The sequence below is a fragment of the Diceros bicornis genome, chromosome 15, assembly GCF_020826845.1.
Source record: "Diceros bicornis minor isolate mBicDic1 chromosome 15, mDicBic1.mat.cur, whole genome shotgun sequence".
In the NCBI taxonomy this organism is placed as follows: Eukaryota; Metazoa; Chordata; class Mammalia; order Perissodactyla; family Rhinocerotidae; genus Diceros; species Diceros bicornis.
The window spans coordinates 27,044,582-27,115,798 of NC_080754.1; the positions used below are offsets into that span (position 1 = coordinate 27,044,582).

At 50.1% G+C, this 71,217-nt stretch overlaps 1 protein-coding gene across 11 annotated transcripts; it reads right to left on the reverse strand.

Annotated features, from left to right (window-relative positions):
• Window positions 1–33,496: 33,496 nt before the first annotated feature.
• Window positions 33,497–59,175, reverse strand: TNK2 (tyrosine kinase non receptor 2). Of its 11 annotated transcripts, XM_058556002.1 has the most exons (18): window positions 56,293–56,674; window positions 52,838–53,018; window positions 51,727–51,797; window positions 49,656–49,877; window positions 48,569–48,721; window positions 47,786–48,063; window positions 46,179–46,305; window positions 45,614–45,760; window positions 45,437–45,531; window positions 40,172–40,366; window positions 38,595–38,686; window positions 38,156–38,281; window positions 37,974–38,018; window positions 36,843–37,234; window positions 35,889–36,752; window positions 35,691–35,786; window positions 35,404–35,531; window positions 33,497–34,284 (listed from the first exon to the last, which is right to left on the reverse strand). In XM_058556002.1, exons 1-18 carry the CDS (start codon window positions 56,368–56,370, stop codon window positions 34,278–34,280), a joined length of 3,297 nt encoding a protein of 1,098 aa, XP_058411985.1. In that variant the 5' UTR covers window positions 56,371–56,674; the 3' UTR covers window positions 33,497–34,277. The 11 variants fall into 11 exon arrangements, with proteins under 11 accessions (XP_058411985.1, XP_058411983.1, XP_058411982.1 ...); XM_058556000.1 differs by having other exon boundaries at window positions 35,889–37,234; window positions 49,656–49,826; window positions 56,293–56,675; XM_058555999.1 differs by having other exon boundaries at window positions 35,889–37,234.
• Window positions 59,176–71,217: the final 12,042 nt, after the last annotated feature.

Below are 71,217 nucleotides of genomic sequence, written 5' to 3' on the forward strand. Positions count from 1 at the left end.
ACCCTTTATGGAACATCCCCTGTGTTTGGCATTTTGATAGATTATCACTAATCATTAGAACTTTTTGAATTAGATGTTATTATCTTGTTTTACAGATCAGAAAATTAAACACAGAGGTTAGTTTTTTGTACAAATAATATCTGTTGAGGGCATATCTGTACCAGATATGGAGCTAGAAACAGAGATAAAGGCAATGGGGAGCAAGACAGCCAGTCTCTGCCCTCATCAGTCTGGCCCAGAAGCAGATAATAAACAGAAAGTCCAGCAAATAGTTATAATTGTGGTAAGAGCTACAAAGGAAAAGTAGAGAGCATTCTAGGGACATACAGCAGGAGCATTTACTTTAGTGGGGTTGAGGGCAGGCAGAAGGATGCCTAAATTGGGGCTAAAGGAGGAGCACACGTTAGGCAGGCAGAGGTGGGGCAAGACTGCTGTGAGCAGAGGAATGGCATGCGCTAAGACCCTGAGGTGGGTAGAAAATTTGCCTGATCAAGGATCTGAAAGAAGACCAGAGGAATTGGGGCTGAGGGGCAGGGATGAGTGAAGTGAGGCTAGAGAGCTGGGTAGGAGTCAGATCCTTCAGGTTTTCAAACTCTATGGGCATAAGAATCTCCTGGGGGAGCAGATTTCAATGCCGGCTTTGGAGCCCACCCTCCACCGAGCTTCAGCCAGAGAACCTGCACTTTTACCTATTTCCCCAAGTGATGTTGAGGCAGGAGGCCAGAGAAGGAGACTTCAAGTAATACAGATGTAGGTCTTATCAGCCATTTGGAGGATCCGGGTCTTTTCCCAAGATGAGGGGAAGCTGCAGAGACCAAGGTCATGCAGCAGGCTGGCTGGTGCAGATTTGAACCCAGTTCTGTCTGATTCCCAAACCAGAGGGACACTGTCTCTTCCTAAAGGGAAGGTGGTGTCAGATGGGTGCACCAAAGGCCAGAGGAAGGACCCTCCAGACAAGGGAACTGTGTCAGCAGAGCCAGAATCTGCATGGCTCAAGGTGGGTGGGGCAAGGCGGCCACAGAGCCGCTGTCTGAGCAGAGCCAAACGTCCCAGATGCAGGTGTCCTTCCCCAGAACCTTGCAGGGGCCTCACGTGTTCCTGCCTCAAGGGCTTTTGCATCCGAATCTCATTTTGGCTTTACAATACCATTGTGAAGAAGAAGAGTCTACTGGGATCCTTCTCCCCCTTTCTGTGATGAATACACTGAGACTCAACCGGGTGAAGCCATTTAAGTGATGGCCTATGTTGAGTCAGTGAGTAGAAGAATATGGCACCGAAGCCCTGAGAGGGAGCAGGGCTGGACTTCTCAATGGGCAGCCAGGGTGGTCCTCGCCCATATCAGAGGCTATGGGATAGCAGCGACCCCTGTTGTCATCAGCCCCTTGGAGGCGGGAGGCTGGACGAAATGACCTCCGGATTTTGATGGCAGGGCCTCTCTGTGTGGGCGCTGCTTTGGTTCGGGGAGGTCACGGAGATCCCAAACCTGGACCAGCTCACCGCTGTCTGACCTTGGGCAGCTATTCCCCATTCTGTGCCTCGGTTTCCTCATCTGTGAAATGAGGTTGGACTAGTCGGTGGTACAGTCCCTTCCAGCTCTGACACTGTCGGACTCTGAGTCTGCCTGGGTGCGTCCCTGATTCCGGAGGGTGCTGGCACGATGGGCATTTTGGGCTGGGACGACAGTGACCCAGGTGCCAAGAGGAACAAGGAAGTAAAGGAATGTTTCTTATTCAGTTTCAATCTGGGCTGCTATGAGAACTGGGTGGGGAACGGGGTGCGGGGGTGGGGGGCGTATCACAGCCCTACCTACTGGGCAGAGAGGAGGTGGCTGTGAGCTCAGGCCCCTGGGCCAGGTGGAGGAAACAGAATCGGCTGCCATGGTATCCTCGCAGAGGCGGATTGGGGCGATCCTCTAGAGAGGGGTTCTCGCCATTTTCTACAGGCCCACAAGGAGCTCCTTCTCCTCTCATAACCGGGATGGGTCAGAGGAGCAGGACCAGGGCAGCAGCTGATGAAAGGGACGTCCACCGGGAAGATGGGGCATGGGAGACTTTGAGTCCTCAGTTCCCAGAGCTTTCTCGCCACCACCCAGGACCCCAGCCAGGCTCTTGCCATCTGTCGGGCCCTTCTCCCCAGGTGTGAGAGCTCAGAGCAGGTGCCTCCCCAGGGATGGCCCCCGTGTTCTGTCCACCCCTGCAGAACTCCACCATGGCTGCGCAGACCCACAGCCACCTCTTGGCCTTCCTGGGCTGGGACCAGCGTCTCCTCCTGGCTGGTTCTCCTGGGCTCGGCCTGAAGCTGCTGTGAAGTCCAGCTGGCAGCAGCCTGGTCCCTCTGCCCTCCTGTGTCCCACACCCTTCTTCTCCCACTGCCCTCCAGCACCTACCCAACATCCTGTCCGCGTCTGATCCCGTGCCTTCCTGACCCATCTCTCCTCCTCCTTGGTGCTCTGCCCCTTTTCTCACTTCTCTCCTCCCTCACGCACCTCAGGCCACTAACTGGTCTTTTGCCCATTGCTAAGATGGCTGGCCCATGACGACCCCTTTGGCCCTCAGCAAATTTAACATTTATGGAAGATCCATGTTCCCTAAAGCCCATAACTCTAGAGTTGGAAGATGCTCCATGGGAGGTAACAAGGAGCCTACTCGTCACTCTGGTCAGACCCATCTTCTCAGCCCAGTGGCCAAGAACGAGGTCTTGTCAGTGCCCCAGCCTCCGGGGAAATGATTCCTGCTAACCAAACCCACGGGAGGACAACTGATGTATAAGCCAGAATGCCAGTTTATTAACTGAGAATATAGGACAGAACTCCCAAAGTGGCCGAATGCTTGATGTCCATTGATTTAGTCTCCTCTGTTCTGGTCTATTCATCGTCAGTGGGGGCAGTCCCTTTGTGTCTGATCTCAGAGTGTCCTCCGCACAACTTCTGGGTAACTGAAGGCTCCAAGTAGGTAGTTTGCTGAGCCTGGAACCAGAATTAGAGGAGAGGGAAGCGTAAGGCCACGTTTCCCAGAGCAGAAGACACTTGCATGAACAGCTTTCCAAAAAAATGACTCTTAAAGCCCGCTAAGTTTGGAAAACGCTGCGTACTTCCCCTCCTTCTAGAAATTCGCAATATGCATTGGCCTATTCCAGGCTCTGAAACGAACACAGTTTTACAAGAAATTTTCCAAATATATTTGACCACAAAACCATTTTCCCCCACACTCCCTAACACTATCAGGTGGCTAGCGCTGGGCTACCACCAGGGATGGTTTCTGGGAAGTGGAGAGCTGTGTCCCTGTACCCAGGGCATCCCCTCCCATCAGGCCGCCCTGCCAGGTTCAGTCTCCTGAGCTCCCTTTCTTGTTCTCCTTGTTGACCAGCCTGTGCTGGCAAATTCTTTATTTATTTGTGTTGGTGGCATTGTCTAGGCACTGACAGGCCTTCTACACCCTGACGTCAGCTTGGGAGGCCTCTTTGTGTTTAACACGACTTCTATCCCAGCAACAGAGGAAGAAAGGGCTGTTTAGAAGAACAGGTTGAAGGAATTCAAAAAGAAACCCATAAACCGCTGGTGTACTGAGCTAACAAGGGAGCAGATGTCCTTGAGGGATTCAGAAATGCATGCGTGGAGCTGAGCTGAGTTTGGGGATGAGGTCTGGGGAGACAGGAATTGCTCTGACTTATGGCCAGAGCAGAATCTGGAGTGTCAGAGGTGATCTTGGAGGGAGGGGTGAGAAGAAGCCTTGGAAAAGGAGAGGAAGCCAGATTTAGCAAACAAAAATATAGAATGTTTAGTTAAATTTGAATTTCACATAAACATGGATAATTTTTTAATATATCCCATGCAACATTCGGGATATGCTTATACTAAAGATTATTTGCTGTTTTTGTGAAATTCAAGTTTAACTGAACATCCTGTATTTTATCTGGCACCTCTGTGCAGTGGGAAGAGGGGGAGACCCAGTGGCTGTGGGGGGTGGAGGCAGGCCTGGGGTAGGTGATAGACAGATTGCCTGCTGCCTGTGCAGTGTAGCCAATGATCTGAGACCACAGTCAGTGTTCTGCTGCAGGCGGGTGCCTCATGGGGGTGGGGCACGGGACGGGGGATCAAGGAGAGAAAGGCCTTGTATCACATTTGGGTTGACACAGGGACAGAGATGAAAGCAGAACTACCTTGTGCAGAGTGGAGCCCAAGAAGCCACGAGGCAGGAAATTGGAGGAGGGCTGGGGTCTGGACTGGGGCTGACACAAGAGCATTCCCTCCCCACCCACCACCAAAGGATTCTCAGGGTGTGGGGGAGCATCGGACTCAACAAGGGAGGTGGGATGGGGCTTGATGTGACCTTATCTCTAGACTCCAAGGAAAGGGTGACTCCAGGTGACGTTTGGGTCAATATATCTGTATAAGTGCACATGCATATGTGTCTGTGTGTGTGGCTTCTCTACGACATGTTAGTTTTACTAGTCTATCTCTCAGAATCCCAGTGATACCTTACTTTTATCCTTAAAAGGGACCTCAGAGACCAGTTATTCCAGTACCCTCATCATAGACATGAAGAAACTGAGGCCCAGGGAGTGAAATGGCTTGTCCAAAGTCACACAGCTGAGCCAGGACTAGAAGCCTTGCAGTAACCACGGCTCTTTTTGCTATTCTAGGTTCTCTCTCCACATTCAAGGGGGTTAACATCTCTGCGTCTCAGTTTTCTCATCTATAAAATGCTGACAATAAGAGTATCTCATGGGATTGTTGGGAGGATTAAGTAAAACGATACTTGGTTAGAAGGGTCTACCACTGTGACATGTTCAATAAAGGCTGGCTGTTTTTATTGTCATCTGTTTACACCTAGGTTATTTCAGTCCTCTGAAAAGCTGATGCCATGACAGGATTAGATACGCAAAAGATTTACTGGAGGAAATGCGTCTGAAAGAAAAAGGGCGGTATATTATTTATTTATTGTTGCATAACAAATTCCTCTAAAACTTGGTGGCTTAAAAACAACATTTATTATTTCACCCAGTTTCTGAGGATGAGGAATCTGGAGAGACTTATCTAGGTGGTTCTTCCTCAGGGCCCTTTAGAAGGCTGCAGTTGAGCCGTCAGCAGGGGATAGAGTCAGTAAAGGTTTCCAAGCTGTTGGCTGGAGGCTTCAGCTTGTCGCCATGTGAGCTGGCTGCTCAACAATATGGCAGCCAGTGTCTGAGAGAGAGAGAGAGGGAGGGAGGGAGAGAGAGAGCACAGCGAAGGCAGAAGCTGCAGGATCTTTTATAACCTCATCTCAGAAGTGACACACGATCATTTGTGCCATATTCTACTGGTCACACAGACCAACCCTGGTACAGTGTGGGAGGAGGCCACGTAAGAACATGAATAACATGAGGTGGGGGTCATTAGGAGCCATTTTGGAGACTGGCTACCACAGGGAGAGAATCAGAGAGGATGAGAAGAACCTTCAGACCACGATGCAGGTCTGACCTCTGTGAGGGAAAGGGGGAAGGAAGGAGGACTGGGTGGGAAGAGTCCTAGACTGTAGCCCAGTCTAAGAAGGTTTCCATCAGGCCGATAGGATGTCCTCAAGCCAGAGTCACCCACTGGAGGAGTCCTGTGTTTTGCTGGAATTATATCTTCACTATGCTCAAGCATTGGCTGGGAGGAGCCGTGGGGAAACATGTCCTCTTGGCAATGGTGATGGTGGATGCAGGGGGCCGCAGATAGGGTGTCAGTCAATCATGCTCCCTGCAGCAGGAAATCTGAGCAGTGCACTGTCATGGCTGTCACAACACCAGAGTGTCTTTCCCCACCTATGGCATGTAAATTTAACCAAAGAAGCTGTTCTTCAAAAGATACTACGTATAATGAAGGGTATTGTGGGCTCAGGGAGATACGAGGCCAAGGGCCAAGTAAATCACAAGCAAATGATTTTCTTTTCAGTTGACAAATATTTTCTAAGTTTCGGCTCTGCCCAGGCCTGGGGAGACACAGCCTCTGTCCTCGTGGTGTTCCCAGCCTGAGCCAGCCTGGCAGGGAGGTGCATACCAGGGAACGCTTCCCACAGGAGGTGATGCCTTAGCTGAGTCTTTTAAGAAATTAGCCAGGCAAAGAAAGTAGAGGGCTCTCTGGAAGAGGGAGAAGCATATGCAAACATCCGGGAGTCTCATTTCTCCCCCACCAGTGAGTGGGAGAGCCCTGGGCCTCCCGGTGGCCCCAGACCAGCCCTGGGTGAATTAATCACTAGCAGTCGGTTGGTTGGCTGAAGTTCTAGGCAAGTTTCTGGGCCTGACCCTGGCTCCCTGCCTTATTGGATTCCCATTAGGAGAGCAACAGGGAGAGAGACTCTGGCTAATCAATCAAATCCTCAGATGGAGGGCCAAAGTAGGTGAAGGAGGAACCCAGTGTCGAAGGAAAGGTGGCTGACACAGGGAGGGCCAGACCACAGTCCTTCCCTCCCCTCCAGGAGCTGCTACCTGCTCACTTCCTTCCTGGGGCAGTTGGGGCCCAGAGCCTATACACTGAAGGCAGGATTGCAGGTCTCGGTGGAGGGGGCAGAGGTTAGGGGGCACAACTGTACTCCCCACTAAGACAGTGCCCCAAATACTTGCTGCTGGGTGGTGTCCTCTCAATCCGTCCCCTCTCCCCCTGTCCCTCCCTCTCTCCTTTCCTTCCTTTATTCTTTTTTTTTTTTTTAAATAAGTGCAATATACAAGCGTTATAGAAAGTCTAATGTTAGAGGGTGGAAAAATCACATATGACCCATTTTCTCCATAAATAACCCTAATAATATTTGCTCCTAATGTTCTCATCTACATATACATTTAGCATGACTGGAAGCACACTGTAGGTATAATTTTGTATTCAGGAATTTAATCTAATTTATTAAGCATCTTTGATATTACCATGTCTTTATAATTTTAATGGAAGAGTTTCATCGAGTAATTATACTACAATTTAATTAACTATTCCTCTATTATTGAATATTCATTTTTTTTGGTTGGTTTGCTTGTTTAGCTATTATAAATAGTGTTATGGTAAATATGCCAATAGCTTTTCCTTCCATTTATCAGTTCCTTAGGATAGATTTCCAGAGGTGGTATTACTGAGGCAAAGTGTATAAATCCCTTATGGGCTCTTAATACAGATCGCCAAATGACTTTTCAAAATGTTATCCCTAGCAATGCATGAGAATGCCTATTAGTGAGGATTCTCCAGAGAAACAGAACCAATGGAGAGATTTCTTTTAAGGAAGTGGCTCACACAATTGTGGAGGCTTGGTGAGTCCAAAATCTGCTGCGAGAGGCTGGCAGGCTGGAGACTCAGGGAAGAGTTGCAGTTCAAGACCAAAGGCAGTCAGCTAGAAAACCGGGAAGAGCAGGGCTGCAGAAGAAGAATTCTCTCTTGCTCAGGGAGGTCAGTCTTTGTTCTCTTCAGGCCTTTAACTGACTGGATGAGAGCAATCTCCTTTACCCGAAGTCCGCCGATTTAAATGCAAATCTTGTCCAAGAACACTCTCATAAAAACGTCCAGAATTAATAACGCTTGACCAAAGATCTGGGCACTGTGGCCCAACCAAGTTGACACACAAAATTAACCAGCACAGTGCCACATTCACCAAATCTTTGCAAGAACTGGGAAGTATTTGAAAAATTATTTTTATAGTTTAATACTTTAAAAATCGTGCCATTATTTTAATTTACTTTTTTTTTTTTACCAATTCTGAGAATTAAACAACTATTTTTTTCATATATACATATGTAGGGGTATGTGTAAATATATTCTCATAGTGAATTGTCTATTCAAGTCCTTAGTATTTTTCTTATCAACTTATGTGAGTGTTTTTATTTACTATTGATAGGGACACTTAGATTTGTTGTAAATATTTTCCCCATGATTTGTTATTTCTCTTTATCTTCTCCTTTCAAAATATTAAAATTTTGTGGGGCCTGCAAAAAAAAAGAAAAGATTTTGAAAGCAGTTCTCAAGGAAAAAACCAACATGAGATAAACTAAAAATGAACATTTTTACTTCTTTCCACAGAAAAAATAGCTAATGGGAAACACAGGCAAAAAAACCAAGGTGTTGAAATGGAAGCGGCATCGACCCCGTGACAGACGGGAAACGCTGGATCTCAGCACTGGAGGAAGAAGCTCCGTTATGAAGGCGGCCCCTCCCCGCAGCTGACCAGGCCTGTGCCGGCAGCAGGTGGGGTGGCATGCCCAGGAGCCCGGCCAGACAGAGAGATTAGCATAGCTGTGGACAGTGAAGGGCAGTTTCGTTGTTTTGTTTTGTTTTGCTTTGCTTTGTTTGTTACTAACCACTCCTCAAGAAATGAGGGATATGATCAGCCTCTCTTGAGGAGGTAAGTCCTCTGCAGTTTGCAAACCTCTCAGCTGAGCTCTTAAAGACTTAAGGGCAGCCAGGCCAAACCTTTGGCAATGGCCTCCAATGGCATATGAAGCAAAAGTCTCATATGGAGGGTTAATATACATTTTTAAGGGAAGAAATACATTAGAAGCTGACATCACAAATTGTTTCCAGAGATTTTGTAGTATGTTTCAGTGATTAAGAGGAGACACCAGTAATAGAGATGTCCACTGCGGGTGGAAAAACAGCCAATTCCATCTTTCCAATCAGCCTGTGACGTCTCCAGTGTGGGACCGTCTTACTCACCTTTGCGTTCCCAGCATCTAGCAGAGTTTCTGGAAGAGATAGGTGACTTGATCATTGTTGAACTGAACGAAGCCACAGAATATGGTAATGGAGGGTGGTATAAGAATCAGTACAGCAGTTTTAGATCAAGACCTCTTCTGACTGGACAAAGCATAATTTTCTCCATCAAGACTGGACAAAGGACTGAAACATTTTAGTGGAGGCCATGTGCAGGGAGGCCGGCAGCATCTCCAACCTCAGCGTTTGGAAGGGGAAGAGGTGAGGCCTGTGTAGCCCTGACAGCCAGGACGGTCTGCAAGTCCCTCACTAGGGCCACACACCTGCCAGGATCTAGAGGCATGTCAGGTCCTTGGGCCCAGCCGGAGAGTGCTGCTGACCACAGCACAGCTAGCAGGGGAGTATGGCGCAGACACTCGTAGCCAGAGAAGCAGAGCCAAGAGCGAGGTCTGAGGGGCACGCTGAGGCCAGCAGGAAATCAAGACCCAAGGGCAGAAGGTAGAAAGATCCAGAACAGGCTGGGAAGTTAAGTTGAGGTGGGTCAAGGCAGGCAGCGAATGACGGGAAATTGCTGGGGCAGGGGGCTCAATGATCTGTGGTGCCAGCAGCGTAGGACAAGTGTGAGCCACCAGCCTAAAGATACACGTGGGACCAGGTGGCCACCAAGCAAGAGAAGAGGAGGAGACATGAGAGAAGGCCAGGCTAAGGCAGGTGGTAGCACTCGTGAGTCTCTTATTGGGAGGCACCAAACATCAGGACGAGGTGAGCATAAAAAAACAGATTGACTCTTCCTAAGTGCCCAGAGTGACATCCAACAGTTAAAGAAGACTTAAGAGTAGGTGGGAGGGAGGGCAAAAGGATGCACTAGCCTCCTCGCCTTGCTTACCTGTACCTTCCCACTCCAACAGGGAGGTACCCGGTTGCCACCACAGCCATTTACTTAATTGTCAATTCCAGTATACATGTAGAGTGTTATCAGAACTGTAAGCCTGTACCCCCGCAAGAAGCAACTTTATGTACAGTTTCTTTTGCCTTTAGTCTTATACACTCCACTCAAAGTTACTAATGTCAGCACCATTTTCCCCACCCCGTTTAGTTAAGACTGTTTCATGCATTTGTGATAAGTTAGATTGCTTAGTTACATTCTGCATTCTATCCTGGGATTCCTGACCTCCCAAATGATTCTTGTTTCATTTGCATGCAGTAAGGTGCACTCTATTGCTGTAAAGTTCTGTGGGTTCTGACACACGCATAGTGTCATGTGTCCACCAGTACAGTATCATACAGACTAGTTTCACTGCCCTAAAAAACCCCTGTTCTTCACCTGTTCAACTCTCCCTCTCCTCCTTCCCCTTAGCAACCACTGGTCTTTTCACCGTTGCTATAATTTTGCCTTTTATGGAAAATATTTTATTGTATTTTACAAAAATGATGATCTAGGGTGCATTAAAATTTTTTTAAAAACCTAATTCTTCACCACAGATAATTTAAGAAGCAGTGATCTAAATAACCCGCCCAAGGTCATTCCACTCCCACAGGGCAGAGTGGGAATTTGAAGCCACACCCATCTGGTTTCCATGTCTGTCTCTTGATTCTTCCCTATTCAAGCATTAAGTGGGAATCTCTCATTTTGAGCTTTGAATAATCACTATGAGATGCTGTAGGAGCCAGCTGGACAAGATTATGGAGGAAAACAAAAGGAGGCAAGCCAGAGTTACAAAAAAAGCCTTGTGGACTCAGGAAGTTGAAGGGAGGAGGAGGAAGAAAACTATGCATATGGCCCTGGGCCATAGGTAGACCCCACTGCGTTTGGGGTGATTCCATAGCCTCAGATGGAGAGCATACCTCATGCCACGCCCTTACTGGGTGTCCAGGATACAGGACACAAAGGGACACTGTCCCTCAAGAAGTTCACAGCCTAGCAGCGCATTTGTAAATACATACACAACCTGATACATTATAAAGAGAAAACAGGAAACAATTCTTTCAAAGCACTAAAAATGTAAGACTCAGGAGAAGAAATGAGTGGTAGGATTTTTACCTACTCAACCAAAAAAGATGAAGAGTCACATGAAAAGATCAAATATTTGCATTTGTTGTGCTTTCAAATGCGTGGTAAGTAATTGAATGACTGTAAACCCTTTGCTCCATTTGGTGAGGGGAGAGAATTATAAATGGAGATGTGAAATGTGGAAAAGGAGCTCAGTCACAAGTATCAAAGAAGTCAAAATAAAAACACTTGGTGATTACAGTGAATGTGGGAAGACTTTCACGTGGACTTTGGGTTTAATTTGACCCCAGAGAAACCAACCAGTGAGTAGCTCTGAGCATTGACAATGGGAAAAGCCAGATTCTGCGGTGCCCTAAAATTGTCTCAGGCTATGCTCTGTAACAAAAGTCTAAGTCTTGGTGGGCTGGGTCCGCCTTCGTAGCTCTTTTCGTCATACTGTATGTACACTAAACCAACCTCACTCCTCACGTGAAAATACGAAAATCTGCATTGCAAAGGAGGCTAGTAATTAACAGGAAGGGTGGCCTGATCTTTGTCTCCGTGGACACAGACCTGATGCAGCAGCAGGAGCCCCTGGAGTGGAGTGGACCAGAAGGAGAGGGGCAACCTGAGGCTGAAGTGGTGTCTCTGTGGTTCTATGTCTTGATAGCTCCATCTGAGGCCTCTTTCCTGAGTCAAATGCGACAACTACCTGCCAGGCAGTTCCACTTGGATGACTCTCAGACACTCCAAATTCACGTCTCCCAAACAAACTCATCATTGTATCCTAAACCTGTTTTTTTTTTAATTAATTTTTTTATTGAGATAAAATTCACATAACATAAAATTCATCATTTTAACCATTTTAAAGTGTACAATTCAGTGGTTTTTAGTATGTTTACAATGTTGTGTGACCATCACCACTAATTCCGGAACATTTTCATGACTTGGAAAACCAACAGTGAATCTGTTAAGCAGACACTTTCCATTCCTCTCTCCCCATCACCCCTAAAAAACCATGACTCTACTCTCTGTCTCTATGGATTTGACTATTCTGGACATTTCATATAAATAGAACCATGCCATATTTGGTCTTTTGTATCTAACTTCTTCCATTTAGCATAAATTTTCAAGGTTCATCCATGTTGTAGCATGTCTCAGTACTTCATTACTTTTTATGGCCAAATAATATTCCGTTGTATGGATATACCACAGTTTATTACCCCAAACTTGCTCTTGCACTTGTCTTCTGTATATACTAAGTAGCATGTTTCATCCAGTGTTCCCAAAAAAATATTGAGATATCTTCCTTAATCTTTTTCTCTCATTCACCCTCAAAATCCACTCAGACAAGCTAGAAATCTTGTCAATTCTATCCTTCTCTAAATCTCTCCTCCCCGTCCCTTCTCCATCCTCTATCATCATGGATCCTACCCCAGTTCAGGACACCCTCCTTTCTCACCCGGATGACTACCCCAAGCCCCTAAACTCCCTGCCTCCAGCCCTGTCCCTTCCATCCATTCTCTATATTGTGGTGGGAGTGACTGTCCTTATTTTCACAGCTGATGATCATGTCTCTGTCCTGCGTCAAACCCTTCAATGCCTGCCCACTGCCCTCAGGATAAAGTCCAAATTTCTCACCATGGCTTATAAATCCCTCCAGAACACGTGCCCTGCCTGGCTCTCAGCCTCATCTTGCACCCCACACTCCAGCCCACTGAACACTCTGTCCTGAACCGGCCAGGCTGTCCCCCTGACAAACAGGAGCTCATCGATCGAGACTTGCCTCAGTGACCAAGTTCTCCCTGAAGTTCTTCTTGATCTCTTGCCCACCCTCTGAACTGGTCTAGACCCTACACAGCCCTCCCCATGGCAGCTAGAACATTGAGATGCTCTCATATTCACCTCTCTCTGGTGGTCACGTGGCTGACCCCTTCTTCTTGTTCAAATGTCACAGTGTCATCTCCACAGAGAGGCCTTCCTTGATGATGCCATGCCACCACCCACCCCAGTTGGTCTACCACATTTCACTTTTAGCGCTTGTAACTACCCAAAGCCTTATTAATCTGCTTGTTTATTGTCTATTTCCCTGCACTAAACTATAAGCTCCCTGAGAGCAGGAACCTTGCCTTTCTTATTCCCCTCTGAACCCCAACCTCAGAGCAGGGCCTAGCATACAGAAGGGACTCTATAACTAGACAGTAAATGGTTAATATATGTTTAATGTGAAAATAGCTTTTATTTTTTAAAAATCAGATCATGATTTTTTTAAATTCACAAATCTGAAGCCCCTTTGCAGAAGTTAAAGCCCCATATCACTGCAATGCTGACCTATCCTTGACTTCCTCCTCCTTTAAGAAATTCTTCTCTCTCTCTGACCTCTGTGTCCCCGGGCCATCCTGGTTCTTCTCTCACACTCTGACTGGTCCTTTGTCTACTGTTTGCTGTTTCCTCTTTCTCTTCCTACCCCTCCCAATTGTGGGCTTTCCCACCACCTGGGACTTAGTTCTCTCCTTCAGCAAAGAATGCATCCCCTTGAAGGCATCTGGGTCGTTCTGTGTGGACTGCTCACCAGTCCATGCATCTGACTCTAAATCCTCCCACCACCTGCAACCTACAAGGTCCCACTTGGAATTCCCTTTGTGCCTTTAAATTTAGGATGGAAACTAGGTTTGTAATCACTATAAACTCACCATGTTGAAACCTCACGATAGTATCTTTACACAACTGTGTACCATGCGGCCACTGAAAAGAATGAGACAGCTCTATATGCACTGATTTGGAACAATTTCCACAATATATTATGTGAAAAAAGCAAGATGTAGAATAGTGTGTGCAGGGCAGTGTTGTCCAGCAGAAATATAATGCAAGCTACACATGTAATTTTGAACTTTCTAATAGCGGCATTAAAAATAAAAAGAAACAGGTGAAATTAATTTTAACAGTATAGTTTATTTAACCCAACATATCCAAAATAGTATCATTTCAACATAACAATATGAAAAATTATTAATGAGATATTTAACATTTTTTAACAACTTTTAATCATACTAAGTCTTTGAAATCCTGTCTTTGAGGTGTACCTTGTACTTACTGTCCATCTCAATTTGGTCTAGCCATATTTCAGGTGCTCAGTAGCCACATGTGGCTAGTGGCTGCCATACTGGGCTGTGCAAGAGTTTCCCCCTGAAGAGTAGGTGAACAGCAAGCACACAGCGAGAAATGAGTACACAGCACAGAAGCAAGCTCCACGGCCTCAGTCAGCTTCCTTCCTTGAAGCCTCCATGGGACACTGGCGACGGGCCGTGGGCCTCAGGATCAGTTGGAGGTCCCTCCCTCTAGATGCCTCCCATTGCCCCGCTTAGACTTCTCAAAAGGACCGCCATTCTACAAAGACTCCCGCCATTTTTGCCCAGAAGCCGTGTCTTTCCTAAGAAGCAAGCGAGCTCCTCTCATCCCATCCCCATTTTCACCATCCTTTGAGCAGCCCCTCTAGGTGAATTTGTTCCGAATCAGTCAATCAATGGATGTCTGTTGAGTGCTTACTATGTACCAGTTGCTTGCCAGGCCCTGAAGGCATGAAACAAACCTGGTTCCTACCCTTATGGAGCTCCCAGTCTCTCAGGAAATCTCTTCCCACCTCTCCTGGCCCACTCCCTCCTCCTGCCCCTCTTCTCTCCCTTGGCCCCCTTCCGTCCTCTCCATGGGCCTCAGATCTTTCTCCTGGCACCAATGGGCAATGACAAGTGGCTGCCTGGGCTGCCAACCACACCCCTTGGGGCTTAGTTTCCATTTCAGAGTTCAGCCTGGCCTCTGCTCCTCTTGGGGAGGTTTCTGTGCATTAGTCACTCGGCTCAGGGAACGTGGGATGACAGAGGGGGTGGGGTCACCAGGAGGACAGGGAGGAAGTCTGGCCTGCAGAGCAAGGATTCAGCTCGGGGTCTCACAGCCTCTGGGCTGCTCTGGAATGACCAAGGCCAAGCCTGACCTGGAGAAAAAGGAAAGCACAGACCGTGGCAGGTCTAGTTGAGGCTGGTTTTGGGTGTGGGGTTCCAGCAGTGACTTGCCTGATCTGCCCTCACAGCCGGAGGAGAGAAGTACTGGTTGCCCTGGGGTGTCCAGTCCTACACTGACTCTTCCCTCCCCTTCATGTCTGTCACAAACCAACACACTTCCTGTTCAGCACTGTGGTTCAGGCCCTCAGACCTGTTCCTTGTGGCCATGCAGGGGCCTCCCCACTAATCACTCTCCCAGACTCCTCACCTCTGGTTTATCGTGCACCCACCACCACACTAAACTTTGCATGACCCTCCTCTGTGGGCGCTGCATTCCCGCTGAACAACCCTGCGCAGCACCTTGCCCTGGCCTCTGGGGTTGGCCACAACCATACCTTCCCAGATGTTTCTCCTACTAATCCATGAACAGTGTGACAGACCGCCATGTTCACCCCACCCCACAATCTTCCTGGGAGGGGTTCTTTAGGAAAATGGAAGGGGATAAAACAGAGGTGCTCTTAGCATAATAGTGCACCAAAGTTGTGAGCCCGCCAATGTTGGCAAAAGAAAGGTTTGCTGGTCTTGTGGATGTGCCTTCCCGAGGCTGGACACGGAGAGCTGTTTTCCTTCATCCTCTCCCCCTCCTACACAGCTGCTGAAGTCACCTCACCAACTCCAGGAAGAGGAAAATCTGACAGAGCCAAGACCCCGGGTTGATGGAAGGGCCTACAAAACCGTGTGTGTGTGTGTGTGTGTGTGTGTGTGTGTGTGTGTAGGGGTGTCATTGGGGTCAGAGCAGAAATTCCCCAGTGCCCCCAGCTCCCAGACAATGACCAACTGTGGCAGGGGTATTAACTTGTTCCTGAAAGATACAGGCTCCGAGACCCCCAGACAACTTTGTCGAACCTCCTGTAGACTACTCACTGGTCTAGGACATGATGGTGCTCAGGCCAAGCTACCCCAGGAGGCACCACTCTGGTATGCGGATTATTTCAAGCTGAAGACAATAAGGACTCAGAGAACTCAGGAAGAATATTTGAGTTTCCCCTCCCAAACTGCCTAAAGAATTTAAAACAAAAGATCTGTTTCAGGAAGGAGTTATTATCATGATGGCTGTAAAGATAATGTAGGATAGAGGTTACAATAGGAAAGGCACCAAGCCTCTTTTATCAAAAACTCTGTCTCTCCCTGACCACATTATCTATAGATGACCCTGAAAAGAATTGTCTTCCTGGCCTCTGAAGTCCCAGACCACTACCCACGCCAAACACGTTCCTCGCCTTTAGCTGCAATACTTAAGCAAGTAGCTTAGACAGAGGGACGAGTTGCTCATTTCTGAGTTTCTCCCATGTATACACGTTATTAAACTTGGTATTATTTTCTCCTGCTAACCTGTCTTGTTAATTATTTGGCCAACCATAAGAACCTTAAGGAAAAGGGCAGAAGGAGATTCTCCCTCTTCCCCCGACAGACACTTCACTCAACTTTCCCTCCGTCTCTTCTTCACTCAGGTTCAGACTTGCACAGTGGTCCGAAGACTCTCCCAGTGTCTCTGGCTCACTCCTTATTTTCTCTCACATAGTCACTTCTCCAAATAAAATCCTCAGCCATTTGATCCCAGCCCTTGGTGACTGCTTCTTGGAGGATCTGGATGAACACAACTGGGCTTTGCATTTCTTCTCCACAGACCTTCATCCCCAGCCAAACCCAACTCACTGAAAAAGTGGAGCAGGATTCTACCAGCAGGGGGTGTAGGCACACAGAGAGCCCCTCAGCCCATGTCCTCCACCAGGCCCAATCAGGGCAGAGCCCACTTGAGGAGAAGATGCTCTCATCCCATCCCCCATCTCCATGCCTTTGTTGGCTCCCACTTACACCTGCCAAACTTAGCTGTCCTTCAAAGCCTTTATCAAGGTGAAGTTACTTCAAGGTGAAGTGGCACGACATAGGAGCTGAATATTGGAACACCCCTGCTCTCTCTGGGGGGCAGGCGTGGAGGGTAGGAGGTACCCACAGAGACACTCTTGCTGGTGCCTCCCAGACCTTGGCCTACAGTTTCCTTGGGAATCTGTTGTGGTGAGTGGGGGTGGACAGCCACTGGAGGTGCCACCTGAGGAAGGGAGGCTGGGGTCATGGTTCCATCTGCTCACCCAGGCTCTGAGGGCACAGGGCAGTTAACGTGGGGGTTCCCCAGGGAAGCCCAGCTGCTCTCAGCCTTGAGTTCCTACAGTTGCCCTGTGTCCACACAGAGGGTGGGACCTAAAGGTTTATTCTTTTCTGCTATGAACAAACCTGGCCACTCCTAGTGACCATCCAACTCTTGATAAACTGCAAACACCTGCAAAGCAACCCAGAGGGAGAAAGAGGGCTTTGGTGACAGGCAGACTTGAGATCAAATCTTGCTCACCACCTAATTACTAGCTGTGTGAACCTGGACGAATTACTAAACTTCTCTGAACTTGATTTTCTGAGCTAAAGAGAGGGAACAATAACACTTACCTCCTAAGCTTATCGGGAGGATTAGATGAATAACTTGACGTGATGTTCCAAGCACAGGAAACCCAAGCACAGGGTTTCCTCTATGGGATCAACGGTTCTCATCGAGGACAGCAGTGACCTCTAGGGGACAGTTTGGGAATGCTTGGGGTGTTGTCAGTGGTCATCATGCCAGAGGTCGCTGGTGTGAAAGGCAGGACCAGGGGTCTCCCGCAACACACGGAGCGATAGCACACAATGAGGAAACGTCCTCTATGATCCATGGCAGAGTAGGCTTTTTGCACAATTTTAAGACACAATGAATTTTCCAGGAAAGCAACTCAGGGTCAATTGGGACAATTTCATGATGTCTTTTGTTTGACACTTTACCAAGAGTTGTTCACTAATTTGGAAAATCTCATCACTGACAGCATTGCCACTTGTGGTATTTGAGTGTCTCGAGATACCCATGCGTCAGTCCACATTCGTATCACATCTGACTCTTGTGATATCTCTTAATGAGGTGCTTCTCACCCTCTCTGTGCGCACGCATCCCCTGGGGACCGTGCTAAGGTGCAGATTCAGATTCCAGCAAGTCTGAAGTGGGACCTGGGATCTGCATTCCTCACATGCCCCCAGGAGAGGCCAGCGCTGCAAGGTCCTAGTGCAGTCACGCCTGAGCAGTGACACGCAGAGAACATGTGTTACTATAAATTACACTTCTTTTATTCCTCCTTTGTGTGACAGTTAGGGCATTGTCTTAGGTCAAGTTCCCCAGGAAACAGACTCAGAAGGAGAGCTCCATGCAGGTGGGGAACTGGGGCGTGCTCTGGGAAACGCTCGGGAGCCGTGGCAAGTGCGGGACTGGGCCTAGCGAGCAGCTGAGCCACAATGCAGTCACAGCAGATGCCTCAGCTGATCCCTCGGGGAGATTGAGACCTGGGTGGCCCTTCAGAGGTGACTCACATTGAAGCAGGGGACAGGGCTTCTGCTCTGACTCTGGAGGATTTGGGTCATTTTATGCCCACCCTTTAATTAATTCATTTACTCATTCATTTATTCATTAAATTCTTACTGAGTGCCTGAACCCGTTTGAGAGAGGCCTCTTTCCTTTGGCGGCTACCCCCCTACCATGTCACCCTGCACCCAGCCCCTCACTGACTCATTTCTGAGAGAGATGTGCAGAGACTGGGGCCCAGTCAAGGAGATGAGGCACCGGTGGGTCCTGAGCAGGAGGCCCCCATGGTCCTTCTCAGCAACCTCCTAGTCCGGGTGTGCTGGCTCCCTCCCAGGGGCGATCCCCACTTCTGCCCAGAGTCTGGGCCCTCAAGGCTCAGTCCCAGCCCCAGGGCACCAGGGAAAGCCAGGTAAGGACTCAAATGGGGGAACAGAGTGGTCATTTTCTGTACAAATGGACACATGCACGCTTTTCTGCTTTCTTCTGACTGGGAATCCAGAAGCCTGGATTTCTTTTTGTGTTTTTTTTAGTGAGGAAGATTGGCCCTGAGCTAACATCTATTGCCAATATTCCTCTTCTTGCTTGAGGAAGACTGTCCCTGAGCTAACATCTGTGCCAGTCTTCCTCTATCTTGTATGTGGGACACCGCCACAGCACGGCTTGATGAGCAGTGTGTAGGTTTGCACTTGGGATCCGAACCTGTAAACCCTGGGCCACCAAAGCAGAGCACACAAACTTAACCATTATGACACCGGGCCAGCCCTGAAACCTGAGTTTCTATCCAGGCTCTTCCATTAACCATCTGGAATCAGGACCCATCAACCCAAAATAACTTTCTACCTCACTAATAACCACAGTTATTACAATGGTTCTATTTCTATAATGTTTGATTTCCTCTGAGTATAAAATCATGCACACATACATGATTTAGAAAGTTGAAAAACTAAAAAGAAACATTAAGGGGCCAGCCCAGTGGCGTAGTGGTTAAGTTCGCATGCTCCTCTTCAGCGCATGCCCCTGTGCTCGCAGGGTCGGATCCTGGGCACGGACCTACGCACTGCTTATCAAGCCGTGCTGTGGCGGGGTCCCATATAAAGTAGAGGAAGATGGGCACGGATGTTAGCCCAGGGCCAGTCTTCCTCAGCAAAAAAAAAGGAGGAAGCTCAGGGCTAATCTTCCTCAAAAAAAAAAAAAGAAGAAGAAGAAGAAATGTTAAGAAGAACTGAAGATCACCCACAATCTCACCGCCCAGAGTCTGGCACCGCTAACTTCGGGATGAATAACCTTCTGGGTTCTTTTCTCTGCAGAGTTACAAGTGAACTGCTATCAGTAGCCATTACAACCATGGCTGCATTTTAAGACCTTAGCACTCGTTCAAGGAACAAATGTTTCAGCAACATTACTGTCCACCGATTAGAGCTCCACTGCAGGGCTGGGTCCCCCCTGCCAGCTCCCTCTTTTGCATCCCTATCTCCCAGCTTCTCCAGCTTCCCCACCCTGCAAAAGGAGAAACTGCTGTTCGTGCCTAGTGCTTTACATTCTTTATCCCATCAACTCCTTACAACTACCTTAAAATATGTTTTATCATGCCCATTTTATGGATGAAGAAACTAAGGCTCAAATGGACTAAACTGTTTTGCCAGTGTTACTGTTTGGCAAGTAGAGAACTGAGGTCTCTGGGTTCCAAGACTCGTGCCCTTTCCACAGCAGCAGGCAGCCTGCGGGAAGCCCTCTGGGGACTCTCCAGGCTGGAGAAGAAGAGGCCGAGGGAAGATTCAGGAAACATCTTCTGGTCCATGTGGAGGTTTAATTGGAGGAGCTAGTGCCTGTCCTTCCCGAGAACAAGGCTGAGCATGTGGCCAGAGGCATAGCTAAGCATCCCCCAGTGGTAGGGACATTTTTGAGAGTGAAAAGGGATGCTATTAGCAATACACAGGAGCAATGGGCATAAACGGGAACGTGCCAGAGAAACTGGGAGGGATGGTCACCCTGCTCAGTGGAGGCAGAAGGCGGTGGAAGGACTCTCTTAGGGGACCGCCCAGAGTGGCCAGAATGCACAAGCTCATCCCCTCAGGCCAGCTCTGGGCACGAGGAGAGATTCCGAGAAGTCACGTGGTTTCTTCAGCTGTCCTCTAACTCTCTTCATTGCTAGGTTTCCAGCATCCAGTTTGGTAGCCACGCTGGGTGTTTATGCAGCAGACATCTATGTGGGTGCTGGAGTCACCCAGATCTGAACTTGGATTCCAGTACCATCTCTTTCCATGGCTTTGGGAAAGTCACCTAAATGTTCTGAGTCTCAGTTTCCTTGTCTGTAAAATGGGACCAATAAAATCTAATTTGTGGTGTTATTGTATTATATGAGATAAGGTCTGTGAAAGAGAGCACTGACTGCTTATTAGGTGCTAATAAAGATAGTGTTAGCCTCTGAGTGGGGTTTGTGGGGGGGTGGGATGGGGGTTATCAGGGTGATATTAATTGACAGGGCCATTATAAGTTTTCTAGGCCAGGGTAAATTCTTGATCGGCCTGTGGCTTTCTCCTACATGAAAACCCTCAGGAGCACTAACCTGGGGTCATATCCTTGTTCTAGTCTGAGGACTCCTTTTTGAGACTCTGAAAAGTAAATGGTGGCAGGTGGATTGGGGAAGGAAACAAGAATCTGAAGTAATATCAAACCAGCAGTGAGTTTTCCTCTCCCTCACCCCCGGCATCTTCTAGCCTGGACTCAAAGACAGCTGAAACCTAGAACAATGATCTGGGTGCAAACAGAAAAAGCTCCAAAAGAAGCTCTCTATTCCTGGTCAGAGGAGCAGAAAAGGGGGCTCCTATGGGTTAAAGAGCATGAAGGAAATCTACATTTTTTTGTTTTGTTTTGTCCTTTCTCTCCCACCCCAGTTCCCCAGCAAACTGGAAAAATCTAACGCTTGCAAGGAAAAAGACAACAGATGCCAATCCCAAGAAGATGCAGATGTTGGAATTATCAGAGAGAGACTTTAAAGCAGCTATTATAACCATGCTCCAAGAAGTAATAATAAACACACTTGAAGTGAATAGAAAGATAATCTCAGCAGAGAAATAAAATATTAAAAAGAACCAAATGAAAATTTTAGAACTGAAAAATACAATAAAATAAAAAGTTCACTGGATGGGCACAATACCAGAATGGGCCACAGGACATGAAGCTCCACAGGCAGCCCCCAGTGTTCCTTAGGTTTGGAAGGCTGAGGTGGGGGCACTAAGGCCAGCATCAAACCAAGTGGCTTTGGTCCAGGAACCCTTGGTGCTGCTGCCACTGAGGCCTACATATGTCTAAGTCTGCCCAGTCCTTCCTAGCCCAGCTACACTAGCTCCCCACTCAAACCTGGCTGTGCTCACCCTCCAACCCACCATCATGTGTTTGCTTAACCACCTCCTCTATAAGTACCCCCCCATCCATGTGTAAACCACCTGTGGAAAGGGACTGGTGGTTTCTCTCTCTGTCTCTTCATAATGCTCTGCATACAGCAGAAGGCACAAAAAGAGGTCTGGCAAACTGAGGACACGTCTCCAACTTGGGCTGTTGGGGGATCAGCAAAAGTTAACAGGTAGTCAGAATCTTATAGATGGGAGCCCTGGCACATTGACTTTCTCTCAATTGCTCACCCCCATTTCAAGATGAATAAATTGATGCTCCTGAGAGATTAAAGACAGAATTGAGGTTGTACTTGAAGAGCAGAGCGTGGACTCAAACCAGGGCTTCTGCCTATAACCTGAGGCCTTTAGATGGGGAAGAATAGAGAGACAACGGTGAGGAGTGCAGATGGAAGCTGTAAGAAGAACTAAAGCATCAGCCTTCTCCTCCCTGGGAAAGAACATAGAAGATTAGAGCTGGTGAGGGTGGTAAGGACCCTCTTTCCACCCCCTCCTTTGTGGTCTATGAAACTCAGGCCCAGAAAAGGGCAGGGACTTACCAAAAGTCATAAAACAAATGGCACAACAACCTGCTTTCCTGAACTTTCTATATTTAAGAAGAATTAAGTACAATAAGGTTTTTAGAGGCTTCATTAAGGATTTCATTTTTACCAAAATGTGTACAGTTCAAGAAAAAAGGTACTTAGGTGTAGATATACTTAATAAATGTTTTGTTAAAATAGCATGGTGGATAATTGCTTTTTTTTTTTCAAGGAATACACCAGATTAAATGCTAAGCACTGAGAGGTATTGATTAAGTAGTAATAGATTTAGCACAATTAGCTTGGGCAATTATAGAAAAAAAAAAATAGGAACCACTTCTATGCCCGACCAAGGGGGCATGATTAAGAATATTTTGGCACATGTAGTCAATTGACTATGTTTATGAATCTGTGATGAAGTGAACCCAGTAAAAAAAAAAAAAAAAAAACAGGACAGAAACACCAAGATGTTAAACAGTGTCTGTATTCAAGTGTCAGGCTACAAATGAGCTGAAGATTCTATTTTTCTATGTTCCAGAAATTATATATTGAGAATATTCTTTTGGCAAAGAAGGAAATGTTTTAGTCAGGAAAAAAAATCCAGTCCTCTTTTTGGTGGGGGGACAATAACTGGAACAATAGCTTGTCTGACTTTAAGAAACCTCCATCCTGGTAACCCATTTCTGTTTTGCTCATGAACGTACCTTTAGCTCCAAGTACAGTGCCTGGTACACAATGGGAATGCAGGAAATACTTGTTGATGAATACATGAGTGTATGCACCCAACATAGGAGCACCTAAATTTATAAAGCAACTATTAATAGACATAAAAAGTGAAATAGACAGTAACACAGTAATAGTAGAGGACGTTAACACTCCACTTACACCAACGGATAGATCATCCAAACAGAAGATCAACAAGGAAAGATTGGCCTTAAATGACACATTAGACCAGATGGACTTAGTAGATATATACAGAACATTCCACCCAAAAACTGCAGAATACACATTCTTTTCGAACGCACATGGGACATTCTCCAGGATAGATCACATATTAGGCCACAAAACAAGTCTCAATAACTTTAAGAAGATTGAAATAACACCAAGCATCTTTTCTGACCACAACAGTATGAAACTAGAAATCAACTACAGGAAGAAAATCGGAAAAGCCACAGATATGTGGAGATTAAACAAAATGCTACTGAACAATAATTGGGTCAACAAAGAAATAAAAAAATACCCAGAGACAAATGAAAATGAAAACATGACATGCCAAAATTTATGGGATACAGCAAAAGTGGTTCTAAGAGAGAAGTTTATAGCAATACAGGCCTATCTCAACAAGTAAGAAAAATCTCAAACAATCTAACAGTGCACCTAAAGGAAGTGGAAAAAGAAGAACAAACAAAGCCCAAAATCAGTAGGAGGAAGGAAATAACAAAAATCAGAGCAGAAATAAATGAAATAGAGACTAAAAAAACAATAGAAAAAGTAAATGAAACTAAGAGCTGGTTCTTTGAAAAGATAAACAAAATTGACAAACTTTTAGCTAGACTCACCAAGAAAAAAAGAGAGAAGGCTCAAATTAATAAAACCAGAAATGAAAGAGGAGAAATTACCCCTCAGAAATACAAAAGATTATAAGAGACTACTATGAAAAGCTATGCACCAAAAAATTGGATAATCTAGAAGAAAAAGATAAATTCTCAGAATCATAGAACCTTCCAAAACTGAATCAAGAAGAAAGAGAGAATTTGAATAGACCAATCACCAGTAAGGAGATTGAAACAGTAATCAAAAACCTCCCAAAAAATAAAAATCCAAGACCAGAAGGCTTCCCTGGTGAATTCTACCAAACATTTAATGAAGACTTAATACCTATTCTTCTCAAACTCTTCCAAAAAATTGAAGAGGAGGGGAAGCTTCCTAATTTATTCTCTGAGTCCAACATTACGCTGATACCAAAACCAGACAAAGACAACACAAAAAAAGAAAACTACAGGTCAATATCACTGATGAACATTGATGTAAAAATCCTCAACAAAATACTAGCAAATCAAATACAACAATACATTAAAAAGATCATACACCATGATCAAGTGGGATTTAGTCCAGGGATGCAGGGATGGTTCAACATCGGCAAATCAATCAACATGATACACCACATTAACAAAATGAAGAATAAAAACCACATGATCATCTCAACAGATGCAGAGAAAGCATTTGACAAGATACAGCATCCATTTATGATAAAAACTCTGAATAAAATGGGCATAGAAGGAAAGAACTTCAACATAATAAAGGCCATATATGACAAACCTACAGTTAATATCATACTCAATGGAGAAAAACTGAAAGCTATCCCTCTAAGATCAGGAACCAGACAAGGATGCCCACTTTTGCCACTCTTATTTAACATGGTATTGGAAGTCCTAGCCAGAGCAATCAGGCAAGAAAAAGAAATAAAAGGGATCCAAATTGGAAAGGAAGAAGTAAAACTGTCGCTATTTGCAGATGACATGATTTTTATATTTAGAAAACCCTAAAGAATCCATTAAAAAACTTTTAGAAATAATAAATGAATACAGTAAAGTTGCAGGATACAAAATCAACATACAAAAATCAGTTGCGTTTCTATACACTAACAATGAAGTAGCAGAAAGAGAAATTAAGAATACAATCCTGGGGCCAGCCCAGTGGCCTAGTGGTTAAGTTCGCACACTCCTCTTCGGCAGCCTGGAGTTTTCAGATTCAGATCCCAGGCACAGACCTACACACTGCTCATCAAGCCATGCTGTGGTGGTGTCCCACATACAAAATAGAGAAAGATTGGCACAGATGTTAGCTCAGGGACAATCTTCCTCAAGCAAAAAGAGGAAGATTGGCAATAGATGTTGGTTCAGGGCCAATCTTCCTCACCACCCCCCCCCAAAAAAGGAGAATACAATCCCATTTACAATTGCAACAAAAAGAATAAAATACCTAGGAATAAATGTAACCAAAGAGGTGAAAGACCTGTACACCGAAAACCATAAAACATTGTTGAAAGAAATTGAAAAAGACACAAAGAGAAATGGAAAGTTATTCCTTGCTCTTGGATTGGAAGTATTAACATAGTTAAAATGTCCATACTTCCTAAAGCAATCTACAGATTCAATGCAATCCCTATCAAAGTTCCAACAACATTTTTCACAGAAATAGAACAAAGAATCCTAAAATTTATATGGAACAAAAGACCCTGAATAGCCAAAGGAATCCTGAGAAAAAAGAACAAAGCTGGAGGTATCACACTCCCTGATTTCAAAATATATTACAAAGCTATAGTAATCAAAACAACATGGTACTGGCACAAAAACAGACACACAGATCAATGGAATAGAATTGAGAGCCCAGAAATGAACCCACACATATACGGACAGATAATTTTCAACAAGGGAGCCAAGAACATACAATGGAGAAAGGAAAGTCTCTTCAATAAGTGGTGTTGGGAAAATTGGACAGCCACATGCCAAAGAATGAATGTAGACCATTATCTTATACTATACACAAAAATTAACTCAAAGTGCATTAAAGACTTGAATGTAAGACCTGAAACCATAAAAATTCTAGAAGAAAAATATGCAGTACACTCTTTGACATTGGTCTTAGCAGCATATTTTCAAGTACGATGTCTGACCAGGCAAAAGAAACAAAAGAAAAAATGAACAAATGGAACTATATCAGACAAAAAAGCTTCTGCACGGCAAAGGAAACCATCAATGAAGTGAAAAGACAACCAAACAATTGGGAGAAGATATTTGCAAACCATGTATCTGATAAGGGGTTATTATCCAAAATATATAAAGAACTCATACATCTTAACAACAAAAATACTAACAACCCAATTTAAAAATGGGCAAAAGATCTGGACAGACATTTCTCCAAAGAAGACATACAGATGGCCAACAGGCACATGAAAAAATGTTCAACATCATTAATTATTAGGGAAATGCAAATCAAAACTACAATGATGGGCGGCCCAGTGGTGTAGTGGTTAAGTTTGTGCATTTCGCTTCGGCGGCCTGGGGTTCTCTGATTCTGATCCTGGGCATGGACCTACTCAAGGCTCATCAAGCCATGCTGAGGCGGTGTCCCACATAGAAGAACTACAACTCTACAACTATGATATACAACTATGTACTGGGCCTTTGGGGAGACAAAAGAAAAAGAGGAAGATTGGCAACAGAAGTTAGCGCAGGGCCAATATTCCTCAAAAAAAAAAACTACTATGAGATATCACCTCACGCCCGTCAGAATGGCTATAATTAACAAGACAAGAAATAGCAAGTGTTGGAGAGGATGTGGAGAAAAGGGAACTCTCACACACTGCTGGTGGGAGTGCAAACTGGTGCAGCCACTATGGAAAACAGTATGGAGATTCCTCAAAAAATTAAGAATAGAACTACCATATGATCCAGCTATTCCACTGCTGGGTATTTATCCAAAGAACATGAAAACAGGAATACGTAAAGATACTTGTGCCCCTATGTTCACTGCAGCGTTATTCACAATAGCCACGACTTGGAAGCAACGTAGGTGCCCATCAAGGGACAAATGGGTGAAGAATATGTGGTGTATAAACACAATGGAATACTACTCAGCCATAGAAAAAGATGAAACCTTGCCATTTGCGACAACATCGATGGACCTTGAGGCTATTGTGCTAAGCGAAACAAGTCAGAGGGAGAAAGTCAAATGCCGTATGATCTCACTCATAAGTGGAAGATAACAACAACAAACAAACACATAGAGACAGAGATCGGATTGGTGGTCACCAGAGGGGAACAGGGCAGGGGGTAAGATGAAAGGGGTAATTCGACACGTGTGTGGTGATGGATTGTAATTAGTCTTTGGTGAACATGATGTAATCTATACAGAAATTGAAATATAATGATGTACACCTGAAATTTATATAATGTTATAAACCAATATTACCTCAATAAAAATAATTAATTAAAAAAATACATGAGTGGATGGATGGGTAGATAAATGAATGACATAGAAATATTTAATACTTGAAATTTTCAGACACCTAGTAGAGAAATAAAGGAGTTAAAAATAAGAATTATTCCAAATAGGAAATATGTAACTGAGACAAAGAAAAATATTTGCACATTAGAGGAAGCTGTTAGCCTTCTCACCTGTGGTCAGGCTGTGGTTTAACAGAAAATAACTATCAGACATGACAGAGGGCTCATAACCCCAGGACTTTTGGCAGCCAAACCACTTCTCCAAAACATAGGCCTGACTGATTTTCTGTGCTTCTGCCATCCCTCTCTGAGCAGCACTCCCTTACCTCCATGGCCAATGATCAACCTTGAGGTTCTGAGGGGAAGCAAGTGAGAGAGGTGGGCAGCTGGCAGGCCAAGACCTGGGTGTCCTCCCTCCAGGCCTGCCCCTGACCAGGCAGGATGCTCACTGCCCTGAGTGTCTCTCTGGCACTGGCAGGGGAGGAAGGGACCGGGGAGCCAGGGATTTGCCATCACAGACGGCACATCTTACAATAATAGAATTAATGTATAGTAAGTACCCAAAAGTAGCCACTCAGCTACAACAGGGAGGGAGGGAGGGGAATGAAATCAAAACGCTGACCTGGAAAACTCTGAAAGCAAACAGGAAATCCAATCAACACTCTTTCCTGGAACACATACGGAGTAAGTACAGGTCGGCTTTCTAGAACTCGAAACCCAATCACGGAGACAAAACCATCCCCTAAGGCCACCTGTCCAACTTTTTCCCTGGGGCCTCTCCCTTGCCTCCCTGTACCCTGTCCAGCCACCATTTCCTACCACACGAGTGCTTCTGTGAGGCCAGATCTTTGCTCAGGTTCCTTCTAACTTCCCCCTTCTTTGCCTGGCAACTTCTCATGTTCAAGGTCCATGCATTTCTTTGATTGTGCTGCCAGGGCTCCTTGTCCCTGCCTGCCCAGTCAGAGCTCTTGGCTTGGCATTATATAAAAACTGTGTGTGTGGCCATCTCCCTTCATTCACTGTGAGCCCTTGTAACCACTCCAGCGGGCAGCTGACAGCTAGACAGGACCACTGTGAAATGAACCGTGGGCTGCTGGCCGTGGGCAGGTGGGAGAGGCAGCCTGGTTGGAGGGACTGGGAAGATGGAGAAGAAGGCGACATTTCACAAGGGTTGGCTGCCATCAGCAGGACTGTAAGCAGTCTCCGGAGAGGTGTAGAGCCAGGCTAGATGGGAATGACAAGAACCACGTGTAGGGTGAGGCTCCTCCAAGAACAGGCTTGAATACCCTGAGAAAAGGAAAAGCCAGGACAGAAGGTGCTGGGGTGTGTGGAGGGAGAGCTGGGCCCACGTGTCACATGCTTAGAGAGAAGAGAAAGACAGAAAGTAGGATTCCCAAGTCCAGTGAAACCAGATGGTGAGTGACCAGGCTCCAGGTCACAGGGTCTAGCAAAAGGGCAGTTAGGACAACAAAAAACAAAACAACCCAATGTAAAAAATGGGCAAAGGACTTACTAGACACTTCTCCAAAGAAGACAAATGGCCAACAAGTACATGAACAGATGCTCAACATCACTAATCATTAGAGAAATGCAAATCAAAACCACAAGCTATCACCTCATGTCCATTAGGATGGCTGCTATTAAAAAAAAGAAAAAATTTGTTATGTATATTTTACCACAATTAAAAAAAATTGGAACAAAAGTATAATAGGAAGCCATTTTGCAATATAACAGAATACAGAAATTAAAAAAAAAAAAGCCACAATCCCATAACATAGAAAGAATCAATTTTAATATTAATTGACTTTTAATTGAATACTCAAGGACGATTTGATTTGCTGTGTGCTGCTTCCCATTCAATAAATAAAGCAGAAATAAAGCATGTCTAACCAATCCTCTATTATTGAACATTTTGATGATTTCCAATTGTTTACTATTATAAGCACTGTTGCAATTAATTTCCTAGGCTACGTTAAAAAATGAATAATTTATTTAAAAGAAGGGAGGGAGTTAGGACGGGTGATAGGTCATCCAGGAGGGTGGGCAGGGAACACAGCCCCTGTGTGGAGAGGACCAGGGGCTCCCCGTAGCCAGGCAGGGCCACCCGAGTCCCACCGCTCTTTGGGATTAGAGCCGAGCTGCCTTAGCTCAATGCTTTACACACTTGATCATGTCCACCAATCCCCTGGGAATCCTGGCAGAATGAAGATTCCAGTTCAGTAGGTCCAGGATGGGGCCCGGGTTCCGCATTCCTAACAGGTTCCCAGGTGATGCTGATGCGGCTGGACCTCACGGCACCCTTTAAGTAGCAAGGCCTTAGGATAAAGGGTGAACATGCGAGATGTGGCCTGTGACGAAGCTGGTGATGACAGGACTGGAGATGTTTCCCTCAGAATTTGGTTCAGTGGCTTGTAAAGCCCCACCTTATTTCTACCTCACAAAGGCCAATAAGAGAAGGGGATTCTGTCCACCTTGTGCCAGAGCCAAAGGGGGAAACCATGCATCCCTGGGGGCCATCCTGGTGGTGTCAGCAGGAACAAAATGAGAAACCTCCAAGAAGAAAACTTCAGAAAAGACAGCTGGAGCAGTGGGAAGGTCCCCACCTGGAGAGTGCATGTATTTTTGTTAAACTTTTTATTGTGGAAAGATTCATATATCATCTTATGGAGAGCAGTACAATGAGCCCTCACATCCCATCACCAGCTTCAGCAATGTTCAACTCATGGTCCATTTCCTCCAACCATCTAGACTATTCTCAACAGATCCTTTCATTCAGAAATACCTTGAAACATATCTCCAGAATATGTCCTCTCTTTAATAACATATATGCTTTGTTTTAAAAAAAGGAGATAAATCTTTCTGGAAAGCCATTTAGCCATATTTGTTAAAATAATTTGTTAAAAAATAAAAATGTTAACCAAATAATGTGTTAAATAGCAGAGATTTTCTCTATTTCATTTCTATAGAATGAAAACTATGCAGTGTTTAAATATCCTTTGAGAAGATGAATGTAAAGACATAGAGAACTGCTTGTGGTATAATAAGTAAATAAGTGTTACAAAATAGTACAAGCGGGAGGACCTTATTTTTATAAAACCATAATACATACAACATATATGTACACAGGAAAAAAACTGGAAGAAAATATATCAAAATTTTGCTTGGCTTTCTGGGTAATTTTAATTTTCTCATCATGCTTTTCTGAATGTTCCAATTCAACAAGTATGTATGACAATCAAAAAGAATATTATAAAAAAAATACAGTGGTGGCGGGGGCTTCCCAGAGGGGGCTTGTGTCATTCCAGGACTTCTCCCTGGTAGTGATTGCATGCCCTCCCTTAGCCTGCAGCATCCTCCCAGGTAGCCCATGGGTTTTTTCCCAGCCTTAGGGGTGGCCTCCTTCAGAGCCCCCCACCCAGTCCCTTTTCCTGGCATTAGATCCTCACTGGCCCCCATTTGGCTCCAGATGGTGGATGAACCTGTTCCCTCCCCTCCCAGCTTCCCCGGGATGAGTCCCTTTAAGCACCCACGAGCCTGGGCCAGCAGATTTTGGACTTGATTTATTGGGCAATGACTTTACACAATCTTATCCCTCCCTCCATCTGAAATTGAGCCCGAGAGACTGCAAGGTCACATTTTGCCAATAGGTGGTGCTGCCTAACACAGAAGCACTTTTTGTCCAGGGTTTCTGAAGATAGATTTCAGAGATAAGAAAATAATACTTGCTGGAGAGGGCATGGTGACATAGCATTGCTATGTAAAGACATGAGTACAAGTTTATGAACTACCACTACCACTGTCACCACACAAGAATAGCCATTTCAATACCAAACATGTAGGAAGACAAAAATCTCAGAAGAAAGACAGTCCTTGAACTAGAATACATTTCATTTCAAGAAAAACTCAGTTGTGTGGTTCTTATTCCTATCATTTCACCTAAGACCGGTGAAAACTTAACCCTAGACCAGCACTGGCCCTGCACTGGACTTCAGCAACCCCTGCTCTAGCCGAGGATTTCAGGAGTTGGAGGTCCTTCTATTCCCCAACTTTAAATTTCTGTAAAAATTAATTTGCTTCAAATTAAGAACACCGTTGTGTTCCCAGTGTGCAGTGAGACACATCTGCTAGATCCTTCCTCCACTCATGGCTGCAGTGGAGTGGAGCCACTTTTAAGCAGAGCCATCTCTCTTAAAAATACAGATCCAGCTACAACACTCCTTGGCTTCTCTCTCCTCTGCTGTCTCCCTTTGTCCACAAGGTCAAGAGAACTCAGGATTGCACACCAGCAGCTTCATGATCCAGCCTGCCTCGCTCACCAGGATCACATGAAGCCACCTCCAACCCACCAAACACCCAGCAGAAGGATGGGCTCCCGCCTTACCAAACATCAGTGCTTAGGACAAGCCAGTTCCCTGGGCCTGCAACGCCCCTCGCCTTCCTGACGTAAGCCTATTCTCCCCAACGAGTCAGCACGTCACCTCCCCTGTGGAGCCACCTCCTCTGCTCCCAAGGCACGTGGCACATAACGACCTTAGAGCACTCGTCATCTTGCTGTAATGTCACAGTCCTCTGGGGCACAGACTACTTGGCATGTACTCTCTCCAGGGCCTGACTCAGAGAAAGCACCCAATGAATTCTCGCTGATTTATTGATTCTCCTTGTTGGCAAATAAACCTGAGTCAGCTTTTTCAATGTCTTCCCTTAAGATCTTTTCAATAAACCCAGGAGATGCTGGCAAAAGCTGGCAGGCTGGTTAGAAGTGAGAAAAACAGCAGGAAACTCTAGGGCTTAGGGAACTGTGTGTCTAGCAAGGAAAGCACATCGGGTTTCCTGATCCCCCGAGGAGCCCCCAAATGCTCTGGTGTCGGACCTTGCAAAAAGTCTTTCTGACATGTATTAGCTCTGCCATTGCTTCCCAAAAAACATTTTTAAAAATGAGGTTGAAAATGTCCATGATTTATAAACAGTAACGACTTTGTAGCAAAAGAATAGTTTCCAAAAAAATAAAGAGAAAATGGGAAAAGAAGACAACTGTACACACAGAGTTGTGGTCAGTGTATAATGAAAGTTATCGACTGGCAGAAACAGGCAGGAACACGAAAAAATAAAATGTATAATGATTACCGTTTATTGGGTACTTACCACAGCCCATGCACTAAGCAAAATGTGTTACCTAAGTAACCTCATTTAATCCTCACCACCATCTATAATGCAGTAATTACTCGCCCCCAGTTCCCAGGCTCAGTAAGGTTAATAACTTCCAAGATAAAACAGAGCTGAGAATGGAATCCAGGTCTAAAGCCCTGAGGTTACTTAATACTAACTTTTTCCCTTTTATGATATATTTGACTAAACAGGAGTTGCAGACACACAAAAGAGAGCCCCCAGGCCCATCCAGAAGGGGCTTTGTTTTAATAAACCCAAGCCGTCAGCTTACTCTCTCATGATTTACCTCTTTTCCTAAAGTTCAGATGATAAAATGGTAAAAGCCCAAAGGACTAATTTCCTTGAACCAGTAATTTCCCAAAACCCAGGAGGAAACAGATTAATAATCTAACTTTAAATGAGCCAAGGATATTAATAGGTAGCTCACAGAAAAGGAAAAATAAATGGCCCAACTTATTTTTCATAATGTGTATTTGTTCATTACAGAAACGCAAATTGAAACTAGAGAGACACCATTTTCCACCTGTCAGACCGGCAAAAACCAGAAGGCTCTGTAACCCATGGGAAGCTCTCACACACACTGGTGGCTGTGACAACTGGAACAATCTCCTCTGTGGACAGCAGTGCAGCAAGACCCATCATTACTGCACATATCTTCAACTCAGGAGTTCCACTTCTGGGAACTCATCCTTCAGACTGACTTGCAAGTGGAAAGTAACCCACATACACCATTTATTGCAGCAAGGGTTGTAACTGCAAAGGACCAGAAACAACCAAAATATCCCTTCATCAAAAGGGGCCTGGTTTGCCTGATGCAGCTTATGCTGCATCCAGGCAACCCTATACAAGAATGGGGAGCTCTTATCGGTGTGGCTACGGAACTCTTCAAAATACTAAGTGAAAAAAACAAGAAACACATGAGAAACTGATGATAAGGGCAGCCGCTGGGGAGGAGGTGGGAGACTTTACTGCATACATTTTAGCACCTTTTAAATCTTAAACCATGTGAAATATTATTCAGAAAAACAAAATTAAAATCCTTACACATATTGCAGACTTCCCTATTACTAAAGTTTCTGGCTTAGCTTGAGCTAATTGAGTTGCTGTACTCTCCTGCAGTGTATCCTGCCTTAGGGAACTCTACAGCAAAAACATGGGGCTGCAAGTCACTGACATCAGGTGGAGGCTCTGCAAGGGGAGAGACCTTAGGGTCAACCAGGCCTGCACTTCCTCCCTCTGTCCACAGGTGGTGCTATGAGGCCTGCTGCCCTGGACAGATGGCAGTGGCTGCTGACCACGAGGCAAAGAAACACACAGACACAAGTAAGTAACATAAAATAGAAATTAACTTTATTTCTCTGGAAGAAGCAGGTATCCATAGCTGGGGCAGCAACTTTGGCAACAGAGGCTGGTGGGAAAACACGGAACAGCACAGGGGAAGAGCTGGGTCAAAGAGGAAGCACTGGTGTCCCTCCAGGGCAGCCACCCTCTTGGTCTCCTTCCAACCCTGGGGCCTTGGGCCCTGGTCCCTGCCACAGAATGATCTGGCACCCTTGCTCTGCTTCCTGAGCCACCTCAGGCTATTTCCAGGCAGAAGATTCTAAGACCAGCCAAGTCCCATAACACATCCATGGCGAGGCCATAAGTCACATTCTGTCCGACACTCCAACTGCCCACCAGGGGCTCCATGGAGAAGGGCCCAGCCCTGGGAAGGGCCTGCCAGGTACTGGTCCACCTTTCTGTGTAGCCAACACACCCTCCCTGCCTGGGGACACACTCCAGCCCCAGGCCTTGCCAGGGACTGGAGCCAGAGGCAGGTCAGCCACAGGGCCTGCTGAGGCCACCCTCAGGCCTGCCTTCTCGGGGCCCCTTCCTGCACCTTGGCTGGGGGCACTGAGGGCTAAACCGAAGTTGCAGGGCCAGCGCTGGGTGAGGGAGGAACAGGCAAGACGGGGCTCCCAGGCTCCTGCTGCCTTGGCCTCACTGTGCCACTGGGAGCAGCAGGTGGCAGCAGGTCCTCCAGGCCTGGGCAGAGCATCTCCCTGCCCTTGTCAGATGGACAGGCTCAAGTGATTCCTTCAGGGCAGACCCTCCGGCTCTCCAGATGTCTCAGCGCCTAAAGGATCGGAAACAACCAGAAAGGCCCTCCATCAACAGAGTCTGGGATGTCCAGCGTGGGTGGCCACTGAGAGCGCCTCTCAGTGACAGGCAAATCAGTTGAAAACTGGTAGTTCTAGGCAATAATTTTGAAACTTATCATCTTGGGATGCCTTTTTTCTTTACTCTAATAAACTAAAAATACGAGATAAGCAGTCCTGTGTATTAGAGCATCTGAAGGCGACAGGCACAATAAAGCCTAAGTTTATTTGAACGCAAGTTAATAAGAATAAGCACGAGCTAATGGCTAACGTTCAATGACGGTGTCCCGTGTGCCAGGCACTTGCTGTGTGGTACGACAGACGCAGCTCTCCTGATTCTTCTAACCACTGCTGTGAAGTGGGCACCATCACTCATACACATTTACAGACAAGGACCTCAAGAGATCAGGACCCGTGTGGGGCTGACGCCGCCCATGAGCAGAAGGCAGGGCTCTAACTCAGGCCGTCTGTCCGCCACCAGAGCCCAACGACTCTGAAACCCACACCCACCAGCGCCTCTCCTGGGATGATGCTGGCATTTACCCATTTCAGCACTTTTGACTTGATAAAATTTTCATATATACATAGTGATACTATATATATCATTGTATGTTATTTATATATCTAGATATTTTGTTATATATACACATGAATTTTTTATAGGAAAGATTTTTTTTTGTTAGATGTTTCTTTAAAAAGGCATTAAAACTCTGTTACTTTAAACTGAAATATGAAATGAAAAGATGAGAAATATTTGTGTAAATCGTTGGGTCCTGAACTCCTGGCACGGGCTCCGGGGCGCTGTGGGAGAGGCCCGGGAAGCGAGCCCCCTGCAACGAGAGATGCTGATTCCCTTTTCACTCATTAGTTCACTACAACCACGTGCTAAAAAGTCTAAATAAACGCACTTAAGAGAAACTGTTTTCCCCCAGAACTGTCTGTGCCCCAGGATTGGGGCCCGCCTTCCCTCCGCTCGGCTGGGGAGCCCTGTGTCTCCTGGCCATGAGTGGCCTCAAGGTGTTGGGCTTTCTCCTGGAGTGGTGTGCCCCAGGACAGCCCTCCAGGGACAGGCAGGGGGCAGGGTGGGGCTTGCTCACTTGTGGTGGGCTGGGCCACAGGAGCCCAGGAGGTGGCAGCCGGCCTGCTCCAGGTTCCAGTCGAACATCTCTAGCACTTTGTGGCACTCGCCTCGCGGCCGCAGACCCAACCCAAAGAGCTGCTCCACCTGAGGAGCAGAGGGTGGTGCCATGGGACACACGGGCTGAGGGGCACCAGACCAAGGTGGGGGCAGAGGAGAGCAGAGGTGGGGGGTGAGGGCTGGGGAGAGCAGCAGAACCAGTCTTCAGGGTCCCTGAAAGCCAGAGTGGGCAGGAGGTGGTGGTACCTTCAGATACTGGGCAGCCCTCTGCACGCTCCAGCTGTGGCTCTGCAGGGCTGCCTGGCACTCCTCTGTGGTCACCCCATGCACCATGGCCTGCAGCTGGGCACACCCACCCCCACCTGTCAGCACCACTTGGGCCCGTTTCTCTGTGTCCCTGGGGCCCCTGCCCCTCCTCACTCGACAGCCAGGCCTGATACTCACCATCTGGATCTTATCTGCTGGCCGTCCAGCCTCTGGCCCGTCCCCAGGGCAGCCCCTCTGTGGCAGCCGAGTGGTGGCCCTCAGGGGTGGTGGCCGGGTCCCTGGGTTGCTGTTGTTGGTGGAGAAGTTGGCCTTGGGGTCTGGGGCAGCCTGTGGCATCGGTCGAACAGTAGCAGTGGGGGCGGCAGGGGCTGGGGTGCTGGGTGGAGGCAGCAGCAAGGGCACAGGCAGGGGGGCTGGCTCTTCAGGGCTCTGGGTCTCACGCAGGAAGCGCTGGTAGCGCTCCAGATAGGGGGGGCGCTCAGGCAGCAGGTAGTAGTGGGTATTGCTGACCTTCTTGCCATCGCGGACGATGGGCAGGATGCAGGGACCAGCTCGTGGGCCAGGGGCCTGGATCACCTGGGGGGTGGCATACTTGGGGTCCGAGGCGAAGCTCTGAGTGGTGGGCATGGTCTTCCCGGGTGAGCTTGAGAGCCGGGGTGGCAGCGGGGAGCTACCAGGTGGCACCAGGGGGCTGGGGGTCCTCGAGCCTTGAGGGGATAAGGGCTCCCGGGGAGGCACCCGGGGAGGGGAGGCAGGTCCAGGCCATCGCCCCATCTCCTCCTCGCCTGAGGGGGCTGGAGACAGCTCACCACGTGGGCGTGTGGGCCTCGGGGGGATGGGCACCCGGGGGGGCACCTGGGGCTTGTCATCGCCTGGCGGGCTGGGCGAGGGGACCAGCAAGCCAGCCGGGACCTGCAGCTGCTGCATGCACTCCTGCTGTAGTGCCTGGAAGATCTCTGCGGTCTGAGCCGAGTCGGGCGGCTTGCTCCCACCCTGGGTCGGGAGGAACAGGTTGTCCTCCAGGGGAGCGAGGAGCCGTGCCTGCTCGGGCACAAAGGCGTAGTTGGTCTCGCCCTGGCTGGGCCCAGCAGAGACCCCTGCATCCACCAGGGTGCTGTTGATGGAGCAGACCTCAAAGTCATCCTCATCTTGGGCCACATCGTCGTAGGCTGGAGGCGGGGGCAGTGGGCGTGCATCCCAGTCCACCACAGGCGTGGGATGCAGAGGCCGGGGCAGTGCCCGTGTGGGGCTCTGAGGCGGAGTCTTGTCCAGCAGGGAGCAGGCATCCATTGCCAGCTGTGCCAGCGAGGGCGCACAGGGCCGCGGGGCTGGGACCACGGGCTCCTCGCCGAAGTCAATGAGCGTCACCTCACCGCTGCCGCGGCCTGCCTTGGTGCCCGGCACCCGGGCCGAGGGCTTCGCCAGCCACAGCCCGCGGGGCAGGCCTGGCTTCCGCAGGCCCAGCCTCTTGAAGTCGCTGGACAGGAGGTCTTGCTCCTCACTCACTGGGTCGTAGGTTGGTTCTGCGATGGAAGGGAGACCCCGACAGGGAGGCAGCATTAGGCAGGGGGACAGGGAAGGTGGCTGTGGGGAAGAAAGCCAACTATCCCCCACCAACTCCCCACTCCCACTTCCTCCCAAGGTCAGCCCTCAGCGGCCAAAATTCTCAATGCACACCGACCCTATTCACACAGGAGGGCTGAACGTGCTCTGGACGCCGTCAGCCCTCTACATGGAACCCGTGCCTCCATCTCAGCTACAGCAAGGAACACCCCACACTTGGCTGCCTCTGATGCCCCCTCCATCAACACACGAGCCCAAACACCCCTGCTCACGGGCCCTGGTTAGTAATCCCTATCCCACCCCATTACGGCAGACCATTAGTGCAGGCAGGGGGCTATGGGATATCCCCCCCACCATCAAGGGCAACAGAACTTATCCCTGGAGAGGACAGAGCTCCTGACCCACCGCCGTGAAAGCCCAGACACAGCCTCTGCAGGTCCCAAAGGGAGTGGGACAGGGCCAGGCAATGGCAGAGAGAGGCGGAGGTGGGCGCCAGGACCACACATGCTTCAGAAGCCCAGGCTTTTGGGGTGGGGGAGAGGCAGGCATGCTGGGCCTGGTCAGCAGCAAAGCTCCCAGCATTCACCCACTCCACTCCCACCCAGCCCACCCGCCAGGGCTCTGTACCTTCCAGGAGGAGAGGAAGAAAGAGAGGAGAGAGGGGGCGGGGGCCGAGGCACCAAGAGCGGCCCCACTTACTCTGAGTGAAGATGGCAGGCTGAGGTGGGCGAGGTGGAGGCTCCCCTGCAAGAAAGGCCATGCGGAGAGTAGAGGAGGGCAGAGCAGGAGAGACAGAGGACAGGGAGGGAAGACAGCCAGACGAGAGGGCAGAGAGTAGGGAGGGAGAGAAAGAGAGCCGTGAATAGGGGCGAGTGACGTACAAACCCAACAGCAATGGGAAGCAATGGGGCGGCAGGATGGGAAAACCGTGTTCCGGAACGACAGGCCCAGGATCCGGGAGATGGATGAGGCTCCTGGCCAAGATGAAGCCCGTGGGGTGGTTTTGGCTCGGGAGAGGAGAACAGGATTAGGGGGCAGTGAGGAAAGCCAGGATCTGAGCACGGCGGGAAGGAGGAGGGAGGAGGGAAGCTGAGGCGGGCAGGCCAACGCAGGAGTGACCGAGGATGCCCACCTCGGCGGATACAGCTGCCTCTCATCTTCCACCCCACGCCCAGCCGGAGCCAGGGACACAGCTGTCCCCTTGCTGTGCTGACCCAACCATTCCAGAGCCAGAACAGCCGGCTCAGGATGGCCTGAGAAGACAGTGCCCCTCGTGGGAGGCTGATGAGCCGGGGGACGCCGGGAAGTTGGGGCTCTTACTTTTCACCCTTCCCAGATGCTGGGCGGATTGGGAGGCGCTCAGTTCCACGCTCAGCAGGTCGGGAGGGTCCATGGGGTTTCCCAGATACAGTCTGCGGGGAGAGAACCAGGTCAGGGGGTGGGGAAAGGGTGTGGAGGGCAGCAGTGAGGAATCTCTGCAGGAGATGCCGGGCTGTCCCACAGGGTCAAGCGGAAAACAAAAACCTGTGTGTGTCCAGGGGACCACCTCGTCCTAGCCCCCTGCAGACTTGGGTCTCGAGCACAGCACTTGCAACTCCCAGTAGCTCCCTTCTGCAGATCTAAGCTGTATGCAGGGGAGGGTATCATGGAGAGAGGGCAGACAAAGAGCTCCTGACTGCGGGCTGAAAAGCCTAGGACTGTATGGGCTCCGAGAAGACCCTACAAGGGCAGAGCTGGCCCTCTGCAACCCCCACGGCACACCAACCCACGCCTGGAGGCCACCTGCTGACACTCTCTTCTCCCCTACCAGGCCCAGGGGCATGGGGGTTGCACTCTCCTGGTCAGGGTGGGCGGGAGGCATCCTTCTGCCCCACTGCCAGGAGGCGCAGTAGGGGCTGGGCCACCCATCCTGCTCCCGATGCACCCTCAACCCCTGTGCCAACTGTGAGGATCTGGGACTTAGTCACTGGGGCTGATTAAAGCCCAGAGGAATGGGGCTGGGCTGGTCACGGCACACCAGGAACGGGGCAGAGGGTGCCGGGCCTCCTTCTGGAGGGTGTCTGTGCTCTCCTGCCCCAACTCTCTCAGGCCTTCGCCTGGCTCTTGTGAGCGAGAGACACAGGCCACCCTCCCAGAGCTTAGTGTTCTGGTGTGGTGGGGCACGGGGGTGAAGGGCCTGCCTCAGCACACTCCTTGGGGGCAGAAACCTGTGTCAGGAGAAGTCAGAGGAGAGAGAGCTGCAGAGAGCGTGGCCCGGAAGCCCCCTGGGGCCAGCAGGGAGGCATGGTGGCCTGGGCTGAGAAGTTGCCAGGTGGCTCCCTGGGGCGGGGCACCCAGGAAGTGACTAATTCTTCTCCTCTGTGTCCTCCCCAGAGCCCCCCCCCCCCATTGACCTCATCATTTCACTTCGAGAAGACGAAACCCCTTCCCTGAAGTGAGCAGGCGGGTGGGGGCGCTGAGCTGCTGCCTAACCTTCCCTCTGAGGTTTCCTCACAGCGAGTTCTGTCTGCCTTTGTGCCCTAGGCCTGACCCAGCAGCTCCTGTCCCCAGCACTCTGGTACTCTCAGCAGGAGAAAGGAAACTGCTACTCAATCGCTGGGGGTCATTAGAGAAGTTTTCCTACTTAACACTTCCAAAGGCTGTGCCCAAGTCCATGTCCCTATAGCCAGCGTGCCGGGGTGGGGCTAGGCTGCGGCCCCTGGAGGCCTTTCCACCAAATGGAGTGTGGATCCATCCTCTGAAGCTCCTAATCTCAGCTCTGCCTACAGGTAAAAGCTGCTGAACAATGAGAGACTCCCCCCACGGTCACGATGGGGACCTCGGAAGCCACAAGAGCCTGAGTCCCAGGGAGGGGCTGCTGGCCCTGAGCCCCAGGCAGGGCCCTGCCCGGTACTCACTCGTCGATCTTGTCGGGGAAGCCCCAGCAGTGGCGGGGGTCGCTGTCGCCATGCCCTGTGTGGATGAAGCTATTCTGCAGCGGCTGGCTGATGTCCTGGGCCGACAGGCCGGCCACAGAGGTCACCACATTGCGAGGGAAGGGCCCCACACACAGTGTCCGCGTGTTCTGCCCACGCCACCAGTAATTCTCAGCCCTGCCCAAGAGAGATGACATGGTGAACACCAGGGCGTGGTGGGACGGCCCCAAGGAGTGGGACCCTTTTCATACCAAGCTTTCTTTAGCCACGATACCTGACCACCTCAGCAGAGGGCTACGGCCCCAGAATCACCCCACCTCCTCCCAGCAACCCCCCATGACCTGCCTCTCCCCCAGGATGGGCCTGGCTATTTGCACACAGCCTTTACCCTAAGCTACCTACGTGGATCAGACAGCTTTTCCTATAGTTTACAAATAAGGAAACAGGTTCAAACAAGTGACATGACTTGCCTACAGTGACCAGAAAGATTGTGGCAAACCCAGGATTCAAATCCAGTTGTCGACCTGTAAAGCCAGTGCCCTTCTCACAGTACCTCCTTTCCTCCCTCCCCTCTGGCAAAGCCTGGGCCCCAGTCCTCTTCTGACCACCCAATTTCACTCTTCAGCCGGTTCCGGGAGTTCTGAGCTGCAGAGGCCCAAGGGAGCACCATGGCCTTAGCAGTGGGCCGGGGCCAAGCCCTCCAACCAGGACCCACCTCCTGCACTCAGCCCTTCACGCGTCTGGAAGCACCTGGGGCAACCCACACCTTCACGCCACCAGTTTACGTGTCTCTAATGCCTTCTGCCACCCCCTGGCAGGGCTGTGGGACCCTCACCCTTGTCCCCATCTCCCTCCTTGGGAGCTCTCCTCGTCTTAAACAAGGGGTCTAGAAGGGAACCTACCTCCCAGTGTGGCTGGACTGTGGGACCGCCAACCCCTCACTCTGACCTCAGATACAAAACCAGTTGAACGCGGCCTAAGCCTGGACTGGGGGTGGGGGCAGGCGGGCAAGAAAGAACAGAGCACCCTCCTGGAGGCTTCGAATGCTAAACAGCCAACAGGGATTACTCACACCTGAGAACGTGGGCAGAATCTGGGCTCAGGCAGAGGTGGCGACAGCATCATGCTGCTGTGGTGGACACATGTGGCACCAAACTGCGTGCCCTCACAGTCAACTCGCCACCTGTACGTCACCTGTCCGTGGCCAGGAGCGTAAAGAAAGGTCCCCTCCAAACTGCAGCCAGACTGGAGAAGGTGGGGGAGGATGGAGGCTGCAAGGAGGCAGCGAGGCCTGAGCACTTGGACCCTCCTCTGTGAGGTGATGCAGCCCCCTGGGGCAGCGTGACCCCCACACCGCCTGTTTCAGAGAGCAAAAGTTGAACCCCACGACACAGCAGTCCTTGGGGAGCCGAGAGGTGGGGTGGGGGAGGGGTAGGAGTCCAGCCTCCTTGTAAACAAGGCCGCTGACCAGCCCACCACAGACACAGCAACCCTGTGATTACCACCCTGCCCTCTGGGTGGGAAGGGCAGGAAAGAAAGGAAGAAGAGAGGACAATACCCGGGAAGGGACAAAGCCCATCCAAATTTAGCAGAGCCATTCCAAGAAGAGAACCCCCCACCCAGGGCCAGTTGAGGTCAAGGACCTCCTGTGAAGCGGGGCAGGGAAGAAAGCCTGGCACCAGGGTACCCCGCTGCTGTGCTCCCCCAACACCACTGGCGACCTGGGTTCCGTGTGCCCCTTCACGGAACTGTCTCAGGCACCAACCCAGGGCTGGACGTTGGACTCTGCTCTCCACACCTCTTCAGAGGTGCTCATTAACCTGGGTGAGAAACGCAGCTGAGGCAGAGATGCAGTGCAGAGTAGAATGGATTCACGTTCAAGGCCAGGTCTACCCCATGACCACGTCCCGCTGTGTGGACCCTGAGCAAAGCCAGACTGACAGGAGGTCACTCCCTCTGCTCCTCTCCTTTTGCCAACACAGCCAAGCTCCTCACACAGAAGCCTCCTTCGGACCCACTTCTGAGTGGGAGGAGAGAGCCAAGCCCACCTCCCTTTATTACAGGTATGGCTGAGGCAAGAGCCCCCACGACTGCTGGCAGTCCTGATGCCACTTCTCAAAAACGTCTTTGCTATTCGGGGAGGGGGAGTTGGAGCACAGACTACGTGTAAGAAAGAGATCTCTTTGGGAATTGCATCCAAACACTCAGAAGCAGCATCCTCCTGACAAGGCTCAAATGTAAGTCCCGAGATGGCCAAGGCTACATTGCACTGCCCACCCATCCCCTCTGAGGCTCGGTGGGGCTGGGGTACCAGCAGCCCAGAGAGAACCGAGGCCATTCCTTCCCACCCGGCCTGCTCTGGCCACACTCTGACTTGCCCTTCAGAGAACAGGCCAGAGTCTCCACGGCAACAGCAGGGCCAGGCAATCGGGCAGTCACTGCAGCAAAGACAGACACAGACGGGGAGTCCCTGAGGGAGTGAGAGAAGGCCCAGCACCCCCGGCGCGAGTTTTCTATTTCCTGCTGCCTGTCAGCGTCCTGGGACAAGCAAGAGGTGAGGCAGCACCTGGGAAACTGAGGCCTGGGCTGAGAACTGCCTAAGGCTGCCCCGCTCTACTGGGGACCAGAAGTGTCAGTCCTTGTCCCAGTCCTGCCTAAGGGAGGCCAGAAAAGGTTGACAAACGTTGCTTGAACTTTCTGCTCAAAACACCAGCTAGCCCACTTCTCTCCGGGTGTCCCAGGCAGCCCCTGGCCTCGAGGGACAGCACAGACCCTTGCTTCCCCCTCCCCCACCTACAACAGGAAACAGAGGCTCCAGGGACCAGGCCAGGCCAAGGACCTGCAAATGGATTTCAAAACCTCTGTCCCTCTTCTCCAGTTCCACAAAACAGAACATGAAAGTGCTGCCAGCATCCCAGCCTCCCAATGAGACCCCCTGGGAAAGAGCAGTCATCACGGTCCCTCAGTCTAAACAGAGCCTCACATGCCTGGCTGACAGAGCATTTAGGTCTCCTCTTTGTCCACTGCCTGGTCCCCCGAGAAGCACTGGGCCTACAGAATAAGTCAGAGCCAGGGGCAAGGGGGCTCCCAGACTCTGGACTAGGAAACAAATACCGGAGACAGAGCCACAAGCAGGGATCTGAGACTGACAGCAGAGCACAGATGCGGAGAGAGCTGAGAGCCAGGCTGAGAGCAGGCGGAGAAACACATAGAGACCCACACACACAAACCTGGACCCAAAGGGACGCACAGGAACAGAAAGCCCATCCACCCGAAGACATGGACACACAGCCAGCCAAACAAACACAGATATTCAGGCCCCGAGAAAACAAGGGGGCAGAGGTCAAGCTGTGGTACCACCGACACACAGGCCCACTCCCAAAGCCTCACCGGCTGTCGTGGCCTCCTGCCCCTCACCTCCCACCTCCTGAGCAGCTCCAGGAACCAAGGGCAGGCGCTATGGTCCAAGTCGGGCTGGTGGCCCTGGAGGTGGAGCCCAGCGAGCCCACACTGGAAGGCAGCAGCAGAGCTAGCAGCTGGGGCCAACTGGAGCCTGAGACGGAAGGGCGGGGCAGGGCACACCCACGGTGGCCTCCCAGGAGGAGCGGCTGTCCTGACCTCTCCTCACCTCCAGTGCTGACCCAGGGCGCTAGCTCCAGAGACACACGCCCCAGAAACACCCTGAGCTTCTCAGGAAGCTCCTAAGTCATCCCCCAGGGAACATGGGGCCCTGGCACACAGGTCCCCACTGAAAGCAAGGGATGGAGGAAGTAAAGACCTGGGGACTACATGGCACGAAAGGGGTCAGGTCCAAGGCCCTCTGGCTCCTGGAGGTGGGAATGGTTGTAGGCCTGGACTTCTGACTTAAGGTCCTGCCATGTACCTCCAGAGTGGCCCTCAGGCTGGTCTTCCTATTTCCAGACTGCTCCCCAGAGTGCCACGCCTGCCACCCATTCCCTGGCCCCTCAGCTCCAAACCACAGACTACATTCCTTCCTGTCCCCCAAGCCTCTCTCCTTCTAGAAGCTTTCTGCTTCCGTCCAACACCACTGACTCCCTGACCACAGACCCCCCCGGCCCAATGCAACTTGTTGGTATGCCATTCTTAGTCCCAGACACTGGGCCCAAAGACAGGGGGGCCCTGGTCGGGGCAAGAGGTGCTGGGTCCACAGTGGGTGCAGGTCACGTTCCTCCACAACCAGCCTGGGTTCCAGGGCCTACGCCATCACTCTGACCCAGACCCAGAGGCTCTCCCCTCTCACAACCCCCATGAGGCACCAGGTTTAACCAAAGGCTGCAGACCCCCAAATCTGAAGTCCAGGTAGAAAGGGCTCTGTGGGAAGCAGCCCCTGCCCCCATCCCTGCCTGGCTCTGAGTCAGAGAAGCCGGGAGCACAGGGAATTTCCTTTGCATCACTCCTCTTCCTGGTCCTCCATGCTCACCCCCTACGCCAAAGGCATCTCAAGCCTGCCCTGCCCCAACCAGTTTCTCCGACACCCTGGGGATCAGATAACAGAGGGTGGGGTGATGGTGGGTGGGGCCTCCAGGGCAGGTGGCTTGAACTGCGGGGGCTGCAGGTAGGAGAGGGTGACTCAGGAGATGCTGCCTGTGGGCAGAGACTCGTGTTGCCAGGTGTGAGGGAGAGGGAGGGTGCAGGAATCGAAGCCCTGAGAGGGGAGACTGGGGACAGAAAGGTGGAGGCGGGGGCAGCAGAGGATGGAGGGGAGCCCCAGGAAGGAGCAGTGGGGCTCAGTGGGAGGGCAGAGGCTGCCAGGAAGAGGGTGGGGCTGCTTTGGGTACTGAAAGGCACCCAGGTGGGTAGTTAAGAGTCCTTACCCTGGGAGGAGGTAGGGAGGAGAGGGCAGGACTACAAGAGGAATGTTCAAGAGTTCCAGAGTCCCCAGCTGTGGCCTTGAGGCCAGGCTGAGCCACTTCCTATGCCTCACCATAACACCACAAGGGCAGTTTGGCCCTGATGCACATAGCCAGGGCTAGAGCCAGGTGGGAACTGGGTGGTGGTGGTGGAGGCGGCGCGGTGCTAGACAGGGAAATCCCCGGGGAGCGGCAGCACCTGCGTACTTAACTCCGAGCACTCGGGTGGATGCAGGCCTGCCCTCTCCCGAGGCTGGATCTGGCCCACCACAGCCTGTGGGTCACCGGGGGACAGTGGAGGCAGAAGAGCTCTCACCCACAGGCCCCACCACCCCGCGCCTTCAAGGCAGTGCAGGTGCGGCCCCGAGCTCCCTACCTCCCCTCGATGACGGTGATGACGTCATTCATCTGGATGTGCAGCTTGTCTGGTTCCTCAAAGTCCTGAAGAGCCCGCATGTCAGTGGGCTGGGCCTGGGGGCAGAGACAGGTCACTGCCCAGCCCGGACCAACCCCTGCTTGGATACCCCAGCCCTCTGGGCAGACCAGGCCCCACCTCCAGCAGGAAGTCCCGCAAGGCGACAAACGTGGGTCTGTCCTCTGGCTTGTGAGCCCAGCACTGGACCATGACATTGTAGATGTCCTGGGGGCAGTCCTCAGGCCGGGGCAGACGCTCCCCCTCCTTGTCAATCTTATGCAGGATCTGGTGGTGGGTGGTGCAGTGTGAGGACAAGCAGAGCACTCAGCTCTTCACTTCCCATCTTCCCCCCAGCCCACGGAATAACTAGAGGTGCAGGCCGCCATGCCTGCACCCCAAAGAGGTCTGCCTACAGGGGCTGGCCCTATCCCCAGGCCTCTGACCCTCACCCCCAGGTCTAGGGCCTCTGGACAGGTGGCTGTGGCAAGGGCTAAGAATTCGAGCAAACCCCAGCCCATCCCTCTCCTGATCACTGGGGGCCCTTCTCTCTACTCAGCTATCTAAGAGGTCATGCAGACACAGGGTATGGGGGATGGGACTCCTGCAGAGAAGAGCCAGTCCAAGAGAACTAGGTTGTGAGCCCGGGATCAAATCAATGCCCCACCACCACCACCCTATGGGGAGCACGTCCCCAGCCCCTCACCTGACTGCCATTGAGGCCAATCCAGGGCTCCTGGCCATAGGTGAACATCTCCCACAACGTTACCCCAAACATCCAGGTGTCGCTGGCATGGGAGAAGGTGCGTGTCTTCAGGCTCTCGGGGGCACACCTGGCAGAGGCAGGGGTCAGACAGAAGGCCTCTCAGATCACCCTACCCGCATCAGCCCCAATAGACATAAAATGCTCATTCAACAAGATTGTAGTTGGCCCGTGTGCCAGGCTCAACAGCAGGTGTTGGGGACACGGTATGACATGGACAGGGCAGGACCTCTTGACCGTGGGAGGCACAGACTGGCAGTAAATCATCTATGCTCAGGTCTCTTATCCACACGCAGCCTGGGGCGGGGAGAGGGTGAAGGCCCCAGGTCAGGGGAGCAGGGAAAGGAAGAAGGTCAGAAGCTCCAGGGGCATGGGGGAGGAAGGGAGAGATTTCAGGCTGTCTTCTAACTGTGGTGGGAGGATGACAATTTCCAGATTTTGGGCAGGATCCTAGGATTTGGGTCATTTCAGCAGGAAGCTGTGGGTGGGAAATTTGGATAGGGCCTGGGGAAGAACCAAAATGGGTGGGAACAGTCACAGTGGCTTCACACAAATATCCCCACACTCCCTCCGGAACTCCCCCTTGGGTGAAGAAGAGAAACACCCCTGCAGTGAAGCCAGCAAAGTGGTGTTCCATGGGAGGCTGAGGCGGAGAGTGAGAGGCCGCTGCCCTGGATGGGAATCGGAGGATCACTCAGGGGATCGCTCATGAGCTGGCCCTGCCATTCAAAGGGGGTGGGACCCACAGAAAGCCACTCAACATCTCTAAACCTTGTGTTCCTCATCTGTGAAATGGGAATAACAACAACCTGCTCACTTCACAGGGTTGTTTCAACGGTGCTGCATAAAAAAATGTGGCCTTATAATTTACCATCTGAACCAGCATGCTTGAGTATGAAAGGGGGTGCTACTAATTACCCCAGGACAACAGGCATAATCCAGGATGGACAGTCACCAGAGTGTAAAGTTAGTTATTAATCAGGGTGACTGTACATCCTGGATTATAAGGGCTTTCTGGCAAGCAGAACTAGACTGACTCCTCCCACCCCAAAGCAGGGAGACCACTCTCCTTTGGGTGCCTCGGACACCAGAAGACCACGATGGTCTCAGCACAGGATAAGCTCACACAGAGGGCAGGGCCAAGTACCACCCCAGTGTGCAGGTAAACATCCCTGGTGACAGTCTCCGAGGCCCAGCGTGGTCTGGCCCTGCCTGTCGCTAGCTCTACCTGGAATGTGCTTACCAACCAGTCTTTGCCTGGCTAACTTCTCCTGACATTTCAGGAGCTTAATGTTGAATTCTCCAGGAAACCTTTAGAAGTCCCCACAGCACTCATCCCTGTGCATTCCAGTACCTGGCACACGGGCCCTCAAGAATTCCTGGACGGATGAGTGAACAGATGGGCACACAAGAAGGGCAGCCCAGGCCCAGAAGAGACAAGGGCTGCTGTGAGTATAAAAGGCCTTGGAAGCTGAGGCCTGGGTGTGCAGGGACCAGGGTGGGGCAGAGTGGGGTCCAGGCCCTGTGAGCTGGCAGCACCTGCCCCTCACCAGGCAAAGGGCACCTTGCGATGCTCCTGCATGACGTAGTGGTCATCATTCTGGGGGAGTGCTCTCATCAGCCCGAAGTCCCCAATCTTGACCAGGTCGCGGGTAGCCAAGAGCAGATTGCGGGCAGCCAGGTCACGGTGAATAAAGCGCTTGGACTCCAGGTAGCCCATGCCCTCAGCCACCTGCACAGCGTAGCGGCTCAGAGTACCCAGGAGGAAGTGGCCCTGGTGCTTACGCAGCCGGTCCAACAAAGATCCCAGAGGCGCCAGCTCTGTTACCTGAGGCCACAGAGAAGGCAGGAGGAATAAGCATGACTGAGCCCTGCCCCTCCTTCAGCACCCAGGCTGGGCTCCCAGTCCCTCTCCTGAAGGCCTGCCAGAGCCATGCTCGGTGCCCCTTCCTGGCCTGTCCTCTGGGGACCTCTAGGAGTCCTACAGCTTCCCAAGCCTCTCCCTCTAGGCAATGTGGGAAACTGAGGCCCAGAAAAGCAACCCAAAGAGGCTCAGGTTAGAAATTCCAAAAACTAAACTCTAGGGCCAGCCCCTCCCATGGGTGTAACTCTCTGCCAATGAACATGAGCAAAATCCAGAGATGGACATGGCTCCAGTGGACACCGTCAGTACTGGGCCAGGCCCATGAGCCCCTCTGCTGTATCAGGTAGGGGATCCAAAGCAGGATCTGGGGGACCTCTGACCTTCGTCAGGCTGAAGGGAGTAACCACAGCACAGGCAGGAGGATGGGGGGACCAGAGGCCCAGAGACCACAGCCCCTCCCTGTATTCACCATCTTCATGGGTGGCGTGAGCACCACACCATAGAGGCGAATGAGGTTTCGATGGTCAAGCGAGTGCATGGCATTGACCTCCCGGATGAAGTCGTCCATGGCCTCTGGCTGGCTCAGCACATCAGGCTTCAGGCACTTCACAGCCACACTCACCTGCCCAGAGCGGGATCACAGAGAATCAGGACAGACCCCACCCACCAACGCTGAGCCAGCCGGCTCCTCCCTCCAACTCAGCTCAAACATCTCTGCCTCCGAGCTGCTCATCCTGGTGGGTGAGCATGTCACAGGTGCCTGTGGCCTGGCTGGGGGAGGACAGCTGGCTGACCCCCAGGGGCCATCAGCTGGGCCTCCCCTCCCTGGGTGAATGCCCAGGTTAAATAGCAACCATAAGGTAAAAGATGACCAGTATGACAACAGAATACTAAACTGTCATAATAAAATGGAATATTAAAAGCATTTTTGGTGTGAAAGGAAAATGCTTTCAATATAATGCCAAAAAACTAATCTATGGTGACAGAAGTCAGAATAGCGGCTTCCCTTGGAAAAAGGGGCTACACAGTGGAAGAGACATGAGGGAGCCTTTCTGGGGAGATGGAAATGTTCTCCATCATGATCCGGGCATTGCTTACATGGGTCCACGCACATGTAAAAATTCCCTGAGTGTAACCTCAAGAACTGTACGCTTTATTGTTTACAAGCTATCTATCCTCTGGCAAGAAACTTTTAAATATGATACCAAGACCCAAGGGCAAGATTTAAAAACTGTATCCAAAATTAGTATCTTAATTAAATTCAACAATATACCTGAGAAGGGAGAAAAGGCAGAAATGCTAACTCTGCTTCCTCTGAGTGACAGGATTACAGGCAATTTTTTTTCTTATTTTTTAAATAGTTTCCAAACTTTATTATAAGTAAGTTATTTTTATAACTGAAAAAAGAAACAGACGTGTCTAGTTAAACCTGAGCACAGACTCCAGGGCGTGCCACTGTGCGACCTATTCCCAGCTCCCTTTACGTCCCAGCAGAGTGGACAGATCCACCTAGAGGGCAGAGCAGGGCCTCACCCCAGAGGACCCAGAAAGCTCACCGTCTTCCCCGAGGGGGCGTCCCACTCGCCCCTGCGCACCACGCCAAAGGAGCCATCTCCCAGTTTCTCGAAGAGATGCAGGTCCTTCTCCCCAATGAGGCAGGTGAGGCTCTGCAGGGGCCCCTCCCCTGTTGGGCCCCCTGGGGTGGGCGAGGTCTTCCGGAAGGTGCTCTGAGAGTGATGAGGGGGGAACTCAGCCTCCAACCGCTTTCCACTGAACACCTGTTTGAAGGCAGCCAGGGGCCAGATGGAACCCTGAGGTCCCAGAGCCAGTCACTCAGTCCTGCCCCACTTGGTCCTGGGATAGGCCTTCAGATATGTCCTGGCTTTGCCAAACTGCAGGCCCATGCCCCCTCCTGATCACACCCCCAAACGGAACCCACAGTTTGGCCTCAGGGTGTGTGCCAGAAATGGACTGACATGCATGTAGCTTGCGGCTACTGTGGCCCCACACCCAGCTGTGGGGTCAGCGACAACCTAAAGCCACTCCAGGCATCACCTTCTGCCCAAGCCGTCCCTCCCTTTCCCCTCTACCCAGCACAGACTCCAGCCCTAACCCGAGCAGATGGGCAGGAGCCTGAGGGGCCCTCCACAACCACCTCCCCGTCCATTTTTAGCCCTGGCCCCTTTTCTGAGTTGCCCATTTGGCGCTGTCTGTCCACCCTCCCCAGGGAGTCGGCTGCCCTTCATCCTGCCAGGGGAGAGGATAATTTGAGCCTGAGGTTGGACCGTGAGTGTGTGTGGGGGTGCAGATGAAGCAAGGCTTTGCTGGGGAAAGGCCTGGGAAGACAACTGGGCTTCTGGAGGGGCACCTAGAGCTGAGGCTCAGAAAGAAGGAAGATTACCAAAGACTCTGCAGCCTGGGCTGGAGAGGGAAGGGCCGAAGGTCAGCGCACAGGAAGAAGGAGGCCCTGAAGGTCAGAGCTGGCCCCGTCAGTCTGACTTGGCCACCCCACTAGGGCATCCAAAGCCTTGGCTTCAGGCTGCAGACTCTGCCCAGTTGGACCCCTGCCCCCCAACTTTGGAAGAGCCTTATCTGTATGGGGTAGGGGGTGTCTCCAATCTGGAGGGCTCTTCTGGCTGCTGCTCTGTCCTTCCTCCCAGAAACTGGAATCCCTTAGGTTTGCAAGCAATGTTCAGCTGACAAGGCCATTCACAGCCTTTACCACAAGGGACCCTCCCCACAGCCCTGGGAGGTGAGCTAGGCAAGCGTGGCCAGCACTATTTTACTGAAGACATGCCTCAAATCCGGCCTGGGGGCCTCCTGCGAGTCGGTAGTAGATCCAAGACCCCTGAATCCTGGCACACTGCACAGCTCTTTCCTCATAGCTTCACCTGCCCCACATACTTATCCTTCCCTAAAACCCTAAAACCCAGAAAAGGCCACAGGATCCCAAGAGACAGCCCCTTTGCTAGATCACAGCCAGGAAATCTCTGCTGCCCAATCTCACTCCAGCTGTTCTGCTCTGCCCGTCCCCCACCCCAGCCCTGAGGCCAGAAGTGGGGAGGGAAGGCTCTGGCTGGTTCACTTCCTCCGGTATTGTCTTCCAGACAATGGGCAAAGTTCCACTGAGTCAGACCAGGGACTCACCACTCCAGAGACCCAAATTAGGGCAAAGGGCAGGGGGGCAGGCCGAGGGGAAGGAAGCTGTCAGCAGGGCCAGATGACCAGAGAAACCCTCCACAGACTAGGGAGGGGGAGGAGGGAAGCAAAGCAAAGATATCCCAGGTCCAGACAGTCCCCACCACCCCATGCTGGACACTGGCCCCAACACTCAGACAGAGCAAGGGCTCAAGTTACGGGGCACTTGTCAACAAGCACCCAGCACTCCACAGCGGGAGGGATGTGAAGCCATGGCTGCACGCAGGCCGCTCACGTGCCATCTCTGGCGGAGACAGACACTCAGTCAGGCAGCTCTACAAGTACCCTGCCCGATAAGACCCTGGAGGACGGAGGTCTGTACAAAGTGCGAGATGATACCTGCCTGGGAACGGGGGAAGGTCCCCAGCACAGACAACAGAGTGGGGCCCCGCGAGGCTGCCCACCCCATCTCGCTCCTTGTTCACACACCTTACTCATCCAGGACTTGCGTTTGCACATGGCCTTTCTCCTCTTCACAGCCTCCCACAGCCGCCGCTGGCCTGCGCGGAGGGAAGGGTAACCTGTGTGGTTAAGGCGGCTCACACCCCCCAGAGATGCTGCTGCCCACTGGCAGGCTTCCTCAGTCCCCGAGGTGGGTCCACCACTAGACACCACACAGCACAATGACACCAAGGAAATAAACTGTCCCAACCAACCAGGGGCTGCAATTAACCAGACGGCCACTGCATTCCACTTCTAGCAGTGGTTCTCAAACCAGATGGAGGGGTTTAACCACCAAAACTGAACAGTACTGTTCTTTTCCCAACTCTCAAGGGGAAAAAAAAAAAAAAATCAAAGTAACGGATAGAATTTTCCCAATTTTTAGTTTTCTCTCATATAATTTTATTACGTTACTGGCATCAGACACCAACTATCCAGGCCAAAAGTAGCATAAGTGTCTAATTTAGCACATTATAACTTATTTAGCTATTTTAAGTTGAATGCATTAATAAGTTTCTAATGTTCTACAGAGAACACCATGACTTTCTAGACGCTACAACCACCACTTTTAGGATAAATACACAGAAAAGAAATGAGTTCAACTTACAGAGCAGATCTTTGACAGAGAGACAAAGAGAGGAAGAGATGGAGTAATAGAAAATTAGCAAAGTATCTAAGGGTTTTTATCTTCCCTTCTCCAGAGATCACTGGACATGGACCACTTTGGGGTTCCAAATGAAGAGAACAGACCCAATTCTACACTTATAAAGGAGGAGGAGACAGAAGAAATACGTCCTACAAATGTCCAAACAAACAAAAAGCGGTGCGTAATTAATCCTGGGTAGCCAGAGCTTTAAGACTCCTCAAACCCCAAATCCCCTTTACCACCGCCAACTGTCCTCATGCACTCACTGTGGGCAGCATCTACTGATGCCCTTCCCCCCACCTCGGGGGCTGCTGGACAGGCAGTGAGAGTTCTCAGCTAGGCCAGCCCATGGAATAAAGGGGGAGGGCTATTCCCTGAGGTTGGCCATCCTGAGGATAGAGGAGGTAAAGGGTCAGTGGGGAAACGACAAGCAAGGCCAACCTCCCCACCTACCAGGCCGGCCCATGCCAATCTTCTCCAGGTCCTCATTCTTGACATACTCAAAGTGGGACAGGCGGGTGACGTTGAGGTCGTCGCGAAGCCGCAGGAAGTACTGTTGCAGTTGCACCTCGGACAGCAGCTCCAGCAGCCAGCCTGTGCCCTCCTCCGGCTGCATGCTGCTGCTCCCCAGCCTCTGTGGGGACCGAAGAACGGCTCAGGGACCAGGGGATGCAGGGAGCAACAGGGAACCCTGCCCCAAGTGCCCTGGACTCACCCACATCCTACTATGCTGCTGCGGGGAAGGACTCAAACCACTGTCTCCCCTAAAAGGGCTGTATAGAATGCCTATACTCACCCGGCCCGTCCTGCCAGCAACAGAGGTAGAATTAGGGCAGCTGGGATAGAGCCCAGGCCCTGGAGTCAGGGTCTTACCCTCAAATTCTGTGGTCCATGGCCCAGTGACCTGAGATCAACCCCTCTGTTCTCAGGTTCTCCATGGGCTCTGAAACTCTCCTATGGTCACAAGTCCTTTGAGAATCTGATGAAAACGATCGATTGTGTCTCCAGGAAAATATACACATTCTCACTCATAAAGTTTTAATGAAAAATTGGGGGGGGGGTGCGCAGTGGATACACCATCCCTTGAGACCCATCCATGGGCTCCCCAGACCTGACGGACCCCACAGAAAGAGCTTGGACTAGATGAGCTCTAGCTAAGTTCCTCCCAAAGCCTGACACCACCAGAGCCTCTCCCCAATCCAAAGACCACTTCACAGGCTGCCACTCGAGCGCCACCAGAACCACGGTGAGGGGAAGACAAGAAGGAGGGTGGGGGCTCAAAGAGGCAGCACTGCTCAGCTCCCGTCAATAGCTTTCATAACAGACTGTGGCCCAGTGTCGTCAAAGCTTTCAATTTTTTCAAGAAATACCAGAAATCTGAATGTATATGTGAAATTGTGCCATTAAAAATTTTTTTGTAAAGGTAATATATGCACATGGTAAAATATTCAAAAGGCACACAGGAACCATAAAGTCTCATTCCCTCCCTCACTGCACAGCCACCTAGCTCCCCATCCCCAGAGCCCGCTGCCATTAACGACTCTTAATCGTTGCAGACTTTGCCTTTCCCCCACACAAATATTCACACGTTACCCACACCATTCCGTTCCTTGTTTTCACTTAACGTTGTATCTTTCTCTCGACTTTTTAACTATGTCGACAAATTCATGTCTGAACTGCACACACACGCGCGATGTGCTGCCCAAACAGAACACATGTGCAGGCCACAATCAGCCAAAGGGCCACCAGTGAGTGACCTCTGGGCCCAGAAAAAAGAGGCCGGTGGCACCCTCAAAGCTAAGCAGCCTGACCCACTGGACACCTCGAGCTGAGGGCTTGGCCAGGCCAGCCCCTGATCGGTATTCAATCCCCACTGAGGAAGACAGGCAAGAGGCAAAAGGTCAGCTGCCCCGTGACCCCCTCCTCCCCAACTCAGAGGTGGCCTTGTGCCCCAGCTCTCATCACAGGTTGCACTAAGAGAAGCAGGCGCTCATAGCTGCGGCCCAGCTTGAGCCTCCTGCCCCCACAGTTCCCAGCGGTGCTGCCAACCCAGTGCCAGGAGTTCAGCCTTTCCCAGGCAGCTCAGAGTGACAAATGGGAATGAGAAGCCCTCAGTTCAAACCCTGGCTCCTCCACCAAGGCGGCTGGGCCAGAGGGGGGTTTCCAAACTTTAAGTTGTAACCTTTTACCCAGATGGTTCTCACGAGGGCTTGACAACCCCCTAGGGGACACTTCTGGTTGTCACAATGTTGGGGGCCACTAGTGGCATTTAGTGGGTAGTAGGGGACAAGAACACGAGTTATCCACCAATGCCCAGGACAGTCTCACCTCGTCTCAAATCCCACACAACTTAATTCATGCAGGTGAAAAATCTGCTTATCATCATCTGAACCTAAAATCAAATTCCATTTTACACGTGAATAGAAAAGTATTTTTGCAGTTTTAATACACATTGAATTTTCCTGGAACGGACCTACTGTGTAAACTGAGGGAAAACCGGCCTCTGCTTTGTTCAGAACTTAGCAAAAGTTGTCCACTATTCAGAAAAATGTCACTGAAGGCAACCCGTCCTTATTATATCAAAACTCCCCTCTCAGTCAGCACCTGGAGATACTGCCTTTGTGGTTCTACCGGAGGGCTCAGCACCTGACAACTTTATTACATCAGATGTACGGACACATTGCAATTCATGAAATGTTATAACTCCTTTCCTTTCATTTCTCCTTCATGTTACAGATGGCGTTATGCTGACTATCCACACAAACACACAGTAAACAGGTAATATTTCTACTAATTTTATTTAAGAAGAATAACAATAAAAATAACTCCAACACTTCAACTACACTTAACTATATGCTGGGCACAGTTCTAAGCATTTAGCTGTATTAACTCACTTACCCTCAACAAAACCATCAGCTACAAACAACAGGGTGTGGGCTTCAGAGGGCAGGGCACCACTGCTCTCCAGAAGAAAGACCCCAAGGTGCACTGTGAAAATCACTGACCTAGGCAGTGACCAGGCAGGGCCAGCCAGCATTTCCACCGTCACTACCCTGTCCCTGGAGCAAAGTGATCCCACCTCCTACACAGCGAGCCATACGACGGGGCTTGCCACAGGGCAAGCGGTCTGAAGGCCCCCTCCTCCTCTTTCCCAGTCCCCAAGTCCCAGGGCTCCAGTCTCCCCATTCCTAGACTCCTCTAGGGTAGGAGGCAGCTGCTCCTGAGAACAGCTCCAAGTCGTGTCCTGGGTGGTCAGGTTGGGGGAGATCCAGAGGCCCCTCCCCTGAAGCTGCTTAGAAAGCACAGTCCGGCCTGTTCCTTTTCCCTGAAACATCAGCTAACAAATCTCCCTGCTTAGCTGGACACTCCTCTCCCTGCTCCCCGACCCCAGGAACAGGCCTGCTCTGTGCAGATGGGTGTGTGGGAAGACTGGGATGAACACTGGGATCCTGGTGAGGAGAAAGCATCAGGGTCCCAGTACTGCCTCTACCACCAAGCCCAGGGTGACCCCCCCAAGTCCCTTCCCCTCCTTTAACCCCCTCTCCAGCCCAAGTGTCTTTGTCTGTGAAGCAGTGAGCGTGCTGCAGCCTCCCCCAGCTCTGACAGTCTCCAGTGCTGTGTGTGCCCGGCCCCCAGCACAGCCTGGAGCCTGCACACCTGTGTCTGACGCGTGCAGCTCTTGTGGCTGGCATGCACACTCCCGCATACACTTTTCTAACACACTTGACAACAAGAATGCAGCAGCCGGAGGGTACAGGCTGCTCGGCCCAGATGTCCCTGTCAAGCCCTCACCGGAGGTGCCCCTCAGCCATTCGCACTCTTGCTCTCTGCCCTCAGTGAAGCGCTGGTTCTGAGAAGCTGATGCAATTCCCGCTCAGCCCGACCCCCACCCTCAGCCCCCCACTCACTGTGTATAGCCGTCGCCGTAGTCTGGCCAGGAGAGGGAAGGAGAGCTCTAGGCCAGGGAACCGACGAGCTGCTGGCATCTCCACGGAGGAGCTGGACCCCCTGACTGGGTCACTGGGGCTCTGGCCCGAGAAGTGGAGGAGCAGGGGTGTCAGCTCCTGAATTTCAGGTTCTGCCCAGAAGGGAAGTTAGCCAGAGGTCTGCCCCAGGAGTCCCAAAATCCCACACCAGGGGTGGAAAACGGGGCAGAAGAATAGGGTGGGCCCCTTTTCTCAGCTGCACAGCTGTTTCCACAGCTGGCTAGTCTGGTAGGGAGCAGATCAGCTCTTCTCTGGGCGGACTGCAGCCTAGGTCCTCTGTCCTATTTCTCTGTCTTCTCTCCAGTGCAGTGGTCACAGCTCCAGCCCTACTCCCTGGCTCCCCCACCCGACTGCCCGCCCTCCCTCCTTCCTCCTCCCTCCCTCCCCAGCTGAGCAGCTCTGACACTGGCTGAAAAAGGACCTTTCTGAATCACTGCCAAGAGGGCGGCGGGAATGGGGGGACTCTTCCTCCCAGCCACCCGCGCTGGCCCCCCTGCCTCCCCATACACAAGGCCCCCTGTCTCTAGCTTCCATCCCAGCCCCCATAGTTGCAGACAACTCCTGGGATTTTAGGGTGGGGGCAAGTGAATCAAGTAGCAATGTACAAAGAAGGGTTGCAGGCCCCCATATAGGCTTGTCTGGAGCTGTGGGGGCTAGGACACAGCCCGAGTTGGGGGCTTAGACCCCAGAGAGTCATTCCTGGACTCTGCAGGCAGACTGTTGAGAGACCCTCCCCCATCTCACAGTCCCAGTCTTGGCTGGGCGTCTCCTGGCTCAGGCCCTAATGTGGCCCTGTTACCCTGGTGCCCGACGGAAATAGGAGGCCGGCAGCCTGCCAGAGTGGGGCAGTCTAGCCAAGAACAAGGGGTGGGGGTGGGGGGGTAAGGAATCTCCTCCCCCTCCCTGGGGTTGCCTTGTCTGCTGCCCACAACCCCCAGGGTGCCTCCTCCTCAAACCAGCTGGCCAAGACCCAAAGCCCCCTCAAAACAAACAAATATGCCCCTAGACGCTGCTGGGATGCCCCCACCCCAAAGCTGTAGGGTTCCAGGCTGTAGGACGTCTCATGTATAGCACCCACACACAAAGACAACAGCCCCAGCTAAAGGGAACTGGAGACACTCCATCAAGCCCCCGTGGGCCCCCTACGTTCCTAGAGCTGACAAATGATCCCTCTGCCCCTCCTCAAGAGCACCAGCTGCTCTTACACCCCTCCTCCCTACAGCCCCTAGACACACCTGACAGCTGCAGGAAGTCCTCTCAGGCTCCCTCAGCACCACCCCCCAGCCATGTCGAGGGAGCCCCTGTTTCTTGCACACTGCTCTCTTGTCCTTATCCAGCTGGCCAACAGCTCTGGCAGCCCCAGCTGGCTGGTGGGGTAGGCAGCTGGGGTGAGAGAGTTTTGGGGAGTCAGCATCCCAGGCTCTCTTTCAGGGCCTCTCTCAGTGCTTGATCTCCTTGACGGAGCTATCTGAAGAGACACCATTTCCTGGTCTGACCCCGGGGAGTGGGAGGGGGGACACCCCTAGCAATCAGTCCCTCTTCTCTAGCCCCATCGTCATCCACCACCCATGCTTGTGGAACCAGCCAGGTGCAGCCTGCCCTCAGTCCAAGTGAATCATCAGTCTGAGGCTGGGGTCAGAGGAACAGATATGATGAGGTCAGGCCGAGGTCACACTGGAGCTGACTTTTCCCCAGACCCTGGCAGACAATGCCCACAGCTCAGAGGAGCCTACTGCCTACCCTCCCTCCAGGCACCACCCTGAAGGAGACCCAGGGACCTGACTTCAAGGGACAATTTAAGCAGGATTACTCCCTTTACTGCATGATGGGGGCTGCTGGATTGGAATGGCCCAATTAAAAATTCTAGCCATCCCCTGAAAGATGTGCCCCAAATCCACTAGAACCTCATGCCTGACTCTTTCTTTGGACATCAGATAAGAACAAGTCTCAGCAGCATGCTCAGCAATCCAGCTGTGGGAGGTTATGAGGAAAAGCAAAGCATGGTCAGGGGTCAGAGCTCAGGCCAGCTCCTGGATCCCTTCTCTCAGCCCTGGAAAAGAGCCCTCACCTCTCTGCCCGCCTTGTCCTGTCAGCTTCTGCCCTCTGCTGGCCAAGAGAGAAAGTGCTTGATCTTCAAAGGGAAGGGTATCGCCCCCTAAATACGTGGATCATCTTTTCCAAAGCAAACCGGGACATTTGGCTTGACATGCTTATTCAAAAGGCCAGTAGAGGGGAATGTCCAGCACACAGGGACTCAGTGCCCATAAAAGACTATACCCAAATCCTGGCAGTGCTTCCGGGGCTCCCATGGGGCTGAAGAAAGCCCAAAGGGCAGCTTAATTGGGTCCCAGGGGACCCAGAGACACTAAGGCAAATGTCAGCATCAGTAATTCACCACCCCTGACTCGCCCCACCTCTCCCCCCCTACAAACACACCACTCTTCTTTACCCAGCCTGCCAGCCCCCAGGACCTGTCCTGGGGCCCAGGGACACAAGACACCCCTCACTCCTGCCAGGCTGCCGCAGAGAGCAAGGCTGGGCCCTCAGCTCCTGATGGAGTCAGGAGCCCGGGTACCTGGCTATCCCCTAGACTTCCCCCATTACCTGCTGTCCCTCCTCGCCCCCAGCCAGGCGCTGATATGCAGATCTCTCCCCCATGGAACCCCAAGAGCAGCGTTAGGGCCAGGGAGGGGAGCAGAACCCTCCCGCACCCCCGCCCCTCCAGCGGCACCGGCGGCGTCACTGCCCTGCGTCCTGAGGGGCTGGGCCTCCAGCATCCTCTAAAAGGACGGCAAAGGCTGCTAAAGCCCCAGCGGGGAGGGCCCGGTCCGTGGCCCCCGCACACACCCCACAGCCTCCTCTCCTCCAGGGCCACAGCCCGAGCTGGCGGGGGCGGTCTCTCCCGCTGGGCCTGCGGCCGGCCCCTCCCCCATGCCGTCCCAGCCTCCATTCCAAGGAGTCGCCGCCTCTCCGCAGCGCCACGCCACCGCTGACCCCCCGAGAGCCAGGTGCCGGGGGCCCCGACCTCCCTGAGCACAGAGCCACAGCCCTCCTCAGCCCCTCGGCCGCCTCCACGACCCCAGAGCTCCGCGGCCACTTCGGTCCTGGGGGTTCAAGAGCCCCCCTATTCCATTGACAATGGGGTCCATCCAAGATGCTCACAGAGGAGAAGCCCCCGTCCTGACTAGACCTGAGACCCCTCCCTCTAAACAGTGGGGCCGGAAGCCCATCCCTCCACCTGCCGGGCTTCCACTCGGCTCCAAGAACGCGCCCACTTGCCGGGCTCCCTGCCGCTCCCCTCCGCACTCCACTGCTCCACTCACCCGGCGCCCAGCGAACCGCCAGGCCCACTCCGCGGCCGGCCGGGGAAGCCACGCCTCTGGCACCGAGCGAGCCGCAGCCGCCCCGGCCCCGCGCCTCTTCTCCACCCGGCCTTGACATCTCCCTGCCTGTCCCCCACGACTGCACGGGACGCGCTGTGCGCATGGGAGCTCAGGCGGGGCAGAGTACTGGGGCTGACCTCTCTGGCCTCAGCAGAGCGCCTCGAGTGCCCACACTCCCTGCTGAAGGAGCCCTCCAACACCGCCCACGCAGGGCTCTGTCACCCAGCGCTGGGGTGAGGCCACTACTGGCAGAGGAAGTCCCACTGCAGAGGCTCCTCCTCTCCCTCCAGCCCCAAGGGCCCCAAGGCCGCACATGCACACCCTCTCATTCTGCTGGCATCTGAAGCATCCACTGACTCCTCAGTACCAGGTATTTAGGGCTGAGCTCAGAGCACCTTCACCCCTTCCCGGATTGGGGTAGAGGAGGAGGAGGATGCTGAGACATCCCTCGCCCCCGCGGCACCCACCCCCCAACCTCAAGCCTGAGGAAAGAGACCCCAGGAGGGCACTAGGGGAGTTCCCATAAGGCTCAGTCTCCTCACAAGCTCCTTCTCCACCTTGAAGCATGCTGGGGCGGCAGGCAGAAGCGCCTCTGCATCTTCGGCAGAAATTACTTTGGGGAGCAGCTGCAAGAACCCAAAGCCAGGAGGCTGTGGAGGAGAGGCTGAAAACGTCAGGCCCATCTCTTCCTCCCCTGGTTGGATGAAAGGTCTGGTCCAAACCATTCCTCCTTCCTGCTTTCTCCCTACCTCCTCCCCCATAAACCCCCTGCCTCCTAATGCCATCCGGTTATAAGATATCCACAGGATCCAAACTGCCTCTAGGATTTGGGGAGTCTGCCCCACAGGTACCCCCCTTTGGTCTATAACTTGCCCCCTATCTCTAAAGGCAGCCAGGAGCAGCCAGGAACCAGCCTGCCTCTGCTGTCCACTCCCCTCCCCCAGCCTCTCCAACAGCATCAGTGAAGTGACAAATCCACACTGAGGAGCAGACGTGACATGTAATTTCCGGCCAAGAGGATTTTTCCAAAACAATCTACCGTATTCTCGGGAATATATGCCAACCCTGCCCTCCAAACCAGCCCTCTTCCACCTCTGCCCTCCCTCTTCTCCAAGCCCTGGAGGGAAAATAACTTACTGGGGAGGAGGAAGGGGACTTTATAGCTCCTCTCCCAGACAGAGGATTATCTTGCTTCCACATGCCAGCCCCACCAAGCCCGGTCAGCCTCAACTCACTCCTCTGTGTGCGCAGGGCCCAAGCTTCTGGACCAAGGCCAGGCTGGTTCCCCTCGGGACCTCATCCCAGAGGGAATTGCACCAGACAACCCCACACCTTCAGGTCAGCCCAGGTCTGACATCACACTGGTCTGGGGAGGAGGCTGGCCAGAAGCCAAGGGAGAGAACGAGGTGATTTAGACACACACCACGGCTGTCCACACCCTCTCCATCTCCAGGACACAGGGGCCCACTCCCTCTCAGGGGAGCTTGGCAGCTGAGGTCCTGAGAACAGACAAGGCTAAGGCATATTCGCCAGCAGTGCTAGGTCCACAGGCCCCGAACGCAGCCCTGAAGCCTCTTCACCCTTCTCTTTAAGTACTGGTATTTCCTAAGACTTTTGAACTCACCCTTCCTTCTCTTCTCAGTGGATGCTCCACTCCCTGGGGGTCACCTTCTCTCCTTCCAGGGCTCCAATTACCACCAGGTGCTGTCTGTCTCCATTCTAAGCTCCTGAAGCTCTAGACCCATGTTTCCAGACACTTACAGAACAGCTCCACCAGGAGGATGCACAGGGACCACCAATTCCACATGTCCAAACTGAGTTCCTCATCACCCCCTTAAACCCAGCTCATGCGTGCTCTTGCATCCTGACGGAGAACATCACAAGCCAATACCAGCCTTCAGACTAGAAACCTCACCCCTGGCACCCCAACCATAATTCCCTACCTTCCCCACCAGGCAGGCCACATAATCTTGTTATTTCTGCCTCATTATTCCTTCCATCAATACCACTGGGATCGACTCAAACAGACCTGGGCTAAAATCTTGGCTCTGTCACTTTCTAGTTAGGCAACTTCTGGGCAAAAGATTTAATCTCTAAGCCTTAACTGCCTCATCTGTAAAACGGGCATAAATAGTACCTCCTTCCAGAGTGCAGATTCAGTGAGGTCATGAATAGCACAGTTAGCACATCACGCGGCACGTAGCTGCCTACTGCTGTTCTTGTCATCTGAACGTAGATCTGAAGTCCCTCCCGATTACATCCTTCTGTAACGCCTCACTGAACCAAACACAAGGCCCTTCAGGATCCCCTCCTTGCCTCTTTATCCACCTCCATCTCTTATCATTTCCTTCAAATGTCTCCACGTTCCAACCAGGTCAAATACTTGCCCCTCCCTAAACACACCCTCTTCTTTAATTTTAATGTCTTTGAGCTATTCTCCTTGTGATACCCCTTCTCTTTGTCTACATGATGAACTCCTACACAACCCTCAAGACCCAAATCAAACGTTATCTCCTCTGTAAATTCCCATTTCCTACCCCCAAATGGTTATTTCTGCCATGCTCCCCATGTTATTTTATTAAAGTAATGTTTGAAAACAAGAGTGGTATAAACGCATAATAGTACATGTGGAAAACAGCTAAAAGAATTAAAAATTTTTAAATTATCCATCATGCTCTGATCCTTAAAAGGTCATTATTCCTGTAATACCTGAATGAATACATAATCCTATTGAGGGAGCCCTACACAGACACCTCTGCTGTGGTTTGTACATTGTAAAGTAACTAACCATCTGTTTATATCTGTCACCTTGCAGGCAGAGTCTGGAAAGGCACCTGAGAAGAAAGGTCAAGAGAGTTTGCTGAAAGGGACTTCAGCCTTTGTGATGGACACTGGAGAAAGGAGGCCTGCCTCTTTTCCAGTGAGCTGGTGGCGTCACCTTACTTCCAGGGGATACCAGGAATAAGCCTGGCTGCTCTTGCCCAATCTGGGCTTTGCTCCCCCACCCCCACTCCCAGTATTTCTAACTTAGAAAAGCAAGCACCCTCACAGGAAGAGGGGCTGCCAGTCTCATTACAGCCACTCCTATCCCTAGACCCACTAAGCTACTTTGCTCCCACAAAGCCGTTTCAGCCCCAGGGACCACACGCCCACTCCCTTAGGCAGAGGGAGAGCCTTGCATCAGCCTTCTCCACGAAAGCTGCTTTCTCATCAGACTCTGCAGGGAGAGCTGGGGTATAGGATACCACAGGGTTGATGGGAAGGTCTGGCTTGTCAGGCGTTCCAGCCTTCCCAAGAGAGAGGAAGGGGACAGGGGAGTGGCAGGGTGGGAGGGCAGGACGCAGAAGCAGGGACAGACACACCAGATACAGGGATCCTCCTACACCTCATCTCCTTCGACTCCAATGGAGAAAGACGTGTAACTTTCAGAGAGGAAAGGAAAGGATCTGACTAAACACGATACAGACTGCACTGAACTCAGACTGCACTGAACTCAACACCGCCTCACGTGTATCAACTTGGTCTTGAAGTATTTTGTAGCTGTTGCATGCTTCGTGCTAAAGACTGGCGTGCCAACTTTGACACCCAGAGACAGGACACTGACAGCCCTAACGCATTCCTGGAGCATCCCTCCCCCGCACACAAACACCACTCGCGTGTGACAGAGGATAAATTCCTGCAGTTGTCTGGGCCTTGTGCACAGGCACACCACGTATGCCTGGGTGCCAGGGCCGGGATGCAGGGTCCTGCAGAGGGCTGCCTCTCTCCAATCTTCTGGCCCAGGCATCATCATGGCACCAAGGCCCGGCAGTGACTCCCAGGAAGGGAGGAAGGATGTAGTCCAGCTCCCAGCAGCCAGACACTCCCGAAGTTCTTCCAGGGCTGGGCAGAAGCCACCCAGCTGGTCACCCTGCCTGCTGGCTCAGGCCTCAGCCCACCCCCACCCCCTCAGCGAAAGCCTACATCTGAAGGAGCCTATTGTTGGGCCCTGGAGGTGGGGTGGGGAAAGAAGTCAGTGCTGTGAATTGCAGAGCATTTACTCTGCAAGATGGACTGCTCATCCCCTTGGAACCATGTCCACACCAGAACCCCAAGAGCCAGGAACATCCAGTGCAGGGCAGGCTGCAGGGCCCAGCAGAGGAAGGGTCTGCACCTGGGAGTGAGAGAAATGTCAGGGACTTGTGGATATTTAAGACACCTTAAATCCCACTATATGCTGCCCACCCATTTTACCAATAAAGAAACTGAGACCCTGAAAGGGGAAGGGACTTGCCTGATCCAAGGAACTTATAAAGCTGTCATAGGGAATGAATCCATAGGAACTGGGGGAGATGAACAATTCAGAGTGACGGTGATTCTGATCTGGCCATGGAGGGGCAGCCCTGCCAAGATCAGGGACTAGTACAGGTCAGGGGTGCAGAGAGGAGCCCCTGCCTCATTAGGACACAGCACACAGGGCACCAGCAGAGACAGGAAGAACCCAGTATCTCACACTCAGCTGAGGCCCTTAGCTCTGGGGCTCCCAGGAGGTACAGCTGCTCAAAGGAGGGACCAGGACAAACCTCTCACCCCACCCCTCTTCAGTCACTCACCATGTACCTACCACGTGTTCACCCTGTGCTAGGGTTTGGGGGAAGCAGGAAGGAGAAGTCACGGTCTGGATCCCCAAGACACTATGTGCAGGTTGTTTACTACAAGCTTTATCTTCATTAACTGATTAAAAACTCCCCTTACTATCTTACATTATCCTGTTTTACAGATGAGAAAACTGAGGCTCTGGAGAGGTAACCAGGGTCACCGAGAGAGTAAGAAATGAAGCCAGGATTCAGTCCATAGACAACTGTATATTCAATTGCTTGGCTCAAGGGTGTGGGCCCGTGAAGGGTAGAGCCAGCATCGTATATGTTAAATATATACTGGATACTGAATGAACTCATGGATTCTGTGAGAAGTTTAAGGAGGGGACAGAGGTTCCAAGAAAAGCCAGTAGATTGCACACGTGCACATAATTTTACTCCTTCCCCAAACCCCACCAAAACTACCATTTATAAAAGAGAAATTTTTTGAATGGCAGAAGTCCCTGAGGATGGGAAGAACAGTAAGGAGACAACCACAGCCAAACTGTGGAAGCTAGAAAGGAGACGCGCCAGGGACAACTGACCACAGAGCCGAGAAAATTACACATCCCAAGGCGAGGCGCCTGACTGACCCCAAAGAACCCTCAAAAGGCCTAAGAACTGGCAGCCCCAGAAACCTCTAGGAGAAGAAGAGGTGACAGGAGGAAGTGCTAAAAATACAGTGGATTAGTTAAAAGCTGTTTAAGAAGCAGTAAGACCCCCTAGACTCCCTCCCCAAAGCAAAGCTACTGGGTGACTGCCCCTCTACCATGCTCCAAGAACCAGGGATTTCCCTAGAGGGCATAAACTCAAGGTCTCTGGACTGGCACAGCAGGCGTGGTTGAGAACGGGGGTGCCACACCCCAAACAAGAAAGGAAAGCACCCACAGATGTTGAGATCCCAGTCCCCTTCTCTACTCACTCCCAGAACACGGAGCTAGGCCTCCACCTCTGGGCAGGAGACAAGAGTGTCTTTTCTGGGGCCTCTGACCAGGTCAAGAAAGATGTAAAGATACTGACACGGGGAGTTGCCAACAAATGGCCCATCCAGGTCACCATACAAAGAAGCTCCATCAAAGGGGCCACCCAGAGCTGTAGCCCCCACCCTCAATCAAGAGCAAACAACAGAAAATTACCAGACACCCGAAGAAAGCCTCTAATATGGAAGTGAACAAAACACGCAGAAAAAAGCAACCGAGAGGAAACAGACTATGCAGAAGATTTCAGACAGAAAACACTCATTGATATTCTCAGAGAGACAAGATGTTGTATCCACAAAATAAGAACAGGATATTTTTTTTTTTTTTAATTGGGGGAACAAAAAATTACAAACACGACAGGAGACAAAAAATTCAACAGACCCATCCCCACCCCACCCAGCAAAGTCCGGCCCAGAGCAGGTGCTCACAAATATTTGTTGGATGGATAAATGAGGTAGTGTTCTCAGACTTTAATGCACATACAGATCACCTAAAGAAATGAGAGAGAGTTGGGAACAGAAAAAATATTTGAAGAAATAACGGCTGAAATTCTTCGAAATTTGATGAAAACTGTAAGCCCACAGATTCAAGACGTTCAATGAACTCCAAACACAAGACACATGAAGAAAACTACACCAATGCACACCATAATCAAATTGTTCAAAATCAGTGAGAAAGAGAAAATCTTAAAAAGTAGCTGGGGTGGGTGAGGGAGACATGTTACATACACAGGAAAAAAGATAAAGATGACAGCAGATTTCCCACAAAAAAACAACAGAAATGAGAAGACAGTGGCACAACATCATTAAAGCACTGAAAGAAAAAAATTAACAACCTAGAATTCTACTGGAATTATCTTTTTAAAATAAAGGCTAAATGTTCTTTAATAACAAGTAATTTTGTTTATTTGTAAATAAACTTTTTAAATATCCAAAAGCTGAAAGAATTCATCACCAGCAGACCTGCACTACAATAAATGTTAAAGGAAATCCTTCAGACAGATGGAAAGTAACACCCTACAGAAATATGGATCTGTGCAAAGAAATGAAGAGCACTGAAAATGGCAACTACAGGGATAAATAGTTAAGATAGTTTGTTTATTATTTAAATTACTTTAGAAGATAAATTGACTGTTCAAACAAAAATAACACCAATGTAGTATGGGGTTTATAATACGTACAAGTATAATTTTTGACACTAATAGCATAAAGGGAAGAGAGAAATGAAAATATGCTAACATCTGTGCCAATCTTCCTCTATTTTGTATGTAGGACGCCACCATAGCATGGGTGATGAGTGGTGTAGGTTCACACCTGGGATCCAAACCCATGAACCTGGGCTGCTGAAGTGGAGCACGCCAAACTTAACCACTACACCACAGGGCCAGCCTCCTATTTTAAGGTTCTTATACTAGTATCATTTGAAGGCAGGCTATGATAGGTTAAAGATGTATATTATGAACCCTGTGGACATTACAAGAAGAGAAAAGTATCCTCATAAACACAGATGCAAAAACTCAACAAATTCTTTAACAAATGAATCCAACAATATATATAAATAATAATACATCAGGACCAAGTGAAGTTTGTCCCAGGAATGCAAGGTTGGTTTAACATTTGAAAATCAATCAATGTAATGCAACATGTTAGCAAACTAAAAAAGAAAATACTATGATCATTTTGATAAACACAAGAAAAAACATTTGACAAAATCCAACATCCATTCCTATTAAAATTCTCTGCAAAGGAGGAATAGAAGAGAGCTTCTTCAACCTGATAAAGTTCGTATATGAAAAACCTACAGCTAATATAATGCATAATGGTGAAAGACTGAAGGCTTTCTGCTGAAGATCAGGTACAGGGTATCTAATCTTCTATTCAACATTATGCCAGAGAATATAGCCAGTACAATCAGGCAAGAAAAAGAAGTAACAGGCACAAAGATCAGAAAGGAAGTAAAACTGTCTTTATTAGCAGATGACACGACAGTCTATGTATAAAATCCAATGGAAGCTACAAAAAAACTACTAGAGTAAGTCAGTTTAGCAAGGTGGCAAGATTCAAGGTCAATACACAAAAATAAATTGCATTTATATATACTAACAACAAACAATTGGAAACTGCAATTCAAAAACAATACCATCTTATAGCAGCATTACTGACAATAGCCAAAAAGTAGAAGCAACCATCAATGGATGAACAGAGAAACAAAATGTGGTATATTCATACAATGGATTATTATTCAGTCTTTAAAAAGAAGTAAATTCTGACACATGCTACAACATGGATGAACCTTAAGTACATTAGAGTAAGTGAAAAAAGCCAGTCACAAAAGGACAAATACTGTAGGATTCTAATCCTATAAGGTATTTAGAGTAGTCAAATTCATAGAGACAGAAAGTAGAATGTGGTTTCCAGGGGCTGTGGGGAGGGAGGAATGGAGAGTTACTGTTTAATAGGTACAGAGTTTCAGCTTTGCAACATGCAGACGATGGTGGTGATGGTTGCATAACAAAGTGCATGAATCTAACACTACTGAACTATACACTTAAAAATGGTTAAAATGGTAAATTTTATGTTATGTATATTTTACCACAATTAAGATAATTTTTTTAAAAATAAAAAAACCAAATACCATTAAAAAATACCATTTACAATAGCATCAAAAAATATGTAATACTAAGGATACATCTGACAAAAGACGTGAAAGATCTGTACACTGTTAATTACAAAACATTGGTAAAATTCTTAAAAATCTAAATAAATACAGAGATATATATTGTTCATGAGTCAGAAGGTTCAATACTGCTAAGATGTCAATTCTCCCCAAACTGATCTATAGATTCAACGCAATCTCAATCAAAATTCCAGCAGGCTTTTTCGTAGAAATTAACAAATTGATTCTAAAACGCGTATGGAAGTACAAAGAACCTAGAATAACTAGAGCAATTTTGAAAAGGAAGAACAAAGTTCAAGATCTTACCCTGATTTCAAGAGTTACTGTAAATCTACAGTGATCAATAGTGTGGTACTGGGATAAAGATAGACAAACAGATCAACGGAACAAAACAGAGTCGAGAATTAGATATACACATATACAATTGATTTTCAACAGAGGTACAAAGGCAATCCCATGGAGAGACAAGTCTTTTCAACAAATGGTGCTGGAACAACTGGATCTCCACCTGCAAAAAACTGAACTTCAATTCATATCTTGCACCATATACAAGAATTAACCCAAAATGGATAGTAGACCTAAATGTAAAACCCACAACTACAAAACTTCTAGGAGAAAACCATTGTGCTTTGGTTAGGCAAAGATTTCTTAGACACGACACCAAAAGCACAAGCCAATAAAGAACAAGTTGGTAAACTGGAGTTTGATAAAATTTAAAACTTCTGCTCTTCAAAATACACTGTTAATGGAGCCAGCCCTGATGGCCTAGTGGTTAAAGTTCGGCACGCTCCACTTCAGCGGCCCAGATTCAGTTCCTGGGCGCAAAACCACACCACTCGTCTGTCAGTAGCCATGCTATGGTGGCGGCTCACACAGAAGAACTAGAAGGACTTAAAACTAGAATATACAACTATGTACTGGGCCTTTGGGGAAGAAAAAAAAAAGAGAGAGAGGAAGATTGGCAACAGACGTTAGCTCAGAGTGAATCTTTCCCAGCAAAAAAAAAAACACACTGTTAAGAGAATTAAAATGCAAGCCAGAGACTGGAAGAAAATATTTGTAAATCACATATCTGATAAAAGGCTTGTATCCAGGATATATAAAGAACTCTCAAAACTCAACATGAAAAAAACCCACACAATTAGAAAATGGGTAAACAATTTGAACAGACACATCACCAAAGATATACAGATGGCAAAAAAGCACATGAAAAGATGCTCAACATTAATCATTAGGGAAATGCAAATTACAACCATGAGATACCACTACAGACCTATTAGAATGTCTAAAATGAAAGAGACTGATCATACCAAGCGCTGACAAAGAAGTGAACGAACTACAACTTTCACGCACAGCTGGTGGGTATGTAAAATGGCACAATCACTTTGAAAAACAGTCTGGCAGTTTCTTAAAAGTTAAATGTACACCTACCATATGATCCAGCCATTCCAGGCCTAAGGATTTAGAAATCTAAGGGAAATAAAAGCATATGTCCATACAGACTTACACAAATGTTCATAGTAATTTTACTTGTAATAACCAAAAACTGAGAACAATCCATCAACAGGTGAACAGACTGTGGTATATACATACAATGTACATACAACTAACCGGCAATAAAAAGGAATGAGCTATTGATACATGCAACAACACAAACGACTCTCAAAATAATTATGTTGAGTAAAAAAGCCAGGCAAAAAAAGAGCACATGCTGTATGATTCTATTTACATAAAATCCTAGGAAATGCGAACTAACACATATTGACAGACAACAGACCAGTCTGTCACCTGGAGAAGGGAGATGGCAAAGGAGGGGTGGGATGGAGGGATTACAAAGGGGCACAAAAAAGTTTGGGGGGTTTGGGAACAATAGGTATGTTCATTATCTTAATTGCGGTGTGGTTTTACGGGTATACACATATGCTAAAACTTATTAAGTTATATGTTTTAAATACGTTCCATTTACTGTATGTCATTATATCTCAATAAAGCTGCTACTAAAAACAAAAACCAGGGGCCAGCCCCATGGCCTAGTGGTTAAGTTTGGTGGGCTCTGCTTCAGCAGCCCAGGTTTGGTTCCCAGGCGCAGACCTATACCACTCGTCGGCGGCCACGCTGTGGCAGCAACCCACATACAAAATAAAGGACGACTGGTACAGATATTAGCTCAGAGCAAATCTTCCTCAAACAAAGAGAGGAAGATTGGGGGGCCGGCCTGGTGGCAGAACAGTTAAGTTCACACGTTCCACCTCAGTGGCCCGGGGTTCGTCGGTTCAGATCCTGGGCGCGGTCCTACTCACTGCTCATCTAGCCATGCTGAGGCGGCATCCCACACAGAAGAGCTACAATTACACAACTGTGATATACAACTATGTACTGGGGCTTTGGGGAGAAAAAAAGAAAAAGAGGAAGACTGGCAACATATGTTAGCACAGGGCCAATTTTCCTCAAAAAAAAAAAAGAAAAGAAAAGAAGAAGATTGGCAGCAGATGTTAGCTCAGGGAGAATCTTCCCCAGCAAAACAAAAACAAAAACCAAAAGCCCTTCATCTTCCAAAAAAAAAGTACAGGGCAGGGGGATAATCGTGGCCGCTCCTCCCCAACATCCGCCAGCCAGGGCTCCTGGGAAGGTGGGCACCAAGACTGGTAAAGAAGGGTCTGAGCCTTCTGCACTCAGGACAACGTAGGGAAAGCCACGGACCACCCCACAGACAGGAAACTGAAGCCCAGAGATGTGATCTTGCCCCAGGACGTTACACAGTTAGTAAGTCAGTCTAAACAGATGTAAACCCAGATCTGTCAGTCCTTCTCCTCTTCATCTACCACAAATTCAAAAAAGTCGCCCTGAAATACAGTGAAGATGTGTGCTAGTGTGTATGCGTTAAGAACAGATAATTCTCTCCATTGAAGCCAGAGAGCCAGAACCAGTCTGGCCATCCCAGAAGAGCCAGGCACCATGGACACAGCAGCTGAACTTCTGGTGCATGAGTGTTTGCGGTGGCAGTGTCAGAGGCAGGCGTGGGATGAAGCTGACAGTCGGGTTTGGGTTTGCATGACGAGCAGGCTAACCGGCTCCTCCAGCACAGTCCCAGCAGCTGCCTGCCCAGGACGCCACCACTCCCCCTGCCCCGCCAGGAGAGGACTACCTCCACCCAGTTTGGTTCGGACAGGGGTCTGGGGGCCATCTGACTCA

Coding starts and splice junctions, on each gene's coding strand:
- TNK2 (XM_058555999.1), bottom strand. CDS start 56,370: ATGCCAGCAGCTCGTCGGTTCCCTGGCCTAGAGCTCTCCTTCCCTCTC. Junction 49,878..51,726: donor GCAAGTCCTGGATGAGTAAG/GTGTGTGAACAA, acceptor GCCTTCAAACAG/GTGTTCAGTGGAAAGCGGTT. Junction 45,761..46,178: donor TTGGCCTCAATGGCAGTCAG/GTGAGGGGCTGG, acceptor ACCCACCACCAG/ATCCTGCATAAGATTGACAA.